Source organism: Vigna umbellata, chromosome 5 (genome assembly GCF_029865625.1).
Source record: "Vigna umbellata cultivar VRB3 chromosome 5, Vumbellata_1.0, whole genome shotgun sequence".
Lineage (NCBI taxonomy): Eukaryota > Viridiplantae > Streptophyta > Magnoliopsida > Fabales > Fabaceae > Vigna > Vigna umbellata.
In genome coordinates, this window is record NC_142169.1 from 7,947,692 (window position 1) to 8,019,780 (window position 72,089).

General features: G+C 35.5%; 4 protein-coding genes across 5 annotated transcripts; 3 read left to right on the top strand and 1 right to left on the bottom strand.

The window, feature by feature from the left end:
• The first annotated feature begins 21,891 nt into the window (after positions 1–21,891).
• On the top strand, positions 21,892–24,236 carry LOC148197619 (uncharacterized). Its single transcript, XM_088115588.1, has 6 exons — positions 21,892–22,005; positions 22,090–22,248; positions 22,325–22,546; positions 22,626–22,718; positions 23,828–23,947; positions 24,021–24,236. Exons 1-6 carry the CDS (start codon positions 21,892–21,894, stop codon positions 24,234–24,236), a joined length of 924 nt encoding a protein of 307 aa, XP_087971714.1.
• Positions 24,237–25,274: 1,038 nt separating this feature from the next.
• LOC148197620 (uncharacterized) lies at positions 25,275–26,394 on the top strand. Its single transcript, XM_088116222.1, has 5 exons — positions 25,275–25,360; positions 25,453–25,563; positions 25,663–25,744; positions 26,121–26,219; positions 26,299–26,394. The coding sequence occupies exons 1-5, from the start codon at positions 25,275–25,277 to the stop codon at positions 26,392–26,394; spliced, it is 474 nt and encodes a 157-aa protein (XP_087972348.1).
• Positions 26,395–31,016: 4,622 nt separating this feature from the next.
• LOC148197621 (uncharacterized) lies at positions 31,017–33,905 on the bottom strand. The gene is made up of 5 exons (XM_088115957.1): positions 33,851–33,905; positions 33,648–33,673; positions 33,332–33,370; positions 31,313–31,678; positions 31,017–31,082 (listed from the first exon to the last, which is right to left on the bottom strand). Exons 1-5 carry the CDS (start codon positions 33,903–33,905, stop codon positions 31,017–31,019), a joined length of 552 nt encoding a protein of 183 aa, XP_087972083.1.
• A 4,615-nt stretch (positions 33,906–38,520) lies between these two features.
• LOC148197622 (uncharacterized) lies at positions 38,521–45,176 on the top strand. 2 transcript variants are annotated; one of them, XM_088115421.1, is made up of 5 exons: positions 38,521–38,641; positions 38,714–38,818; positions 39,049–39,243; positions 40,522–40,583; positions 44,999–45,176. In XM_088115421.1, exons 1-4 carry the CDS (start codon positions 38,530–38,532, stop codon positions 40,548–40,550), a joined length of 441 nt encoding a protein of 146 aa, XP_087971547.1. In that variant the 5' UTR covers positions 38,521–38,529; the 3' UTR covers positions 40,551–40,583; positions 44,999–45,176. The 2 variants fall into 2 exon arrangements, with proteins under 2 accessions (XP_087971547.1, XP_087971546.1); XM_088115420.1 differs by lacking the exons at positions 40,522–40,583; positions 44,999–45,176 and adding an exon at positions 39,313–39,515.
• Positions 45,177–72,089: the final 26,913 nt, after the last annotated feature.

Genomic DNA, 72,089 nt, shown 5'->3' on the forward strand with positions numbered 1-72,089 from the left:
TGCCACCGCCAACCTTGCCGTCAACATTCAACACACACCGCCATACCTCCATCATGCACATCCAGAATCGCGACATCACCATTACTGTAGCACCAAGCCAGACTTGCAAATCATAAAAGCCCATAAAACCCAATCTGATCCGAAAACTCTCTCGAACCCTAAACGCCCAAATCTAACTCCAAGCCAGAATCCCAATTGATTTCACCACAGTCTTCACGTGAGCCCTTGCCTGACCGCGACTCCCTCTTCCGCATAGCCACCGAGAAAAGCCACCTGCAATTTGAAACAGAAAAAGGCAAAAACGAAACCCAATCGCGCCACTGTTCATCTCCTCCATCTCCATTATCGCGCGGGAATCACTTGAAAGAAGAAACCAAATTTAACAATCACACAAAAATCCAATTCAGAAGCCGTGAGCCATCTCCATTCGAAAATCCTGGTGCGAGAAGCAAAGAAGCGTTCTTCATTCACGGTGCAAGCGCAGGTCGCGTGACGGCACAAAAAGCTCCTTTCCCCCAATCTGCAGAACCCTAATTTTTGATGGAAAGAGAACAAACACGTGGCGAGCAATCATTGGCGCGTCTTTCTCTGGTCAAAACTTGGTCAATGCTGTTTGAATCTGGTCAAGGATGGTCAACTGAGGGACTTTCTTGCAATTTCAGAAATTCAGTTGGGGCTAAAACGCAGATAGAGGAAATTTTAGGACATTTGTGCAATTTTGGAAAGTCAGAAAAACTAAAAGATAAAATTTAGTTGTTAAATTAATTTAATTTGGGAATATCAACAGAAAATATCTTTCAAATGATGTTATAATTATCTAGTTATTTGGAAGATATAAGATAAAAGATAAAAGATTTTGTCAACTGAATATTCAGAGTCCAAGCCCAACCAAGCCCTATATAAAGAGACTTAGGGGACTTCAATTCAGGCATTCACTACTTCTCTCTTTTATTTCATCTTGTATTCAACTCCTTTCATGGAGAGCTAAGCATTTAGGGCTATTATGTTGTAATTCCATGATGGATTCTGAGTTACCTTCAGTTAATGCAATTGTTTATTTTGATTATTTATATAAGTTGTTCTCTCTATGTCTTTCATCTCTCTATCTTGTTAAAAGTAAAGATTTTTGCATCATAATATGTTTGAATCTACATGCATATTAATTATATGAGTTCTAGGGTTTCTAGGTTTAATTGAGAATCTACTTTGATTTAATTTAGGAACTTTCATATGATTAAATGGTTTTTACTATCAATTGAGAATGTACTTTGATTGGTAATAATAATTTCAACTATAATCAATTGAGAATTTACTTTGATTGATTAACTATTAACTTGGTTAGGAGATTTAAGAATAGACATGATTAAACACAATAGAATTTGATTGAGAATGTACTTTGGTTGAATTTACTGTGAATAATCTAGAAAGGTTTTGCATTTGATTGAGAATTTACTTTGGTTAAATGCATGATCGCCCTCAAATTAATTGAGAATGTACTTTAATTAATTTGAAACTCAAACAATAATCAATTGAGCAATTATCCGTGAATAACTGATGATGAATATATCTTGGAAAAGTAGTGGAATTAGCCTATTTAATCATAACTGTCTTTAAGTTTCTTATTTGTTCTTTAAACATTCTCCAAACATTACTTTTATTCTTATTGCATTACATTTATAAGATTGAAATATTCAAAAGCAATTCCGTGTTCGTTGGGAGACGACTCAGGGTTACTTTAGCCCTATGTATTTTCTTAGATACTACTTGGCAATACTGAAGTTTCCTTTAAAAGTAGTATTAATTTGATAGCTTCAACGACAACTTATCACTGGAACAACAAGAAAGAAGTGCACTTGGAGTCCAAACTTGTGGCCCTTTTAATTAACACCTCATCCACTTCCTAAGATGCTACCCCCTTGGGGCAAGGAATCTGAGGTAAAACAGCTGCACCAATTCGTCACAGCGCCCAAAACAAACACCAAACAGTCAACAAAATCCATCTGCTGCACCAGAAATGAATTTTCGCAGAACAAATTTTGGGCATAAATTAGAAGCCAAACAAGTTGAATTCAATTGAATTTAAGCTTGGAATAAGAGAAGAGACACAAAAGGAACCTAGGAGAGGCACTAGAACAGATTAAACAAGCAAGAAAAGACTCAAAATAGTGATGAAATTGTGTGCTTCGAAACTGTTTGATAAAACTCATAATTGTTTGACAAAATGCCACAAAGAATAGCAGATTTTGTGTTTTCTGGTTTTAGACTTTTCAAAATTGGATTCCAGGGTTTCAATTTCTTTTTCTGATTGGTATACACTTGTTTATGCTTTTAAATGTATATGGAAACAAAATCCCCAGCTTTTGCCCATCCAAATTGAAAATCTAAATTTAATAGTGTTAATAGTAAACAAATGCTAACTGCACCAGAAAAATTGTGGCTGGAAAATGGAACAGCAGTGGCCAAAATGAATGGTACTGTGTTTAAAGTTCAACTGAGACTTCCAGCAAGTTTATATGATGAAATGGAATGTGTGCAATCACTTAGGCAACAAAGAAAGTAGCCACATCAGAAATACACTGGTTTACTTCCCAAAATTAACAAAAGGTGAGTGTTTCAAATGTGAAATTGCATAAAAACTGGATATTGACCAAATGAATAGTAGAAACATATTTCAATTCACCAAGTATACTTGCTCAAACATGCAAACTACACCAAAACACTCAAAACTCCAAAATCTCTTTTGTAGTTGCCACTTATGCAACATTTTTACCAAACTACACCAGATTTTGAAATGTGGCAAGAAAATTTGGAAACTACAGTGGTGAAAATGAGTAGCAAGGATTCAAATGTGCAGATGACACTTTAAATAGGTCTATATCATCCAATGGAATGTATTGAAACACTTAAACAACCACAGCAAAGTCCATATCAGTTTTTACTGGTGTACTTTCAAATTTAACCAAATTTGATGACTGAAACTGTGATGTGATACAAAGGCTGGAAAATTACCATTTGAACAGTAACAACAGGTTTCAAATGGATAATTATACTTGCACAAATAGTCAAACAACACAGAAACCCATTGCAGTAACAATTGATAGTGATGGTTCCCAACAATGCAGAAAATTATACTAAAAATTGTTGCAGCATGAAGAAAACAGTAGATTTAAAGCTGGATGGATCAACAAACATGCAAGAAAGATCCTAAGCAACTAGATCTAGCTTCAGAAATTGAGCTAGGGCAATAGCACATGGTCTAAGACACACAATGACATCAATCACGGTGAAAAAGATTGAATGAAAACTGTGACAACACTTGAAACTAGATTTTTGAGGAACTCAACTATGCTTAGTGCATTGTAGTGATTAATACTGGTTGGCATTGCTTGGAACATGTTTAACAACATCAAACAAACTTGCACAATGCTTAAGACACAAAAAATCAGGACAGAAACAGCTTGCACAGATTAAACCGGATTTGAATATTTTGTGCAGAATTTGTGAAAACTAAAGCAAATGTTGGATGCTTTAGCTCATATTATCTAGGCTAGACATTGTCTCTTTGCCTTTGTGGATTGATTCATTGCTAAACATGCATCTAATACACAGTTGAAAAATGAAAATTGAAAGCTAGAACATAATCAAACATTTGAAATAGAAACAACATTGCACATAAGGCACATGAATGAAACAAAACTAGAAAAGATGAATAAAGCTGGAATTGAACTCAAACAAAGGATTTTCACTGTTTAAAATGATCAACATGAACTAAGGAACAATGAATGAACGCAAACAGAAAGCTCAAGTACGAATTAAACCAAACAGAATTAAAAAATTGATAAAACAGTGACAGAGTTGACAACACATGACAGAAACGAAAAATGAAGAAAAAAACAACTTAGCTCGTTGAAGCACATCATGGATGTGTTAGCTCTTCTTACCAAATGATAGAAGCAACTTCACTCTTCAAGAATGAGCAACTTCACGGACCAGAGGTGGCAGCGGAATTGGAAAACGCAGATGCAGTTGGAGGTGCACAAAAGGTGTTTGATGAATTATCTGGTGCGGTTTTGGAGTGTGTAGGCAGAGGTTCTAACTCAGAAAGCCTTCCAAGAGGGAAGGAAGCTAGAGAATGAGTGTGTTAAAGTGGCACAAGACAAAACTTGGAGAAGTAGTAGCTGGAAATAATCCAACAACATTTCACTATATCAATTCAAGTTGAGTTTACAAATGATGAAGTTCTCTTTTATAGGAGAATATGAGTTAGGAAGTGTGCAAGGAAAGCTACATATTTACAATGTGCTCAAGCTAAATCACATGTGCAAAGCTACTGGCCGTGTGTTCCACGTATTCATTATTGAAAATGTGCTCAAAATAGAAGAAGCTTTATATTGACTTATGTTCCACGTGAAACTTATGTTGAATGTGCTTCAAAGTAATGAAGAAACACGACTGAATGTGTTGCACATGGAAAATGTGGGAAACATCCTTCATGGTTGGCTGCAACACACATTCCTACTAGCTTCCTTTGTTTCCTCTTTGCTTGGCAACTCTCCTAGAAACTTTCCAACCTTTATTGCCTACAAAACAATGTAAATGGAATTAGTTAAAGAGAACATGCTAAGACTTAGAAAGAAAAGATTAAGTCCTTTATTCAACTTCCCTTTCTTGGTCTTAGAGTGAAGTTGATACTTCTTTGGATGGGAAGTCCCTAAAGGGGTTGCCATCATCCTTCTTCCGTCCAGGTCATCTTCTTCATTTTCACCAGTTAGCTTCTTTGCACGGCAGGGTCGTGACTTCAAGGGTCGTGACTTCATCTTCTCTGTTTCTCGCATTCTCTCCAAGCCCTAGCTCGTGGGTGTTTGTTTTCCTCTCAAGTCAATTTCTCCCTTTCTGCCAAATCAATGCATAAGGTGAAGACCGCCTAAGGTAGTTGGTGCCATTGGAACGCACAGTTTCACTAATTCAGCTTAAGGTCCAGCCAAAACAAGATGCCGCCGTCTCTCTTAAGTTCATCCAGGCCTCTCCAACTCCAAAACGCTGCGTTTCATTTAATTGAAACCCAACTTGCTAGCGGCCTAGTTTAATTCAAACAACCCAGCTGAGTTAATGGCTCAATTATCTAATCAGCACACTTCAGCCCAATTTACCTATTCTGCACCAAGGAAAAAATCAAAATTAAAGAAAGAAAAGAAAATCAAATGAAAGAAAATAATTTTTACCAAAAGATTTTCTAAAAAAATAGGGTTAAATATGTTTTTAGTCCGTAAACTATCAAGCGAATTTGTTTTTAGTCCCTTTTTCAAAGTAAGGTACATTTTAATACTTCTATTTTAAAAAAGCGTTTGATGAGAGGGTCGCACCTCCCAACAAAAGCTGTGCATAAAAGAATGCAGTATAGTGCTAGGAAGTGACTCCTAGGTCGTCTCTCAAGGACCAATTTGGGTTCAGTCTCAGATCAAACACGAAGTGGGGGGTTTTGAAAGTGTTTTTGTGCTTGGAAATAAACTAAATTAAAATTAGAAATTAAATACAACTAAACATAAATAAATGAATAAAACATGAAGACCGCACGGTCCTACCCATGACCGAACGGTTCTACATTGAGACCGAACAATCTCTAAAGTAAGTGAAAATAAAGGAAAATAAAAAAGCTGAACAAAATAGACTGCAACATATTGAATAAAAACATTAAACCGAAAATAATAAACATAATAATAAACGAAAACAATGAACTCTGCTTGCGTCGGCACAAGCAATTGGAAGCAACGAAATTAAAATTTAACAAAAATGCATATATTACTTTTGAATGTAACACACCAATTTAAAGCACAATGCCGCAGAATAAAATTTAATGCAAGTTGCGTGAATTTGCTAATTTAGATAAAGAAGTATCATATTGCAGCAGGAATAAAAAATTGTAAAATTTAAGCTAATAATTGAAAAAAAAAGTATATTGTAACTTAGAAACCCGTGCAATTGGAATGTAACTTTAAGAAAGTGTGTGACCAATTTAAGATGCAAACTAAGCATTTAAATGTGAACAGAGAAATGGGACTTGAAAAGCTGAATGCACCGCTCTCTTTTCCAGAATAAAATCGAGAGCACCTCTTCCTCCAATTCACGTGCCACTCATCTCAACTCCGTGCAGCGTATCTTCCCCTCTCAAGTAAATCACTGTGTGCGTTCCATTCTCTCGGTGGTTCTCCCTCTCTTTCTACAGTGGCGGCTAGAGCCCTAGACCATCCAGCCCTAGGCCCCCCTCTCGGTAGTGACTACAACTCTTCCTCCCTCTCCTATTAAGGGTGAATGACCCACTAAAAACCAGCTCCGTATTTTTCTTTCTTCCAGCACCCCCTTTTTCCCAAGCTGCTGCCCATTCTCCGCGTGGCTACTGGATTCCCCGTGTGCCTCCAATGCTTGCTGGATAATGAAGATACTGGGAACGTGAAGCCCGCGTGGACGTGTGAAGGCTGTCCCCAAATCAGCGCATGTGTCTCCTCTTTTTTTTCTTCCTACACCCCTGCAAGCTTGCGGATGAAAGCTGGACTGCTCCGTGTTGCTGCTGCTTGGACCATGCGTGACTTCTTTCTTGTGGGCCGTGTCTCTCCTGCCACCACGTGCTTCAGCTGGAAAAATGAAGAACACCCCCTTCTGGACACACGCCTGCTGGATTGTTGGTGCCTCATCAAACCTGTTGGACCCTTGCTGAAGCTGCTGGTGCAGGCTGCTGGACAACGCACCAAAGTTGCTTCTGGACCGTGTGTTACCAAGTGCCAGTGCTGGACTCCCTTCCAGCTTCACGTGCTCTCATTTTTTTCTAGATGCCACCTCCAAGGTGCTTCCCATAGTGCTGGATGCTGGGCCGCGTGGAATTCCTTTCCCCTTTGAAGGCTGGATGTGCACCCCTTGACCGTGAAGAATGAGCGTGGACGTGTGCTGCTTGGACCGTGATGGACGTGTGGATCTTCATTCTCTCGGTGGCTGTTGCACGTGTTGCTGGATGCACCCCCTGCTTCCCATGTGAAAGCTGCTGGAACGTGATGCTCTTCATATGAAAGCAAGCTGGGCCGAGGTGATGTTTACTGGACGTGTGCTTCAATGTGGTCCCCTTAATTATTTTGAGTTTTGCCAAACCATTCTTTCAGCAAAAACCGTGGAAGCATCTTGTAATATGGTGGCCCCCTCTTTCAAAATTAATTTTCCAATGGACCTTAGCTATTACAAATTCAAGAAAAATATTTATCAACACACAAAATAAATAAATGCAGTGCAAGTTCTTCTAAGCAAACTGTGTGAATGTTTTTCCAAATGTTCCAAATTATTATCCAATAATTTCCCTACAATTAATAATGCAAATAATTAGCTCAAATAATTCAAATTAATTAAAATTTGAATTTCCGATCAAATTAAGCACAATTGGTGAAAACGGGAAAATATCGGACATTTAAGCACAATTTCCTGATTAATTCTAGCACAATAAACTAAGTGAAGTCAATAAAATATCGACTCATCAAAATAGACCACACTTAGTCTTTTGCACTCCTGGGCAAAATCAAGACGCAGATCAAGGAATAGTTCAGAGGACATCAGGGAAATGACACAAACTTGGCACACGGAAAATAAAGACGAACAAGGAAAGAAACAGAATTACATAGTTCTCAAGGAATCTGGACCAAGAAAGGAAGTAGACAATATCCAACACATAATCAATCAGAGAAAGCAGATACTCATGAAATCATCCAAGCAATTCAAGACATGGCAAAATGATCAATCAGCTCAAGAGGTGAATCAAAAGTAACAAAACCTCACAGATGCACTATCAGTGTTTCTCTCAAGTGTCTAAGATAAGCAATGTCAACTCAATGCACTCGAGAAAGCAAACACAAACAGACTTGGCAAGCCTCTAATATCAACACTCAAAACATATGCATGTTCAAATCAAAAGGTCTTTTCATGGTTGTAATGGGGCCAAGGACAAGGGAGGATATAATATGGATGAGAAGCTATAAACCAAAAGAAATAGAGGAGCAATGGGGAACAAGTGTAAACACAATCAACTCACACCCAGACCTCTAATTCAATCCTCTTCTTGACTCCATTATTCACAAATTTTTTTTTTTCATTTTTCTCTATATTTTTTTTTTCATCTTGTCTCTTTCCTTATCTTTCTGTTTAGCACACAACTATAAGAGACAAGATATAAATCATATTTCCAACAACAAACAAGAAGAGGAACCAACTAGCCAATTCATCAGAATCCCCAAGGAGACCACACTTGTTCCCAAAACACTTCCAAAGCTCCAAAATTCCCTAAGGTTAAGGTAATCATAGTTTTTCACTCAGGGCTAGTGTATGAGCTTCAAAACAAAGAAATAGGGGAAAGTATAGGCTCAAAAGGGGTTATCAAAGGATCAAAACAAGGTAAGCTTATTTGGCTAGAGAGGCTCAAGAACAAAATTGCCTTTATCACTTCCAAACATGCATATCAATCAAGAATCATCAAAAAGAGTCAAGCCAAGGCATATGCGCAAGCAATCAAGAGACATATCACACACAAGAAAGAACATAAAGTGGCTCAAATCTCACACAGGGTAATTCTGTCACAATCAATTCAACTCTCAAAAATCATAACCATCTTCCCAAGCAAAGAAAAGCAAGGATTTCAAACAAATCAGAGTATCAATGAAGTGAAAGACACATCTACAACCTAAACAAAGTCCAGAAATCAAGAGAAACATGTAAAACTGTACACAAGACACGACAAAAATAACCTAGAAAAGAAAAAAAAAAAAAAAATTTAACCAAGAAAACAAAAACTAACAAAGACAAATAAAAATCTCCCCCAATAGACCACACTTAAACTACACAGTGTCCTCAATGTGTCACAATCAGCAGATCAAACAATCAGAACAGTCATCAGATATCGACAAAGTGCAATAAAAGTCAGGAAAAGGGGAGAAAAGAGAAAGAAAACTCCCCTGGTCATGGTGGCAGTTGCCAATTTTGGACTTTCAGGGAGATGTCTTCCACCACAGTATCCAGCAAGAAGGTTTTGAGGACGAACTGCTTCATCCTCCAGATTTGATCGAGCAGGGAGATATCATCCACAGCTGGATCTAAGAAGCAAAGATTGTTGATGAGCAGGTTCAGCTGGTGCCTATTGATCTTGAAGCTTTTGTCAGTGTTAGCACCTTTATTTTCCACTGTGGGTGTTTGTCTATCAAATTCATGTGTACCTCCTGCAACATGGTTAGTGCGATGTGTTTCCAAAGAAATGATATGCAGGGGTATAACACCCAATCCCAGTGTAACAGGCTGAACAACAGATATACTCTCAGAACATGAATCAATTTCAAATTCAAAAGCAATATCAACAACAGACTCAGATTCATGTTCAGTGCATGGAGAATAAACATTTGGATGTGATAGCAAAAAGTGGTTCTCATCATGCAGAGAAGGACAATTAAGAACAGACTCATCAACAATATAATCATCAACACACCTATCAACATCATAATCATGCATCGCACAATCATCAACAGAATAATCAATTTGAGGTATGTTTACCTCCACTTCGCTAAAGATTGGAATAGTGGTGGAGGATGAAAATGGTCTACCTGGCTCAAAATTGCTGCTTATACCTGCCTGCTCCTCAAAATACTCATCACTCTCCTCAGGTGCAAGAGTAGGGACATAGGATGATGGGAAAGTAGATGGCACAATAGTAAGTTCATGACTCTTCTCCCCATCTTCTATGTTGATGCCACTATCATCATCATCTGGAATCTGAACAGTCTGAAATGGTAACTCTGAATCTTGAGACTGTTCCTTAGTGAGTTGAGTGGCCATCTGCCCTATCTGATCAGTCATACTCTGAATGGCAGCTCCTATTTCTTGCTGGAACTGCATGTTCTCTTGCCGAAACTGAAGGTTTTGCATGGTCATCTGCTCCAACAACTCCTTCAATGTAGGCTCAGAAGTAGAAGGCTGAGGAGCTATTTCGGCAGGAGCACTATACTGCTGACTCTCGTATTGCTGGACTGGTGGAGGCATAAAAGTACTCTGGAATGGTGGTTCTTGATATTGATGCTGTGGAGCATCATACCATCCCAATGTAGGGTTATTCCATCCAAGACCGTTGCTGTAAGCATATTGCACAGGGGAAAATTTGCTCAGAAACTGATGCTCAAGATATCCCCAATCGGTAACGGATCTCAGAGGAAGAGAGTCTTTCCAATCCTTAGCTGCTCCTTGTAATGAATGCGGAAATGCGCTCAAGAAAATGTAATCAAGAGGGACATCTGGAGGCTTCATTGAAGAGCACATGATGTGGAGCTCCTCCAAATGTCTGTGTGGGCATTCTCCTGCAAAACCATGAAACTTAGGCAGCAAATGTATCAGTCCAGGGGTGAGATCGCAATGAAGATCATCCTCCTTAAGTGAAACCGGCTCACCAAGAGCACTCTCAGAAATTAGAGGATGAGTCATATTGTTCTCAACATAGAAGTCAGCAGAATATGAATTACAATCAGAGTAACATGCAGAAGGAGAATCATAATCAGAGGCACTAGCAAAATAAGCAGTATTCACAAAATCAAAATAGGTAGACATGGAAAAAGAAAAATACTACAAATTACGAAACAAATAAAACACAACACATTTATACATGCAACACGCACACACAAAACAAAACATCACATCACATCACATCACATCACATCACAAGACAAAACACAACACACACAAACACAACAAAAAGACCTAAGACCGAACCATTGGTCCCCGGCAACGGCGCCATTTTGATGAGAGGGTCGCACCTCCCAACAAAAGCTGTGCATAAAAGAATGCAGTATAGTGCTAGGAAGTGACTCCTAGGTCGTCTCTCAAGGACCAATTTGGGTTCAGTCTCAGATCAAACACGAAGTGGGGGGTTTTGAAAGTGTTTTTGTGCTTGGAAATAAACTAAATTAAAATTAGAAATTAAATACAACTAAACATAAATAAATGAATAAAACATGAAGACCGCACGGTCCTACCCATGACCGAACGGTTCTACATTGAGACCGAACAATCTCTAAAGTAAGTGAAAATAAAGGAAAATAAAAAAGCTGAACAAAATAGACTGCAACATATTGAATAAAAACATTAAACCGAAAATAATAAACATAATAATAAACGAAAACAATGAACTCTGCTTGCGTCGGCACAAGCAATTGGAAGCAACGAAATTAAAATTTAACAAAAATGCATATATTACTTTTGAATGTAACACACCAATTTAAAGCACAATGCCGCAGAATAAAATTTAATGCAAGTTGCGTGAATTTGCTAATTTAGATAAAGAAGTATCATATTGCAGCAGGAATAAAAAATTGTAAAATTTAAGCTAATAATTGAAAAAAAAAGTATATTGTAACTTAGAAACCCGTGCAATTGGAATGTAACTTTAAGAAAGTGTGTGACCAATTTAAGATGCAAACTAAGCATTTAAATGTGAACAGAGAAATGGGACTTGAAAAGCTGAATGCACCGCTCTCTTTTCCAGAATAAAATCGAGAGCACCTCTTCCTCCAATTCACGTGCCACTCATCTCAACTCCGTGCAGCGTATCTTCCCCTCTCAAGTAAATCACTGTGTGCGTTCCATTCTCTCGGTGGTTCTCCCTCTCTTTCTACAGTGGCGGCTAGAGCCCTAGACCATCCAGCCCTAGGCCCCCCTCTCGGTAGTGACTACAACTCTTCCTCCCTCTCCTATTAAGGGTGAATGACCCACTAAAAACCAGCTCCGTATTTTTCTTTCTTCCAGCACCCCCTTTTTCCCAAGCTGCTGCCCATTCTCCGCGTGGCTACTGGATTCCCCGTGTGCCTCCAATGCTTGCTGGATAATGAAGATACTGGGAACGTGAAGCCCGCGTGGACGTGTGAAGGCTGTCCCCAAATCAGCGCATGTGTCTCCTCTTTTTTTTCTTCCTACACCCCTGCAAGCTTGCGGATGAAAGCTGGACTGCTCCGTGTTGCTGCTGCTTGGACCATGCGTGACTTCTTTCTTGTGGGCCGTGTCTCTCCTGCCACCACGTGCTTCAGCTGGAAAAATGAAGAACACCCCCTTCTGGACACACGCCTGCTGGATTGTTGGTGCCTCATCAAACCTGTTGGACCCTTGCTGAAGCTGCTGGTGCAGGCTGCTGGACAACGCACCAAAGTTGCTTCTGGACCGTGTGTTACCAAGTGCCAGTGCTGGACTCCCTTCCAGCTTCACGTGCTCTCATTTTTTTCTGGATGCCACCTCCAAGGTGCTTCCCATAGTGCTGGATGCTGGGCCGCGTGGAATTCCTTTCCCCTTTGAAGGCTGGATGTGCACCCCTTGACCGTGAAGAATGAGCGTGGACGTGTGCTGCTTGGACCGTGATGGACGTGTGGATCTTCATTCTCTCGGTGGCTGTTGCACGTGTTGCTGGATGCACCCCCTGCTTCCCATGTGAAAGCTGCTGGAACGTGATGCTCTTCATATGAAAGCAAGCTGGGCCGAGGTGATGTTTACTGGACGTGTGCTTCAATGTGGTCCCCTTAATTATTTTGAGTTTTGCCAAACCATTCTTTCAGCAAAAACCGTGGAAGCATCTTGTAATATGGTGGCCCCCTCTTTCAAAATTAATTTTCCAATGGACCTTAGCTATTACAAATTCAAGAAAAATATTTATCAACACACAAAATAAATAAATGCAGTGCAAGTTCTTCTAAGCAAACTGTGTGAATGTTTTTCCAAATGTTCCAAATTATTATCCAATAATTTCCCTACAATTAATAATGCAAATAATTAGCTCAAATAATTCAAATTAATTAAAATTTGAATTTCCGATCAAATTAAGCACAATTGGTGAAAACGGGAAAATATCGGACATTTAAGCACAATTTCCTGATTAATTCTAGCACAATAAACTAAGTGAAGTCAATAAAATATCGACTCATCAGCGTTAATTTTTTGTTCAAGTTATATGCCATCTTGTGAACCCGTGGGTCTTCCCAATAGCAGACATGAAGGAAAATGTGAAGGTAAGGGTGTTCGAGGGGTGAGAATTCAAAGTGTTAGCAGAAAAGAAGTTGACCAAGCTCATTTGTACATCTGAAACAACACTGTTGATGTTATTCCTTACATTTCTGACCATGCTAATGAAATAAAGGCAGCAAACCCAATAATGAGTGAAAAATGGCATCTTAATGAACATGTGAAAACCTTCTTACAATGGTTTAAGAAAAAGATTTATGTGAATCCACGTGTTTCTGAAAGTTTATTGAGGTTATCTCGTGGGTCGAACACAAATGTCATTACATATGGTGGGTACTATATAAACAATATTTCTTTTCAGACAAAGGTAGAAGATGACAAAAGTAGAGTTCAAAATAGTGGCGTCACACTACAAGCTGAGGCTATGCACTTTGCTAGTTCTAAAGACAAAAATCCAATCACAACATCCATGAGTTATTTTGGAATAATACAAGAAATATGGGAAGTTGATTATGTCACTTTTAGAGTCCCAATTTTCAAGTGTAAATGGGTTGATATAAATTATGGTGTTATGACAGATGACTTTGGTTTCACATTGGTAGACTTGAACAAGATGAATTACACTGATGAACCATTTATCATGGCTACTCAAGCAAGACAAATATTGTACGTAAATGATCCAGCGAATAAAAAATGGTCAGTGGTTTTAGAAGGGAAAAACATGCATGGACATGATGATGACGATTCCCTTGATATACTTGAGACAACATCTGTTGCATCTAGACCCATTGAAGACCCAGTTGATGATGTTGTCGATGTCATCCAGGCAATTCGTAGTGATCACAATGAAGGGATTTGGGAGAAAACAATATCTTAATAGGTTGTGATATATTTCTTGTATTGACTTTATATGTATGTTTATCATAATTGAATTATTACTAACCTTTTATAATATTTCAAGTATGTCGGCCTCAGACTCAGGATCGGGACAAACCAGACGTGGTTGAGGCATCACACAATTGATAGATGTGACATCCGGACGCGTTGATGGGAAGAGGAGACATGTTGACATTGACCCCAAATCAGGTCAGGCATCAGGGCCAAATGCTGATAGGTTTAGGAGCTATCTGGTTAAGTTAGCAAAAAGCCATGTCTCTATCCTTCATGCAACTTGGGATGACGTACCAGAGGTCGACAAGAACCTCTTATGGCAAGATATTCAGGTATGTTTACTTAAAAGAATATTGATATACTTATTTCTTTCATCTTTTCTTATCAATAACATGTTTTTTGTTTTAAACAACAACATTATGATATTCCAAACACAATACAAATTAGAAAGAAAGTGTTATCGCATGTAGCGATAAGATGGAGGGATTTCAAGACAAGGCTGACACGATTATATATCTTTGGAGATAGACAACATGAAAAATCCATGTCAGCATTATACCTTTACAGAGGAGGAGTGGATACAATTTCGTTCATCTAGACAGTCTGACGAATGGAAGGTATGTTTCTTAACATCTAAAAAGTCTTTAATTGAGTTCTTATGATTTTACACTTATTTATATACATGGTTTCTCAGGGTAAAAGTGATGAGAGGGTCGCACCTCACACAAAAATTGATTACATAAAAGAATGCAGTATAGTACTAGGAAGTGACTCCTAGGTCGTCTCTCAAGGAACAATTGTGGTTCAGTCTTAGATCAACACATAGGGGGGTTTGGAAGTGTTCGTCTGGATGCGGATAAACTTAAATTTAAAATTGGAAATTAAACGTAGTTGGAATTAATTAAAATGCAACAATTAGTAAAACACTTAAATACATTAATGTTGTGGAAATGCAACGCGCCAATAGAAATACCATACAGCCGAGATCAAACATTCAGCGCAAAAAGGCTAGAGTAAAGTAAGAAATGCAAAAAGTAAACCAAGCATGCAATTCACAACGGAAATGGCACTAATAAGAAACGTTAACAGTGAAAGGAACAAGTCAGCTGCTTTGCGTTCTAATGTGTAAAATGATGAAACCAATGAAAGTGATAAAGGTTGGAAGCGTGACCACTTTTCTCCATAACAACAAAATGAAACATGCTGAGAAAGAAAAGAAATAAAGCTTCCGTGCTGCCCCTGGACGTGACAACACATCACTCCCTCCATGCCAAACCATGACAACTACTCCTATTTAATCACCTAACATGCTGCAAATACTCTCTAAATAAAATCAACACTTCTACTTTCTAAAAGCAAAAACCACATTCTCCACAAACTGAATCAGCTCCTTCTCTCCAAAGATGTGACCATGCTACTGCCACATTGAATGCCCCGTGCCCCACCATTTCTTCATCAATTAAACAACACTTTTAAAACAACCGTGTGCAATATTTCAATCTAAAACAAAACAGCCAAGTGATTTCGGTGCAGGCTTGAGCTAATAAAAAAAAAAGACAATAAAACCTATGGATGCTATTCATCACGGGATTAATAATTAAAAAGATAGAAATGCTTATCAATAAGTAATATTTCTCGGTTCATGCTTGAGAAAGAAAGAAAAAAAAAAGAAACTTTGTGGAACAAGTCATTTGCTTTTCTCTCCAACCAGGCCGTGATTGAGAGCTCCAACCGTTGTGGCGGCTGCTCCCTGCTCTCCCCTCACCTTCTGAACCTACATATTTTTTTCAAACCCCCAAAACCATCCCCCGGGTGGCAGCTACGCTTTTCTTTTTTTAAGCACACCTGTGCCCTTGCTGCTGCCTTATTTCTCGTGCTGGGACGTGGCCTGCTTTTGGAAGCATGAAGTGGCTGCTGGGCCGTGTATTCTTTTTGCCACTTCTCATCCCTCTCTCCGCGTGACACCAAACTGTAGCTGCTCTTCTGATAGTGTTGTCAGTCCTCATGCGGATCCAGTAAGGAATGAGCATGTTCTGCCTCATCTTCTATGTTGATGGGCCGACGTGAGCTGATGTGTGCTACCAAACCAATTGCTAATTCAGCAATTTCTTCCATGTGAAGGGCTTTGGACGTGTCACTTCATCATAGGCCGTGGAGTGTGTGCAGCATGGAGCTCGCAGTTGGACCGTGGCACCTCCTGGATGTGCAACCCATCACACCATTTCTCTTCACTGGACACCACCCTCTTCAAAGCTTGCTGGAAAATGTTGGACACACCCCTGTTGGACCATTACTGGACTTCAATTTTCTGGATGGGCCCGCTGCTGCCAGCCTTGCTTTGCTGCACGTTGCCAATTCTTCCCAACGCTGGATGAATCAGCCCATCACGCCACTTCCAAGCTGCTGGATGCACCGCAATGTGTGCGTGCTTCTCCAATTGAAAGCTGGATGTGCACCCTTTTTCCAATAATAAAGCACCCCTTTCAAAGATTAAAATGACCATAATGTCCTAGGCACTTCTTTAATGGAGAGCTTAATTATGTGGCAGCCCTCCAAAAAGTAAATCCACACCTCTCACTTTTTAGTTTAAACAAAATTGATGTCACATTTTCTTTTGACCTCCAAAATGTCCCAAATATTATCCAACAATTTTCCTACAATTAATAATGAAAATAATTAGCTCAAATAATTCAAATTAATTAAAATAAGAATTTTTGGTCAAATTAAGCACAATTAGCAAAAACGGAAAAATACCGGACATTTAAGCACAATTCCCTGATTAAATTCGGTACAATAAGCTAAGTGAAATTGAGAAAATATTGACTCATCAAAAAGGTTAGTCGCCGAAGAAAGACAAAGGCTAAACGATGCACCACACTTGTTATCACGAGGTGGTTATGCAAAATTGGAAAAGAAAATTAGAAAGTTTATAGTGGATGCCTTGGGACTTGAGTCGCCAGATCTAGCACCTGCACCTGCTAGGTACGAGCTTTGGAAGGCTGCTCGGACTAAATCTGATGGAAACATGACATCTTCCTTAGCTGCCTTGATCTCACAAAGAATTATAAGTTCAAATTCAAAACATTGTTTGATTGTGTATCTATCATAGCATGTCTTCTAAGTAACTTGGTTTTTTTTATGTGCAAGATGAGTTGGTTGAGCAGCAGACTCAGGGAACATTTGCTGGCCAAGGTAGGGATGACATTCTAACAACGACCCCAGGACGTGTGCGTGAAGTTCCTGGGCCGATTGGTCTTCGTGACTACTTTGGCCCTACAAATAAAACTACTCAATCAATGAGTCAGGAGGCACTGAGACAGATGGATCTTTAGTGGGAGGAAAGACTCAACCAAAACATGAAATCAATGGAGCAACAATTCATGGAGCAGCTACAAGAACAAAAAGAAATACAAAGAGCGCTTGAAGAGAAGCTGCATTCCATGACGCAAGGCAACATCGGGTCCGCTGAAACTTCCACACCACCTCGTGTCAAGACTAGAGGATCATGCTCTGCTGTAGAACCTACTCAATATAGCGATCAATATGAGCTGTTGGTTGATGGGATCCCCCACACATTGTGGCTGTCGGACGAGTGCTTGAGGGATGAGAGACTATTCATGGTGTTCCCATATTACCCCACCACGTGCGTGTGACGATTGACAAGATTCAGAATCCCCAGGCTCAAGTGCCTGTACCCACTCCAGAAATTAATCTTGTGAGGGAAGCCATAGGATCATTTATAGCCTGGCCTAGAGCATTGATCATGTCACACATCGTTACTCCATAGGTATATTGTCTTTTTTATTAGTATTTCTATTTGAAGTTTAAAAATATTTGTTGATAATTCTTTGATGAAATTCTTATGTTCAGTTCACACATCCTCAGAAGCAGCCCATTCATGATACAGTCATACATGAAGATGATGACATGGTTGAAGCGGAGGATGATCCTCCATCAAAGCTAATGACAATATTACCCAGGTTGAACAAAGCACCATTAGAAATATACTGGGAATTGAGAGTATTTGGTCTTCCCTCCCATGTTCCAGTATATATCACATTGCCTGATGCATTGGAGGTGATTGGGAGAGACAGGATGTTGAATATTTCCATCATTCAACTATGGTGCATGTAAGATAGTTAATTTTGTCTTCCATATTACTTTTATTTAGATTCCTATAGTTTCCAACTTAATTTTGTTGTTTTAGGTACATGGACACACTACTACAAAATTGACTATAGATAGCACTAAATAGATAGCGCTTTTTCTAATAAGCCCTATCTATTAATGTGCAGAACAATAGATAGCATTTATTTACACAAGCGCTATCTATAACTATGACAATAGATAACGCGTATTTTAAAAAACGCTATCTATAATTATTTAATATTATTTTTTTAATTAATAAATTGAAATATATCCATAGATAGCGCTTGTTTGAAAATGCGCTATCTATGATAATTGAATAGATAGCACATTTTTAACTAAACGCGATGTATTGTGACCCAATAGATAGCACGTTTTAGAGTACGCGTTGTCTATAACGATTAAAAGTTTTTCCTCTTCGCGCTACTAGGAGTCTCTTGCAATTTGACGTTCACTTTGAACATCACTGCTTACCGCTGCTCCAAGGTTTCATTCGCGCTGCTCCTTCGTTTCATTCGCGTTCCTCCTCCGTTTCATTCGTGCTGCTCCTCCGTTTCATCACTGGTTAGGGCTCTTCTCCTCTGTTTCATCAGCGTAGGGCTCCTTCTCCTCTGTTCATCAGTGCGTTAGGGCTCCTTCGGTAGTTCTCCTTCAATTTGCTCCCGTTTTCAACAGTGTGTGGCCTTTGCTCCTTCGTTTTAGGACTTCCATTTTCAGGTATCACATTCCCTTTCCCTCCTCTTCTCGGCTTCGTTTCTCCTTTGCCTTATTTTCATGAAAACACGTTTTTATCAGGTGGTGATCGCGCCATTGGTGTAGAATCTGTGTTCGTGCACTGGGTTTAGGAACCCATTGTCACTCGCTTCTGTGTTAGGGCAAACACTGAGGGAGAACGACACTCCTCTGGTGAGTTTTTAAATTTTGCAATTGTGTTATAGTTATAGTTATTTTATTTTAGCACATAGGTGGCGTGAATATTTGGGTTTGGTGACTCTGTTTTGCTTGAGTGAGACTAATTCTTTGTGTAAGTATGGAACAAATTGGATTAGTGTGTGTGAGTGTTAGGAAGAGGGAATGTCAATGTAACAAAGGGGAGAAGGGTAGTTGCAGAGAAAGGTTGAGAGAAAACGGAACAAATCATGTAAGTAAAACAAATAAGGTACCAAAAATTCAAAATAAACAATGAAATGGAATTGAAAGAAAATTTTCAAGCTTACATATAGCTGGAAAAAGCGAATTCCAGGTTCTGTTGAAGCCACCTCTTCAACACTTGAAGTGGCCCACGAGGACAAAGTCTGAAACAACAATATGTTACTCATCAAGAAAGAATATATAGAGCTCAATGGACATGCATTGATAAACAACGAATAATTTTATAAGCATACAATCTTTTGAAATTGATTAGGGTGTTTTTGAGTGAAATGTTTGGCATGAAGTACCAAAGGTATGATGTACAATGGAAAAAATAACAGATTCTCAGAAAATCCACCAATTGAATTGAATCATTCATATCATAAAGGGATTTTTCTCACTAGTGATTGTAAATTTCTTTATGCAAAGCAATTTGTCCTGAAGAGATGGTGATTAATCAAGTGAACAACTCCTGTGAATAAACATATAAGAAAAGTACCATGATTGTTCCAGCTGCAGAGGCAGCTCTTACTGTGGCATATTCTCCTACATAAGAAAAAAATCTATATCATCCAACATAAATCCAGCTCTAGTTAGTTCATTTACCTATGCTTGCAATGGGTTTTAGAATTATTTTGAAGTGGATGAGCTTTCGGAGGTGAGTATTATTTTGAACCAAATCTCATCAACAAAGTGAGGTGGTTCTCAGCCACAAACGCCATGTGTGTTTCACAGCTCTCTTTCTTTCTCCATTATCATTTCCATCTCTAAATTCGAAAAAGAAAAATAACCCAAAACTACTCAGAAAAATTGTTTATTTGATCCTATCTCATATACCTTTCAACTCATGGAAACAGAAGAATAATATTTTGTCACTTACTATTCTATCTCTCTGTTCTCCACAAACTTAAAAGGCTTAACATGAGCTCAAAGCCATGGTAGAGAGTCTTATTTCCTCCTTATTATATACTATTATTCTCTGAGGATGTGAATTATATTTGGAAAAGTAAAGGTGAGACTTTTCCAATATATGTATAATAAAACATAAAACGGTTGCTGAAAGGTATTTTGGAGTGAGTAAAGTCTATGTTAGTTGGAGCAGTATCTGCTACAGAGACAAAAAACCGTCTACCAGAGAATATGTACTAATGTGGATTAGTTATAACGTACACCATTTTCCCTCTATCACCTATACTAGTGAACATGCGAAACTCTTGAAGAATGCATTATGTTGAGATTATTACTATATTTAACCTTCAATTATAGTACAATTGTTTTCCTTCATTTTTGTGCATCCAATCCAGGAGAAGGATTATCGTCTCAAGAAAATGACAAGGAGAATTTAGTGAGTGTTGTAGATCATGTTCAGTCAAAGGAATTTGAGCATAGATATAGGCAGAGATAGATATAGGCAGAATTTGAGCATAATAATTATTGTAACTTTGTGTGAGCTTGAAATGTATTTTCCACCTTCTTTCTTTGACATAATGGTTCATGTCACCATTCACTTAGTTAAGGAGACACAATATTGTGGACCGACTTATATGAGATGGATGTATCCAATGGAGCGGTATATGAAGATATTAAAGGGTTATGTGAAAAATAGAAGTCGACCAGAAGGATGTATAGTGGAACGATATATACTTGAAGAAGCTATTGAATTTTGTATTGATTACCTCTCTAATGTTGAATCAATAGGACTTCCAAATTTTCGACACTTAGCGAGAACCACAGGAGAAGGGATTTCTGGAAATACCATAGTGACCATAAGCAGGAAAGATTGGGAGCAAGCTCAATTGTATATCCTACACAATGACGATGAAGTTGAGCCATATGTTGAGAGACACAAAGACGTGATTACAAAATTAAATCCAACTAGGATTGACCAGTGGATATGTAGAGAACACAATGCAACTTTTATACAATGGCTAAAAAGTCACATTTTTTCAGAGTTAAATGTGAAATCCTCTTTAATTTCTGACAGATTGAGATGGTTAGCCAATGGTCCAAATTTTCAAGTCTTCTCTTACACTGGTTATATGGTTAATGGGTGCACATTTTACACTAAAGACCGAGATGATCAAAGTACTATGCAAAATAGTGGTGTAACTTTGGTGGCTGAATCTATGCACATCTCATGTGCTAAAGATAGAAGTCCTGTATATGCAAATATGTCGTATTTTGGGGTAATTAAACATATATGGGAGTTGGATTACACCACATTCCGGGTACCTATATTTGGTTGCAAGTGGGTTGATAATAATAATGGAGTTCGACAAGATGAAACAGGATTTATGCAAGTGAATTTTAATAAAGTGGGGTACAAAGATGAGCCATTTATTTTAGCATCACAAGCTCAACAAATATTTTATGTTACTGATCTGGTTGATGTCAATTGGTCAATTGTGTTGTTGACCAATAAAATAAACGATCCTTCCAATGATGATATAGAAGATGAATATACAAATATTGAAGATGATCCTTTGTATCAAATATCATATGATGACGATCCAATAACAGATGATATCTTGTATAGGAGAGAGGATCATAACGAAGGAATTTGGATAAATCCATCATTTTATGTCCACAAGAAACCTAAGTCTTTAAACTTCATATCAAAGAAGAAAAGGTTGGATTTATAAATTTTTATTCTTATGTTTATCCCCTTTTACTAGTGTTATCCCTTTTTATCTGAATCACTTCTATTACAGGTAAATGACAACTCCTACTGAAGATGATATTCCTTCTCCCAACCAAGCTAAAGGGAAGAAAGGTATAGTGATTATGAAGAAGATCGTTCAAGCTAGAAGTGAGGGAAAAAAATTAGAGGTAATGGACATCGTATATTTTTTGGTATATGAGATATGTTACTTTCCTAATTATTGTTCAATATGTACTTATTCATAATATTAGGTTTCATGGAATGCAAAAGGTCAACCCATTGAACCTGGTGGCACAAAGTTCATCAGTTATCTTGGATCCATTGTTCGAGCCAATGTGCCTATAACTTATGATGATTGGAAAGATTCAAGTTTGGATGCCTATAAAGAGATCATTTGGAATAATATACAAGTAATGTTTACTACTTATTTTAAATATTTGTGTTATGATTTCCAAACTGTTTTTTTCTAAGTATTTTTTTGGACAGCTAACTTTCAATGTAGATACATGTCGCAAGACATTTGTATTAAGGAAGGCAGGGTTGTTGCTTAGGAGTTTTAGGACTTCCTTGGCCCATAAATATCTAAAGGATGACAATGGAGATTATTTAGAGAATCCTCCTAATCAACCTCCTGAGAAGTATGCATCCATTATTAGTGAGGACATTTGGAGACAATTTATTGCAAAACGTATGGAAAAAACTTTCAAGGTAATGTATACTATCTATATATAATATATTTATTCCTTAATTCTTGAGCATATGATTTGTTTACTATCTTTCTTTTTAGGAAAAAAGCATACAAAATAAGAAAAGAGCATCAAGCTCCAAGTACCCTTATAGGGGCTCTCGTAAGGGGTATGCCCGCATAGAACAAGATATGGTAAGTTAGTTTATCATTTCAGATATGGGGAGTATTTTGTTTGATTGATTAAATTGATTCAATGATGGTACAAGGCGTAAACTTTTCTGTTTTCGAGTCAACTATATTCTCTGATTGAGAATATAATGATGAATTGGTTCTGTTAGTAACCTAAGTGGAAATGGGTGTAATAAGATTATGGAAAATTGTATGGATGATGGATATATGATTATATGGGTATGTAATTGACTAATATGCGTTATATGTTTAAGCCCCTTGCACATGTTTTAGAAGTTGACGCAGAAAATGGAAATATCGTTATGATGTTGTTTTTTTATAAATTGGTTATAATATTTTAGTGCATACAAGTTCTGGAAAAATGATGCATGGTGTGGAGAGTGGTATTTGGAAAATGGTGCATGCAGTGGCAATTTTTATGCTTAAAGTAATTATTGGTGTTTTATAAGTGTTTGAATGGTAGAAATATAATTGGGTGTATTAATTGGTTAAGTCTGCAGGGCATGAAGTTTATTATTGTATGTTGGCCATGATTGGTACACTAGGTTATAATATATTATATTTTATATATTATATATTATGCAGCATGCTAAAATCATTTTTTTATTCGTTTGGGATTTGAATATAAAATATTATAAAGTAATATATGTTAGAAAGTTGCTATACACTTTTATATTTAGAATACTGAGTATACTATATATGTGTTATGTTTGTTATGACTAGAACTTATTATTGGCTTTATTTTATATTGTAGAGGTCGTGTAACTATAGTGCAGAGTGGTTAATTATATTTATTGGGTTGGTGGTTGTGTTAGAATGTCAAAGCGTGATTAGGAGTAGGTCGGGGTTATGGTCTATTACACTTGGCAATAATTTGATTAATTGGAATTCAATTATGATGATATCCATGAGAAAGGTTGGAGATAATTGAATATGTATAAATTATAAGATTATGGTAGTCTTTTTACTGTGGAAACTTTATGTTCATTCTCTTTCCAATCTATACATGGAATGCTTTTAATGCTCTTGAAAAATGAATTAAATGAATATGGGATCAAATGTTGATTCTCTTGCAATTTTCTAACTAATTTGATCTTTTCTACAATAATTAGATAAAGGAATTGGGATCAAATGTTGATAACATTCCCCGTCAAGAATTGTGGAAGCATGGTCGTGTGAACAAAAGCGGGGCAATTGAAAATGAAGAAACTCAACAAGTTTGGAACAAATGTGTAAGTAATATGTTTTCATATTATATTTGTGTGTGGAATGACAATAAATGTGATATGTTTGGTTCTTGTTTAGGTTCAATTGTCACAAACTAATTCAGAAGAGATGAATAATGATCACTCTGACATTTTGAGTCAAGCTTTATGTCTCCCAGAGTATCCAGGTCGTGTTAGGGGAATGGGATTTGGAGTCGGTCATAGAGATTATTTCCCGTCTAAAAAGCGTCATACGCAGCATGAGCATGATAAATTAACTACTCAATTGAAAGACATGTCGGAAAGAATTGCATAAAATGGAAAATGAGATGCTTCGAAAAAATGACACACCAAATACTACTGAAGAAACTAATATTAATAGTGGCCAAGGGAGTTGCACATTGTCATCAAATAGTTTTCCCGAGGTAACTAACTTATCTACATTACTTTCATATATATTTTAATTTTCTTACTTTAAACTTTCATAGGAATCACATTGAAGATTGTCTTATATTTATGTATTATAATGTAGGGGGTCTCAAGTTGTAAATTGTTTACATTATCACCATCACTTTGCTTGGTTGCCCATGGAAAATTGCATAATTTTAAAAGTGATACACTACATGGTAGACCTCTACCTAAGGGACATGTTAAAGTTAGTATAGATATTGCTTTGGAGCCAAATGTATCCTTTCCTATACCAATTGATGATGATGACATGATGACAATAGGACAAGCAATAGGTACATTTGTGGCATGGCCAATGAATTTCATACAGATTAGTGATGAGGTATGTTTATACAATTGTATTCATTCATATTTATGAACATATTTCACCTATTGCCTAACTTGTTTAATTGGTGATGTTTTAGGATTCTACTCAACCTAAAAAGAAAAACATGAATAATACAAATGAATGTATCGCACCTAAAAAGAAATGTCAAGGGAAAATGCCCTTTCAACATACTCCTCGTAAACTGTTTCATCCCAATATTTCTGAATGGTGCAATTGTCTCTCTTCATACATGAAACTAAAGCCATCAGAGTCACTTCCTCCAATACAAATGGACAAAAGCATATTTGGACTAGATAATCATAAAGAAATTGTTAATGCAGAAATTATTGGAGAAGTTACTAACTATGCATGGCTAGGTGCAACTACAATTTCTATATATATCGGGTAAAACATATACTACAGTTTATCATTAACTTCATTATTAGATTGACACCTTATCATATTGCTAATACATTCTTATATTTTTCTTTTATAAGGTACCTATATCAAAACTTTGTTAAGCCAAATGATAAGGCGTTCTTTTTTTTATCACCCCAAATCACAACACATGAGCTACCAATGAAAGATAAAATGCAAAAAATAGTTACTCTTTTTCTTGATAATGGGGTGATTGATAAGTTTGTTCTTGCACATATTAATACCGGGTAATACTTTACTTTACAACTTTATCAACAATGTATTATTTTCAAAGTTAGATGTACGAATTCTAATTTTGTTGATTCATTTCAAATTGTAGCCAACATTGGGTTTTGCTAGGAATCAATCTTAAACTGGAGATAATTCATTATCTTGACCCAGTAGCGGTAGACATTAATATGAGGCAAGATTTGAAGAAATTGTTTGACATGTAAGAATATATGTGTTGTATACTTTTACTTGACATATTCGTATACTTTTAGTTGTATTGTTGTTACTTATACATGCTTTAATTTTATTTATTCACTAGGGTTATACAAACCTATCGAGCTCAAACAGGAAACATGGTTTCAAAATCTAAGTCAAACAATATCAAGTGGACAACAATTAAGGTACATTACTCTAGTATGTTTTGTGTAGTATAGTCTTGATTGTGATAATTAAATTGTTGAATGACCTCATGTGACCTTTTAATTCACATTATGGCTGCTTGTATTGTACTGGTTAGGTGAATAACTTGTATTATTGAATTATTGAAGACTTATTTCCTTGTTGCATAGTAATGGTTAGTTAAATAACATGTATTATTGTGAAACTGGTTGGAGGAGTATATGGTTGTTATGAAAGCATAACCTTTTATTAATAGTTTAAACTTGTATATGGTATATAGTTATTTGTTATTTGCACTGAACATGTTTGGAGTATACTACAGTTTTGAATCCTTTTATGTTCAAATTATAAAAATGCTTTTTAATTTTGAAATTCTAGTGCCCAAGACAACCCAACGACAATGATTGTGGGTATTACGTGTGCCAATATATGAAGGAAATTATTACATATTGTGAAGGAGGAACAATTCCAACTGATGTAAGTTATCTTTATCGTCATAATTAATTTGTAGTAATATTTAATTAACTAATTCTATATTATTTTCTCTTTCTTGCAGTATTTTTCTAGTTGCAGATGTCAACAATATCATGAAAGTCAAATCATTGAAGTTAGAGAAAATTGGTGTATACATGTAATTAGTACATGCTTATAGGTTATGTTAAGGTGATGTGTGATAGGATATATATGTTATGACACGTAATAGACGACTTAACGATTAACTTTTGAAATATTAGTGTACCAATAATTTGTATTTATATTAATGAACATTCTTTTTGAGACATTTGTCATATTTTTCTCAATATTTTATATTTTTTTTTGTATATAATACCATAATAGAACTAATATTTTATATTTTATTCTAAAATTTATTATTTTTTTGAAAAAAAATTTGAACCAATAGATAGCGCTTCTTTAAAGAAGTGCTATCTATTCTCAGCAACAATAGATAGCGCTTCTTTAAAGAAGCACTATCTATTATTAGCCACCAATAGATAGCGCTTCTTTAAAGAAGCACTATCTATTGGCAGCCACCAATAGATAGCGCTTCTTTAACCAAGCGCTATCTATTGGTGACGATAATAGATAGCGCTTCTTTAAACAAGCGCTATCTATTGTTGCTGAGAATAGATAGCGCTTTTTCTAGAAGCGCTATCTATTAATAGATAGCGCACGCATAGATAGCGCTTAAAAAGCGCTATCTATGATAAAAATAAGCGCTATCTATGTACTTTTTTGTAGTAGTGACACAATCGTTGTAGACCAAGGTCGGTCTTCCATTTACGGATTTGTTGAACCTCAGACCATTCAACCTTCCGGTAACACAGTTCAAAACAAACAACATTATTTGAAAACATGGATGGATGAGTCAAAAAGAGACGTATACCTTGTGTCATACATTGATGGGTAGGTGTTGTTATATGTAAAAGTTCATTATTAAAGTTTCCTTAATTAGTTAAATAACTTATACCGTTCGTGATAGGTCGCACTGACAGCTGATGGTCATCATTCCCAAACAATGTCAAATTATATGGTTTTGTTCGTTGTACAGGAAGATGAAAAATGACTTGAGAACAATGCTTCAAGGGTAAGTGTTTCCCCTCAAATGACTTTGAATTCGATGTTCACCTTAAACTTTTATAATAGATATAGTTATATTAATTTTACTTTGTGTTTTGAATCTGTACAGAGTTATTGGTAAATCTCGAGGTCAGCTAGTTCAAATTTTGTATCCAAAGGTTGTAAGTCATTTACAGTTCTAATTCATTTCCTATGTTAGAATGATCTAAATTCTTGACTATTTAGTTTGTCATTTTAGTGTAACCAGCAGCTAGATTCATGGGAATGTGACTTCTATGTCATGTGTTGGATTAAGACCATCATTCGAGCTGTCATTACAGATGACTGGATTGAGGTAATGATGTATATCTTCAATACATTACAAATCAAATTCATCTTTAAACATATATGAAACCATAATGAATCTTTCTTCAATTTTGCAGCGTTTCAAGAGTACGTCTCCTATACCAGAGGAAACAATTAAACAGATAAGGTAGGAGTGGACAACTTATCTTCTGCAAAGATGGCATTAGGAATAGTTTTATTTGTTATTGAACATTGCTTAATTTTAGTTTAAGTTTATGTCAAATATAGTTTTGGTATTGGATTATTTTTACATAAAGTAGAACTTTCTTTATATGAAACGCATATATATATTATACTATATTGTTCTGGGACAATTTTCTGCTTTTCAGGTGTGGTTTTATTGCAAAAATAAATTAATTTAAAAAGAAAACACCCAGTAGATGTCGGTTAGTGCCCAAACCGACGTCTATAGACGTCCGATAGTGCACAAACCGACGTCTATAGACGTCCGACAGTGCACAAATCGACGTCTATAGACGTCCGGTAGTGCACAAATCGACATCTATAGACGTTCGGCAGTGCACAACTCGACGTCTAACCCCTACCCACATACTCCCCGTTTCAGGGATCTGGACATCGGTTGGAAGGCCTCGGACGTCTATATAGACGTCGGTGGTCGAACGCATCGGACGTCTATCTAGACGTCGGGGTTGACACATCGGACGTCTATATAGACGTCGGGGCTGACACATCGGACGTATATATAGACGTCGAGGCTGACACGTCGGACGTCTATACAGACGTCGGGGCTGACACGTCTGACGTCTACATAGACGTCACCCACAAAGACGTCGGGTAGAGGTCGGACGTCAAAAGGCCAAAATAACAGACGTCTAAAGCCCTTTCTACACTAGTGAATGGTCTGAATGAAGTATAAGCAATCATTGATTGAAATTTTGAAGAGAATTAAAACACTTACAACTGAAATCAGTTTGAGTTGAGGAATCTAGGCGTGACAATCTAATACCAATAGTGGTTTGAATACTCAAAGGAAATATAGGTTCGGTAGTCTAGTACCAAGAGTGGTGTGAATACTCAAGAGAAATCTAGGTGCAATAGTCTAGTACCAGGATAAATGCGAATACTCAGAGGAAATCTTGGCAAGGTTTGCTAAGTATCAAGAGTGGTGCTAATACTCAGAACAGGAGTGGTGAGAATACTCAATTGTAATCTTGTGAAGATTATAGTGGAAACCTCTAAGGTAGAGATTGGACATAGCTCAGTTGGACTGAACCAGTATAAAAATACTTGTGAAATTATTTCTTCTCTCTTCTAAACGATCATCTTATAAAAACCTGCAATTGTGTTTTATTTCCAAATATAAGAATCTTCCAAGCTAAACGATTATTTTTCTTAAAGGAAGTTCTTACAAAACATTGTAGTATACATTCTGAATAGCATGATAAAAACAACTATCCTTTACCAATATTTATCAAATCGAGCGTCTAAGTTTTTAAAAGAAAAATTTTAAAGCTCGATAACATGCTATCTCAGAAGAGTTATCAAAATTTTTTCATTAATACTAATCAACCCCATCCCCTTCTAGTATTTTTCAAGTACTTCACGGGGACATCAAGCTGCTCTTGTCGATGAGATGTTGTTGTATTGAGTACTAGAAGGTAGAGTTTTGATATTCGTTTTGAGGGTGTATTCTTGCAATCTTTGATTCCGACCTTCTTCTTGTATGGTTATAGGAACAACTTCATCACTAAGACAACCATAAAGTCAAAGAAAAATCTTGATCTCTAAAACACCATTATCAATAGAGTAAAGTATAAGAGGAGTATGTAGGTGTAGAGTTACTGAAACGTATCACTACAAAAAATTAGATTTTTACCGGGGGTTATTTTTTCCGTTTCCGGCGGTTTTAACCCCCGGAAAATATGTTACCCGCGGTTAGAAAAACCGTTGGGAAAACCTGCGTCGCTAAGTAATTACCGGCGGTTTTTTTAAAAACCGCCGCAATTAGCGGGGGTTTTGAAAAACCGCCGGTAGTAGTGGGGGTTTCACTGAAACCGCCGGAAATAACCGGGGTTAAGCAAAACCGCCGGTAATTTGTGAGGGTTTATGAAAACCGCCGGTACTTTTGAGGGTTTTCCAAAACCGCCGGAAATGTAAATAATTTAATTTTTTTTAATATTCAAATGACTTGATTATCATTAATAAACCAAAATTAAATAATATGGAACCAAAATTAAATGTAAACATTAAATATAAACCAAAATATTATTATATAAATTGTAAACATTAGAAATACAATTAATGTTTCTTAAAAATTAAAATTAACATGTTATGAATAATAATTATAGTTTTGTACTTCTTCAATTGTCTTCTTCATTTGATACTTTTTCATTAACTTCGTCATTTGGTACTTCTTCATTTTTTCCATCATTTGATATGCTTCCTTTTTCAAATACCTAAAATATAAAACAATAATTAGTTAATGTTTTAAAACGGTTCAATTCACTAATATCTCTTCTACCCTCACAAAGTAAGCTAGTGTTTGTGAGATGCACAACCTGCATGTGGGTCATCACCATTTATGCTACACCAACAAAAATTAATGCAAGGATTTTCCTAAGCTGCTTGCTTTGCCAACCACTAGTGGAAAAATGACTTTTTATAACGTACAAAAATGATATTTTATATCGTAGTTACTGGGGATATAGTTCTGGGCGATATAGTAAGTCTGCGCATTTTATAACGTAGCAAAAATTTACGTTATAATATGTTCAACATATTATAACGTAGTTTCTGAAGTACGTTATAATATGCGCAGTTTATTATAACAAATTCTTCATTTGTCCGTTATAATAGGTGGAAGATATTATAACGTAGAAAATTTTGTACGTTATAATATGTTATATACTATTACGTATATATTATTGTACGTTATAATATGTGATCAACGTACCATATCATACATTGCTTAGTATGTTATAATAAATGTTTTTTAAAAAAAATTGATTATTAAATTTGACATCCATTGAAATTATAATAATATTCCTGTATTATCATCTCATCCAATCCATTTATAATAAATATAGCTTTAAATAAACAAATTTATTGAAACTAACAAAATAAAATTCATATCAAATATTAAATAGTCTAATATTTAATACATCATTTATACATGAAACTATATATTAAATCCAAATATTACATTAATGTACATACACTATTTAAGTGTAGCCAAGTTTCTACTTAACACTTAAAATAAAAGAAACAACAGGTGTTGTTTTCTTCACAAATTCACAAGCCAAACTTTCAGTGTTAAATATCGAATCAGTAGGATGTTGGCTGCCTTTAAATCACGATATATAACATTTCTATCCAGGGTATGTAAAAATGTTATTCCTCTTGCAACAACAACTGCAATGTTGATCCGGATAGTCCAGGGAATAGGTTGAACACCTTCTGCAGAAATATAAATGAAATGCAAGTTACTTCGAGTAGATTTTGAGTTCTCTTTTGTCTTACTTCGAGACTTTGAGAGTCCTGAGAGTAAATGAAATGCAAGTTACAATCAGCCACTACAGTAACTTCTCTATTTCTGTACAGAAGATTGTACTATTATGCGTAAAGTTAAGCTACCAAATAGGGAAAAGGCCTACATCAGAACAAAATACAAAGTAACTAACACTTACAATTTGCAATCCTTTCAGAGACTTTGAATACAAGTAGCAATCCAGAAGTGTTAGTGCACCCTCACGCGTTGTGGTCAAACCACAACAAGGATGGACACTTGGATCTTGGATTTCATCCTGGACCACATTACAGATGGATGATCCACCGTTATTTTGATTTTTCAAACCTCCAGCTCTGGAAGGAAAATGAACGACTGCTCCCTCTTGTTGCAAAGATTTCCCATATGTAACAATCTGCAGAAATCCTTCAAGAAGTAACCCATTGCACCTGGAGCAGTACATGTTTTTTCGTGCATGCTCAAAAAGGGTTTGTTTGTCTATCCTCAAGAGCTCCAACCGAGCTTGTGGTGACAGCTCACACCAAAACTACATCACAAGAAAGCAAAAACACATCCAGATCATTACAAATTGCAATTTAATCCAAAAATAAATTAAAGAAAACAAAACTGATGACATGCACAAAACATCCTCGTATCAAATTCTCTCTTTAATTAAGGTCGTATTTGAATAAATTTCTCCATGAGAATTTCTGTTAGGAAAAAAACAATCATCCTTGGATTTCAACGTCTCTGTTGAAGTTGAGTCAATAGTACTTCTGATGTGGATATTGACAGAATATTAAAAAGAACATACATTTAAAAGAAAGTATGCTAATTTTCAAATTTTTACCTTTTAAACGATGTCTGAAATGCTGTAATTTAAGTAATCAAATTATTCTCAAAAATTCTAAAATTTATTTTCTTAAAATTATATATCCAAACAACATATTCTATTATGAAATTTTTAAAATTTATAGAAATGCAAAATATTTCATCCAAAGACGAGGCTACTGTAACTTCAATGAATTTACCTACCTTCTTTTCAAGGAATTAAAACATGGTAATAACATGGAAAATATTCTTCACCTATGGATTAATTTTGCTTGGAAGTAAAGCTTCAAATGTGGAAAAAAATACACTATGGATTAAGATACATTATATGCTCTACAAATGTGGAAAAATACATTATCTTCTCAATCACAGAAATGTTAAACATACTTCAAACATATACGCTCTCTAAATTAAGATATTACTGTTACAGCTTTGTCACAGGTCAATGCAATAATAAGGCCATAAACAGCATAATTATTATGGATTCAATGAACAAGACACAAATTGAGTCGCGTTTAGAAAAAAAAAACAGTAATACCTTAAAAGTTGCAACAGTTAAAAATATCATGATAATCATTCTGAGTTCCCTTCATAGAGTTTTTATTAGTTATACTAACTACACAAATTCTATGATATCATAATGTTTAATTAGAGACCAAAACTAGTTATTCTCTTTTCAGCTTCCTCTGATATTTTCATGATCCCACTTACTTTTACAGGGATAAAAATCATACAATCTACTCTTCTCAAAAAATACTTTTAGCAGCTTTCTTTGCATATATCTAAACTACTTTTACTTATTTTCTAATCTTTGTTAACATCATCTCAACATCAATATCTCATTGAATACAAATTATGTTGTATCGTATAATTTCTTGTATCATCACACATTCATCTTAGCATGTGCATTTTATTTTTCCAGTTTCAACTTTTTCTCTTTTCCGTTAAAAGTCCAACATTCATTACTTCAAAAAAGAATACAATAAAACTTCTCTTTGAACATGGTAGATGCTTCACAAATTACACATAACTCTCGATTGTTTTATATCCTGTGTCCATTTTCATTAACTTCATCTCATTTAAATGTAATCATAGCAAATCCCAAACCTCAAACAAAGAAATCAATTGTGTTAAGCTCTGTACGGACAAGATAAAACTAGTCCATATGCCTAACATGAATCTTTCTAACCACCTCAAACAAAGAAATCCATTCACATCACCATTAACAACACCACAGTCACAACTCACAACCAATACCAAAACAGTGATCCAGCACCAATTAACAAAACAAACAAAAGCCTCGGAAGCAATTAAAACGAACATTAACATCAAAACAAAATAAAAATGAAACAAAAATTGGATCCAGTACCTTGAGGAGTTGATTGTAGCCAACATCGTCTCGATTCTTCTAAGAAGAAATAAAAGGCGAAAATCATTCAACATTATTTAGAACCTGAATCAAAGCGAAGAAACTCACAATTTCCATCATTTTCATACCAATACCCACACAATCTGGAGGCTTACATTTAAGTTAACAAAAAGACAAAAAAATCCATCCAATTCTACGAAACCAAGGCCTTGAGAACACTAAAAAACAAGAAAACAGAACAAGAAGGTTCATAGAAAAATAGCTAGTCCAGTAATCTTCCAGGTTACAGCCTGTGAACTATTGTTTTAACTCTTACCCTTTGGAAACCATCGCCTTCTTCTTCTTCTCTCCGTGTAAACCAAAGACACAAAAATGGAACCATCCACCATGACAAACAAATATCAAAATTCAAAGCATCAAAGCAGAAGAAAAACAAATCAAGGCTTATTTATATTTTGCACTAAAGAAAAATGAGGGCAAACACACACACACGATTAAAACAACCAAATTAAAACTGACCAAAGAAACTTGTGGAAGACACATGAGCCACTGGTTTTCTGCAGCTGTTTCCCATGATCAAAGTTTTAATCTTTTGTATCAGAGGAGAGAACAACAACCCCAATGGCGAACAGGGTGCGAATGAAAAGATCTCTACCAAACGAAACACAATCCCCACCAATCTAAGAAATTAGTGAAATTAATAGAAGAAAAACATAACAAATTAGGGAAAAACATAAAACCTACTTGGTTAGACTTCAGAGATTTCGAGGAAGAGGCAGCGGAGCCACTGCGTGAGAGGAAAGAGGCAGCGGAGCGTGAGAGGAAAGAGGCAGCGCGGAGCCACTGCGTGAGAGGAATGAGAGTGAGAGGGAACGTGAAGAGAGGAATGAGACGAAGAGCCACTGCGTGAGAGGAATGAGAGTGAGAACGTGAAGAGAGCAATGAGACGAAGAGGAAGAGAGGAATGAGAGTGAGAGAGAACGTGAAGAGGGGAACGAGAGGAAGAGGGATACTGAGATATTATAACTGATTTCTAAAAATACGTTATAATACATCAATAATAGGTTTTCAACTTATTTACAAGTTTGCCACCGCTTTTTATATTATAACTGATTTTCAAAACTACGTTATAATATATCTTAAACTTATTTACAAGTTTGCCACCGCGTCTCATATTATAACTGATTTGGAAAACTACGTTATAATATCTCCCTATTATGATGGATAATTTTTATACGTTACAATAGGTTTGTTATAAAATGTCATTTTTCTACTAGTGAACTTTTGGAACATAAAGTTCTAAGCTTTCTCTTTACCTGTTTACCTCTTCTTTTTTGAAATTATACACTTGTTCTCTAACTCCTTCAGGGTCCGCTGTTGCAATTTGTCATAAAAGTAGAGTGCATATTCAAAGACACATTATACCTTGTCATTTCTAAAAAAATTGAAATTAAATCTTACCATTTCTGTGTTTACTTAATCAGCAGTAGTGGATTGTGTATCTTTCAATTCTCAATGCATATTTATATACACACTAGATTACTGAGTTTGGAAATGAAATATAACTCTTATTTTAACTGCTATTTCCACTGTTTTTACTTAGAAGTTGAAATCATACTCACAGAATAATTGGGAACAGGATGTGACCATATCAGAAAGATGGCATGTAATTTTCACCAAACAATACAGCTCACCCATTGCCGAAGGAAATGGGGGAAACAACAAAGAAATACAGTTAAACGAAAGAACAATATAATAGAAAGTTGGCCATAATTATAGTCTTGTAATGCATTATGTATAATTACTTTTTGGAGGAAGATGCATGTTGCAATAAAGTCACATACGTCACGTGAACCTTTATCATAAAAAAACCATCCCATCAAAACGGGAAAACATAGGCAAAATAACTAAAAATGGCTTATCCATATATTTAAGACATATTTTAGATATTAAACAACTATTAATAACATATACAATGTTGTATTTGAGTTTTGATCTGATGTTATATTCTCGTGTTCAAGTTTATGACAGATTAAACAATCATTAACATTTTTATCATAAATTTATTTAAATTTTTCATGCAATTCTGATCTCTCTTGCTTGTTATTATGTACTGTAAATTTTTGTAACATGTTATTGCTCTCAGTTAAGAATTGTTCTAACTGATTCCCTTCCCTTTTCATTTCCAGAAGATCAGCCTCAACCTTTGGGATGCTTTCCACATCACTGGACAATCTATTTGATCTCATCCCTGTATTCAGAAACAGCAAATTCTTGCTTCTGCAAATCAACCTTCAACTGCTCAATCTCTGTATAAGACAACATTCTCAATAATCTCTGTTAAAACTTGAAAAAGATAAGTTGATATAAACTCATTAACTACATAAGAAACCGGCCAATAAAAAAACTATTCACTTAAGGGTTCCTAATAAAAAAGATAAATGCTACATATTTCAATACATTCTTTGTTACTTTCTTTATCAAAATATTGAATCTGCACTCTATCAGAGACATGCAAACAGAGACTATTGCATCCTAGAAACATACTTAGGTATATATAAAATCTACACCCATACCACTATTTATAAAATAATTTATAACCTGGAATTTGCCCCTTTAATTCAACATAAGGCATAAGCACATTTAACATTTCAATAATTAGTTCCTTAGGTTCATATTACTGATATAATTAATGTACATTTTAAAATAAAATACTGACTGATGTTAAAAAAAAATATTCTTTAACATAAACTTTTGAGAAGACAGAAACCAAGTGATGCAAAGAAAAGAAGGCTATGGAATTATTAATGGGGTAGATGTAGATGAAGTTCAAACCTTAAGATTAAGCTCGTTATACAGGACCTTTACTTTAACATCATTTCTGGCTTTTATCAAGCGAAGCAGAACTTGTTCTGCAGAAGCTCTCTGGTGTTGCTTCTCATAAAGTTATGCCAACTCCTTCTTTGATATCTTTATCTTCACTTTCCCACTGGCATTAGGAGAAACTCCCAGTCTTTTTTTAAACTACCATTGTAAAATGAGATTAACCACATAGTTTGAACACAACCAGTTTGTCAATATGTCTTGCATAATAATAATTAGTATACCTTAGCTCTTTTTATCTGATAAGCATTATTATTCAATACCTTAGCTCTTTTTATCTAATAAGAATTATTATTCAATACCGTGATTGATGTTGAGCTGCAAAAAACAAAACCAAGTTTATGAATTCATTCATACTTTAAAATATATGGAAGAATGTTAAAAAAAAATTAGAATGTTGAACAAGAAAACCAAGGAAGCCATGACAGAGGATATCACAAAAGGAACACGGTTTTCTTTTCTCTCTGTCTCCATTACCAAATCTATATCCTTTTCACCATCACATTATACTCAAATCAAATTTAAATTTACTAGCAGAAGAAAGGGAGGATGAAAACCCTATATTGCATCGCACGACGATTACTCTGACTGATACCGAATGCGGTGACACGCCTCGCTAGATCCTCCATAGGGAACCAGATTTGGGAAGAATGAAGAAGGAAGAGCAAAACCCCTCCCACCAGATGAAAAAATCGAATGAAGAAAGGGAGGGAGCTCACAACGGTGCCGGTGAGGCCAGAAGCAACTACTGTCGTCGATGACGGAGATCTGAATGACGACAGCTTCAACCGTTTGACGAAGGTGCAGAAGAAGAAGAAGGAGTGGAGAGTGGAGCTGGCCGCACCAGTACCGTCGCCACCATGCTCGCAGTGATTCTGGTCAAGAAGAAGATGAAGCATGGGCACGGTGTGAGAATGAAAGTTATTTTCGAGAAAGACGAAATCTAATTTATGAGCGCCATAAAACGAAAAAATACTTTTACCTTACTGGCAGTCTCTTATTAAACCGTGGAATTTATTTTATTAAACAAAATTTAAATTTATTTGCGGTTTTCGACAAAACCGTAGGAATTTAGAGAGGTTTTCAAAACCCCCGTTAATAAACCCCTTCTAAAATACGTTAATTTTGTAGTGTATGGCTAGGGATAAACTTGTGATTTTATTTTCTGCCAACAAATATTCAATTTTAAATATACTTTTGTTGTTGAAAATGTTTCTTGTAAAAATAATTAGGATTAAATATCCATTTTTTCTTGAAAAATGTGCTCCTAAAAGGCTTTGATTAAAAATTGAATGTAAAAAATATTTTAAAAAAAATTATTTGCATATAAGTTCTTTTCAAGATATTTGATATTGAATATGTAGGCACAGATTATTAATATTTGATATAGAGGACTTACTAAAATATATATGAAATTCTAAATGACCTAGTTATATGAAAATTTTAATTAGAAGCCTAGTTAATATACTTATCTTTCCGCGATTAATTTGAATAGTTGCTTAAAAAATTAGATAAGAGGTAGACATGAATAAATTTTTGTAGAAGTTAGAGAAAATTATTTTTTTAAAACTAAAACTATATTTGAACTTGGTTAGAATTACCCATACCACAATTGAAAACATTTGACAAAATATAATCGTAGTGGCAAAGGCTCACCAGCACAGGTCAAAAACGTTTTACCCCTCAACATAAATTTGTTGCAAAAGTCATTTAAAACATCAATATAATTCCTAGGAAAATCAAGCTCCTCATTTTAACAATCCAAAAGAGGAAAAAAGAAATTTTATTGACCACTTTTTATAGTTTTCAACTTTTGATCTAGACTTTTTCTTCAAACTGGTTAGTTCTCTCATTCTTCTCTCTTATCTTTTTTACAGTGATGTGATTTTACTCAGCGATGTAATTTTAATAGCTTTGCTAATTCCAATATTCCTACCAAAAACAAGCTCCTCATTTCAACAATCCTAGCAAAAAAATATTTATAGACCATGTCATTCTATTAGCTATGCTAATTCCAGATTTACATGAATAATTTTAGTATTTGTTTGGAAAAAATTTCTCTAAAAAATTTCTAAATAAAAGTAGATGAAATCAATTCTTTTATAAGTTAAATATTAGATTTTAGAAAAATTAACAAAAAAACAACTTCTACGAACTAACTTGTGGATAAACTAATTTTAACTAATGAAAGAACGGATTTCATTTGTTCTGTTTTTATCCTTATAAAATTTTATGAAAAAATATGTTCTAAATCTATATATATATCCTAAAATATAATAAATTTCTCCTACACACGGCTTGTTTTTTGGTGCATAATGGAGAGGAATTTTACCACCCCCACCACCGAAACTGGCAAAGGTCAGGACGCGCGACAACCCTTGGACTCGGAGAACGATTCTGGGACAGAAAAGTGTAACCCTCGTCGCAGTGAGTTTCTTTACTCTCAGGTCATTCTTTTATCTTTTCTTCATCATTGAGTTTTCTCTCCCTTTTTCCAAGATATCTCCAATTCGCGACTACCACCGTGGGTGATGGTTTCTGACTCGATGACGATCACTTTAAAAGAAGGTGGGGCAGCAGCAGAAAATTCGAACCCTATTGACCGTGAGTTTTCTTGGCTTTCGTTTATCTTTTCTTGATTGAGTTTTCTCTTTTTGTCAGATGGTTTCTCTTTTTATCTTTTACGTATTTTCTATTTTTCCATGAGATTCCAACATTCCGAGTATCAGAACTCGGATGTATTTTTGTTGATCCTTGTGTCTGCATTTTCAAAAGGAAATTTTATTTAAATTAAGATTGTAAAATCATTAACTTACTGATCCTGATTTGAACAGGTAAGATGGATGGGTTTAAAACCTTATTAGAGAAGCATAATTCCCGCATAGTTGGAGTAGAAATGAAATTGGAACAAGAAATCTCGATTTTGACTATCTTAAATAAGACTTTAACGGAAAGGATTGAGGCCCTCCGATCTGAGCATTTAAACCTTATGACATGTTTGTGGGATGATGGTGAAAAGATGAAGTCTGGTAAGATTTTTTATTTATTTAAAAAAAGAATTATTTTTTTTTATTTATATGCATTTCCTTTATTTGCAGACTTTGTAAAGATCAATAACCTAGTCCAGATTCAACGAGAGATATTAGCCGGCAGAAATGGATCTACTAAAAAAGATAACCAAGAAATATAAGAACCAAGAAATATTAGAAAGTATGTAAGACTATGATTTATTTGGGTCTCTAAATCTGTACTTGATGTGAAAATCAGTTGCTAACGTGTTTCACGTCAGGATATTTTTATTTTGTCACTCACAATTTCTTGTACTTGATTTTTCAATAAAAAATCATTTTCAAGTTTTTATTATTTTTCAAATGTTTTTTTTAGAAATTGAAACTCATGGCTAGAAAATTAAAATGGTATGAACTGATATGCGGAATTTTTACATAAATAGGCAAAAACTAAAGGGATTTTTACGTATGTGAGCAAACAATTTTAAAATTACCGATGTAGGCAAGTCGTGGGCCAGACGACTTTAAACAAAGAAGTTGTGCCTCCTGCACAACTTCATCCTGACAAAATGTTCAAAAGTGAAATCGTGCATCTAAAAATGATTTTAGAGAGTGGTAATCGATTACCAGGCCTTGTAATCGATTACAACTTGCTAAAGTCATCTAGAGGACACGACTTCACCTTGTATAGGCAAAAACTCTCTAGTAATCGATTACAACATGATTGTAATCAATTGCCAGCAACTTATATGGGAAAAAAAATCTGGTAATCGATTACGAACAACGTAAATGGGCAAAAACTCTCTGGTAATCACTAGTGCAGAAACATCGTATAACGTCGAGTGTTCAACGTCCAACTACTGAATAACCAACGTTAAAAATGATCGGTGACATTTTTGTAAATAAATGCAATTATTAAATGTCGTTTAGATTTGTAATTCGACGTCAATTTGTTATATTGGATAAATTTTGCGAAAATGTTTGGCCCGAAGCTGAAAATATATTTACATATGACGCCAAATTAGCTAGAATTAGACGTCAAAAGGATATAAAACATCGCATGCCCAACGTTAGACGTTAAAATGTTAGTGAATTCAATAAAAATTTGAGTGGGAGATTGAAAATTCATTCACTTTATCTTAGCGCGCAATACTCTCTTTTCTGCTCAAACTTTTCTGGAACAAAGTTTGACGACCATCACATGTAATATTTCTTTCATTTGTTACAAATGCATGTTAATTTTTAGGTATGATTTTCATTTGTTTTTACCGATTATTTTCGTGTTCTTGTCCTTCTTAGGTGCATTCTACTTTCTCTCTCGCCAATGACAATACTTTATTTCGACAAACCCACTTTTGAAGGTTAGTTTTCGTTTTTCATTTTGAAGAACTTATTTGTTGAGCTTGTTTGTTTTTTTTAACTTGTTTGTTGTTTTTGTTTGGTTGAATTTGTTTGTTGTAGTTATTTGATTGAACTTGTTTGTTGTTTGTTATTGTTGGTTATTGATTTCTCATGTATATAAGAATTCTTCTTTATGCATTAATCTTAACGTCACTCAATAAATCACCTAAACCCGATTCCTCGGTGAATAAGTTTGTCCTTAATCATTAGTTCATACAATTCCTAGCATTCATAGCAATTAAATGTGAAGATCAAGAGCTTAAAACGACCAAGACTCATACCCTCATCCCTGAGAAATATTACTCTTAGGAGAATTCAATTAGAACCTAAATTGTAAGGAACCTCCCGTCACTCATGCAATTCATAAATCATGCTATGAATGAGTTAAACAAAGCAAGTAATAAGCACAAATGAATTACTCTAACAATTAATCAAAAAGCATATATGATTAAGAATAAATTAAAATAGATGAGAGTTTACAAGGTTACATCATTCCCCAACAACAAATAGAGTTTAGTTCCCCATAGACATGAAGAAACTAGATAAATAATGGAAAAGCATGAGATAGCAAAACCCTAAAAGTAGAGGATGGAAGCTCTCGCCTCCAGATCTGCCTTCAGAGAGTAGAAGAATGTTCTGTTGTGTTGCTCCAGCCAGAGATACCAAACCCTAGGACGTGCAAGTCCTTAAATAGAGCAGAAAACAGGTCCAAGCCTACAAAACTAGCACTCAAGCGCCCTAAGTGGGGCGCCCAGGCACGGCTTCTGACGCTCAAGGGGCGTAGTGCGGGACGAAAATTCTGCACTTTGGTTGACTTTTTAACATTCTGGTTGACTTTTCTGCATTCTGGTTGACTTTTTTGCATTCCAACTATTTAGTACTTTAACTCTTCTTTCAAATCATTCCAATAGCCTACAAAATCAAAGAAATTTAGTAATAAAATCATAAAGTATAACCTCAACTCTCTTATTTACAAAACTAAAGCAAAAACTTGATTCCAAGCAAGTTTTTAAGCAGAAATGGATGCACTTAGTGTCAAAATTACATCATAGATAACAGTATTTTCAACCGTTATCAACCAGCACATTGGCAAAATTCACTCAAGGTAAAGAAAATCTTGATGCCGTGCTGAGATCTTCTAGAAGAGCTATCTACAAACAAGGTATTGGTTACAAGGCCAAAAGTAATAGGATAAAGTCAAAGAAGTTTATTGATCTGAGTAAGCCTACTACTAATGCATGCTTTTATTGCAATACACTTGGCCGTACAGTTAGAAACTGCTATATTAGAAATGTTGGTGTTCCAAAGGGAAAATACAAATGGATTCCCAATGAATAGCTTCTAACTACTAACAAGACATGACCCAAATTCAAATGGGTACTAGCGTAAAAAGCTTTTAACTATTGTACAGGAAAGGAGCAGTAGCTAGTGTGGCAGTACAGAACTTAAGGATGAGCTGATTTGATAATATAAAATTTCTTGAGTATATACAAGCAGTAACAATCATTTTTACATTGCATCATGCATGTTATCTACTTGAATGATTGTTTCATGATTGATTGTTTGTTGGTTGATTGTTTGAGATTATTTGTTGTGAAAATCAATTTTACGACTTTTAATCGATTGAATTATATGTATAGTCGATTATGTTACTGTATGATAGTTTATGTTTTGTGAAAACATTTGTTATACAATAATCTACTTCGAAAATAATAAAATTTATTAAGTTGTGTTTGTAATAATTATATTTCAAAATTTATTTGAATCGATTAAGAAAAATTTTGGTGCGAAATTAAACACAAATTAGTCCCTCCAAAATTTTGTTCGGCTTATTAAAACCTAGAACGAGACAACATGTAATGTACTCCTTTTGCTGCATTCGAATTCTCTATTCCAAAATTCCCGGCAAGAAATTGCTATCATTGTCTACAAATGGCTTCAAGCTCGTCTCAGAGAAAAAGGGTGAAAGTCGTGGGTATCAAAAACATGAGAAGATCTTCACAGCTTGATGGGTGGATAAGAGATGTCGACACTCAATCAAAATTCTTTGACTGCTGGTAAATGAGGAATCTTACTACACACAAATTTCTGAAAATAAGTTTCTTTAGAAAAGAAGGTTTTTAGTTCTAAAACTGGCTAAAATGTCAGGGTGTAAAGAAGTTTGTGGAATTGGTTGATCCATGGTATCCTGAACTGGTCAGAGTGTTTTACTGCAATCTTAGAATAAGTGAAGGAACATTGTGCTCCAGAGTCAAGGGAGTTGACATGAAACTTATTGAAGAAGTTTGGACAAAAATAGCCGGACTTAATATGGAAGGTGAAAGATGCCATCTTGGTATGGATGGCTTTCACAAATTTTTTGTATATCAGGATAGCCTGAGAAATCCTGAAGATATTGGAGATTATTATCACTACAAAACTGGTGGTATGATGAAGGACGATAGACTGGCAGTCTTCTTCATTTCCTGGATTTTAATGCCAAGAGGAAGCAATCATGCTTAGACTACTACAAAAGACTTATATCTGCTAAAGGCTTTCAAAGAAAACATTCAATTAAACTGGCCTGCTGCAATTTCTGATAACATGTTGAAAGTTACCCGTCTTGAATCAGCAAAGTTGCCATATTGTGTGTTCATTTCCAAGATTCTTATTCATTTCAAAGTTGACTGCATTGATGAATCAAGTGAGTTCTATAACCAAACAAGCTTGATCAACAAAGCTGCTCTACACAAGATGGGAATGCAACATACACCAAAAGGATGGAGGTTCAAGGATGAAGTTACCGAAGATGGTGATGAAGCAGGACAATTGTCTTCTATTCCATACAGGGCATGCTCTGAATTTTAAAGGACTCTGTTGAGAGAAATAAAGTCTCTCAAGATAATGTGTCAAGAGACCAGGAATGATGTTTTGGAAATAAAAGAGCATCTTAGGTTGAACAATATTGATGAAGAAAATGATGAAGATCAATCGGGTGCAGAAGGGACTACACCTGATGATAGTGATGAAATGGAAGAGAATGAGAATGTTGCTAAAGAGAGCAACAATGACATGCTTCTTGGAACCTTCTTGAAAAAGAACAAGAAGAAAATTTAATGTTTGCTTGTTTGTTGTTTGTTTGTTTTTTGTACTTGTTTTGTAAATGGATTTGTATGCCATTTTGTTTTGATATCATCTGATTGTAATCATATTTCATATCAATGAAATCAGAGTTTGTTTAAGCTGAGTAACTGTTTATATCTGATTGAAATCAATTGTGTGGTGTATGGAGTTGATTAATTTACTGTTTATCATTGCACTCATACATTTACACACACAAATTATATCTATAATATTTCTTGCATTATAATAATTCTAAAATGCTTCTGGATTATTGGAGATAAAACTCAAATGGAATGCAATGAAGTCGATTAACATAGTGGATCAATTGATTACATTTTAATAGGGGTTATAAATTCCATGATTTGAAATTTGGTTATTTTGTTTATTGATCATATACTGTTGTTTGTTTCATTTTCAATATATCTCTGATCTTTTATTTGATTGAAATTACTTGAGATAATATTGAGATTGTTGATTGATATTGTATCCATGCTACATTGATATGGTTTCACAATTTCTGATCTGATACAATATTGTCACATGTTTATACTTGCTATGAAATGTTTTGTGAAAACTGCATTGTGCATTTAGATTTTGATTATAAAACTTGCATAATGATAAGGGAAGCATTGCATAGGATCTTGGATAATTTCACATGCCTACACTTTAGGGGGAGATTATATCTTTATCATGTGATTATCTGTGACAAGGGGAGCATCTTGGTTTGATTAATATGATTTACTAATGCATCTCTCAATAACTGTCTCTGTCAGCATATCATTATTATATGGCATACCTTTTTTGTTAATGCACAAAGGGGGAGAATGTTGGGGAAAATAATTTTCTGATAATGTTGGGAGAATACTTGGATAATGCTATGATATTCTTACTATGCTCTGATATGAATTGTTTATTCTTATGCTCTGATACATTTTGACATGATATGATTAATCATTTGCACTAATACATTTTGACATCATATGATTGGATTTGTTCAACATGGTTGTTTATTAATCATGGTTGTGCATCATCACAAAAGTGAGAGATTATTGAGATTGTTGATAGGAAGAGCAATGGTTTAGTTGAACCTACAATCTCAGAGCTTCTGGTTTTTTATGATGACAACATAATTAAATAATCTGCACTTACAAAGGCTGATCATAATCTGCACTTATAAAGGCTGATCATAATCTACACATTTGGGTGTTACTGAAAGATCAAAGGATACAATCTTGTAAAGATTGGTTTGAGGTTTCCCTGTTTTTGATTATAGGAAGAAGAGCGTGTTGCGTTCTTGACTTTGAGGATGACTCAAAGGGTTGGACTACAGGAGAGGGGATTCTTGCTGCTAGTTTGTTTTATATATGCCTACATTTTGATTAGAGGGTTAGAGAGGTGTTTTATATTTTTGACGTGAGGTCGCTATAAAAACCTTGTTGTAAAAACCTTCATCATTATAGTGCATTGGCTTCTTGTGGTTGGAAGGACACTAGATGTAGGCTTGGTCGAACCAATATAAAAATCTAGTGTTTGATCTTTCTATCCTTGCACTTTTATTTAGTCAATTGCATACTGCATTAAATCGATTACATTTTCATTGCATAAATAAGTCTTTTTCCTTGTGTTTCAAGAAAGCTTTTAAAGGCATCCACTTTGTGAAAAAGATTTAAGGGAAACTTTGTTTTTACATTTCACCAATTCACCCTCCCCCCTCTTGGTGTGAGAAATCAAACCATTCTATTTTCAACAAGATGTAAAATAATAAAAATAAATAATACAACCGCCTTCATATAAAATATTTAATAGGGGAACTTTATTTGAAACATAAAAATTTAAACATATCATAAAAAAGTCACATTACAACAATTATTGAAGTCTTAAACAGTCTTAATGAATTACAAATGACATAAAAATTAATATATCCATCTATTTCTTTTTTGTCCATGTTCATCTATATAAGTCCAATCTTTTAGATCCTTGTAGTGTTCAGCTTGAGTTGGAGGACTAATATCTCTGGTTTGGACGAATAGTTTTATATATTCCCAAGTGTTTGGACGTAACACAGAGCGGTCAATAGTTTGTGTTTTTTTTCCATTGTGTGATCATCTGTGCAATATCATTATCACATTTTATTGAAGTTGTATCATGAATGAGGTGGCTATTACGTACCTTTACTATACGACAATAATCAATATACGTGACAACTTTTCGGCCACTACATTGGACAACCTCACTGATTTCAATTATGAGTTCATTGAATGTACAATTGTGATTGATTGAGATGTTAACTCGACACTCTGATCGAGATTTGAGTGCGAAGCCACGCTGACTTTTTATTATGTTTGCGCCTTTTCGAGGACCTCCGAAATACATTATTGTCGGTGATTTCAGAAAATGTCAGTTATACGTGTGGTAGTTGAAGATGATGCATTTGTTGGATTCATAAGAGCCATGTTTTGTTATGTAGAACTTACCCAAGTAACATATAATTATATAACTGTGATAATGGGAAAGTGAGACTTACATGTAATCATTTGTAAGACATCTTCCTCTGATCGTAGTTTAACCGCTTGATATGTGATTGTTTCATCAGTATGAAATGTGGGTCGACGGAAATATAACTTGTTGATGGTTGTGTTAGTTGGTTTTTCAGAAGTTATGCAAAATTTTTCCTTATGGAGTTTGAACGTGCAATTGTATGGAAGGCGAAACAATTTTGGATGCTGACAAACAAATTTGACACCATGGTCACCACTTCTGATTTCCGCGTCTTGAAATAAGGCAACAAGGTAGGAATTATATAGGTTGTATGTGGCGGTGATGGCAAAGACTTCATTATCATAGTTGTTCATGTTGTGTTGAGGATGAGTATGAGAAATAACTTGAGAAGGAATGGGAATGCGGAATTGAGTTGAGACAAATAACAACAAAGAAGTGGTGTTTTGAGCTTGTGAGGCTACATGACATCTTTGATGCTATTTATAGTGGAAATGTTTGTTGTCCATTGTTTCAAACCAACTTGAATGACATGAGGATCATAATATTCATATAATTAGAATATGATATATTTTATTCACTATAGAAAATAAATTATTAAATACAAGTGGTTAATATTTTCACTACCTATCTATGCCCGCCAGTACCACAAATTGGTCATCTTCTAAGTCGTTGTCCTTGTCTTTGTTGTTGTGGTGGGGGAGTCTGTGTGTCTTCATCTTCATCACTGTGTTCGATTTCAATCGATTGTTGTTGCGGTTGAAAGTCCATGGTCGATCGATACAAGTTTTCTTATGAAGAACGTTGTTGGTATGGAGACCATGGAGTCATCGTGGACGTTCCAAATAAATGTGAAGGACCCATATCAAAAGTTAACGAACCCCCACTGACGAAGGAAGGACCTGTAGTAAATGTTGAAGGACCTCTAGTGAACGTTGTTGGTGGAAAATAAATGTAAGAGCTTCCAACTTGAGGATAGGATGATGTTTGTGGAATGTTTTGTTGGAAGCTTGGATATGGTGATGGATAGTGGAGGTGATCATCAGAAGACTTGTGCGGATCATGTTACGATTGCGGTGGGTCGTATGCAAGTGGCGGTGGAAATTGTTGTTCCTGATCCATGTCACACTATTCAATACAATGTTTAAGTTTAATTGTCAGAAAAAAAACAAATATTGTTAAATCGAAATTGAAAATATTGTGCTACCTCTTCATCAAATGAATGTTCAATCGGGGCAACATAGCGGATGATATGAGTTATATACCGTTACATGTAGTCTATATCATCACACAGATGACGATTTTTGTTGAATGGAATCTCGTTAAATACACAGTTGTGTCGGTCATTCCATAATGCAATGCATTGTTGATGATGTTGTTATGAATGTCATTAAAATTCATTGGGGTTGACGTAATAGTCTATTGAAACCCAAATTGGTGCATCACACATTCTGATTGTTGATATTCTACTGTAGAAAAGCATATGAGAGGCACTACTACCCATTTTATAGAACTTATATCCATTACTCGTGAACATATATGGAACCAAAACCAGATTATGAACTTACCTAATGTTTACAAATTATTTATTTGGATACTTATATTGATGTAAAAAATATTTATTTAGTCATGTACAATGCGTCTTTCTGGATTAAGTGTATGTGAAATGCTTGTTGGTTTTATATGTCAGTGTGCAATATATAATGTCCATGTCTGGTTGTGTGAATTGTGCATGTTCAGGGGTATTGCTACATGCAGGGCATTAATTTACCTCCTCTGATACCATTATATACAAATATATTTGTATCTAAATATATGGATATATGTATATACGTTATTCAATCAAGCTCTTTAAGTAGATTGGCCATTCAGCAAAGCTCTTAAGTTGATTGGTCATTTAACCAAGTTTAGGTAAATTGGCCATTCGATCGACCTCTTATGTAGATAGGCAATTTACCTGAGCTTTTAGGTAGATTTGTCATTCGACCGAGCTATTTAAGTAGATTGGCCATTCGGTTGAGTTCTTGGATAGATTAATCATTCGGTCGAGCTCTTAGATAGATTGGTCATTTGACTGAGCTCTTAGGTAGATTGGTCATTTAGTCGAGCTCTTAGGTAGATTGACCATTGAACTGAGCTCTTTAAGTCGATATGCCCTTCGTCCAAACTCTTATGTAGATTGGCCATTAGGCCAAATTCTTAGATAGATTCGTCATTCGATTGAGTTCTTAGATAGATTTACCATTCGTCCAAGCTCTTAAATACATTGGCCATTTTGGCTGAGCTCTTAGATAAATGACCCATTAGGCCTAACTTTTAAATAAATTGGTCATTCAGTTGAGCTCTTAGATAGATTTAGCCATTTGGCCGAGCTCTTCGAAAGTCGCTACCTGAGAATAACCCTTACGACTTGTGTTGCTAACTTTAGGCAGGCTTTATGTTAGGCTACCGACTAGGGTAGGCTCTATTATGTGCTGTCAACTTTAGGCAGTCTCTACTTAGTGTTGCCAACTTTAGGTTGGCTTCACTTTAATGTTGCTGACTTTAAGCAGGCTTCGCTTTGGTGCAGCCGACTTTGAGCAGATTGCACTTTGATGATGCCATCTTCGAGCAAGTTTCACTTTGATGCTTTCATATTCGGGCAAGCTTCACTTTGGCACTCTCGACTTCCGATAGGTTTCACTTCGATGTTGTCGTCTTCGGGTAAGATTCGTTTTGAAGTTGTCGACTTTCAGAGGCTAAACATTGATGTTGTTGACTTTGATCTTCATCGAGCATTTGGCTTCGTTGCTTGTTTTAGCCGAACTGAAGAAGACTTAACACTTCTTTTTATACTGGACTTCATTCTTCATGCTCTTTTCCATCTCTTGAGTCTTCTTCATGCTATTCTTCAAGCACTTTTTGTACTATTCCTTACACTATTTTTTGAGTTTTATCCTCGTGAAGGTGGCCAAGGTGAAGATGGAAACCTGGCTGGTTTTTGTACTGAAGTCGGCCAAGTGTTGTCAAATTGAGACTTGGAGTTAGTGAAAAGATCTAGTCGTGTTGTTTAGCCTATCTCTGAACTTCATTAACCAAAAGATGAAAGGACGACCTCGACAATAAAGGTTGAAATGGCCAAGACAAGAGTCAGGACTTGATAACGGTTGAAAAACAGTTATTTTTATACTTAATTTCGATAATCAATCAACCCTTTTTAACTTAGAAACTTGCTTTAACTCATGTATTTGCTTTAGTTTTGTGAACAAGAGAATTGAAGATGAATTTAACGGTTTTGTGCTAGATTCCTTTGATTTTGTAGGTTATTGGAATGATTTGAAAAAAGAGTTAAAGTACCGAATGGTTGGAATGCAAAAAAGTCAACCAAAAATTAGAAAAGTCAATGAGTCAACCACAAAAGTCAAGTAGTCAACCATAAAAGTCAACCAGCCAACCAGAATATAGAAAAGTCAACCAGAGTACAAAAAAAGTTACGCTGAGCAGTAATTACTGTTGAGCGCCACTTTTCAGGTGCCAAAATCACCGATGAGGGGAAAAATAGCAGTTGAGGAGAAAAATTGAAGACTCGCACTTACCATTGAGCAGTAATTACCGCTGAGCGGCATTTTAATGGGCCTCGGACCACTTTTCTGTAATTTTTAGAAAGCTATATAAGGTTTAAGTCGACCTAGGTTAGTCATCTTTGGTTGGAACGAAGCAAAAACACACTCTTTCACCCCTTGGAGGAGGATTTTAGATGTTATAGCTCCTTTCTCACGTCTAGGGTTTTATCTTTCACTCTTTCATTGTATTTCATCTAGTTTCACCATGAATATGGTGAACTAAACCTTTATTGTTGTTGGGGAATCAATGTAATCCTTTGAAACTCTCATGTATTGAATTTGTTCTTTAAGATCTTTAAGATATATGTTTTCTTTCATTAATTGTTAGGGTTTTTCCTCTTTGCTCTAAGCATGCATTGTTTAACTCATTCGATGTCATGATTATTAATTTTGTCGATATGGACACAAACGGGGAAATCTAGATCTGGGGAATCTCTCCCAATAGTAGTATAAACCTAGACATAGGAGTATGATGGTTGGTTGCCTTTAAGCGTCTATGCTTTACAATGCATGAGTAATATCTAGGGAGACAAGACATTGTAAACTAGTGATTATGATTAGGCTTTCTTCCCCGAGACATCGGGTTTAAGGTAATTTAGAAAGTGACATTAACATTAATGAAGAAAGATGAATTCTTGAATACATGAGAGTAGATAGGATGAAATTGATAAACCCCAACAACATAATCATTCATATATTTCAAACCACGTGTTTTGTTTTTAATTTTCTTCGTTTTTGCTCATTTAAGCAAACCTAAAATACAGAAACCAGTTTCCAATTCATATATTCACAAAATTAATTAATTTAAATCATGTTATCATCAATTCATCAATTCCAATTAAATAGTAAAATTAAAAGATGCAAATGTTGTCATCAAAACAAAAAGAACCCAGTTTTCCATTTCATATATTCATAGTATTCATCTATTTACAGTTTCAACGATGCTATCATCAATTCATCCATTCAAAAAGCTACACAGTAAAACTAAAAGCTAAGAAAATGCTATTATCAAATGATAATGAGATGCACAGTGAAAGAATTCAACTTCAACAAAAGGGAGTTCTACAATTACAATATGAAGATGCTGTGTTGGCACAAAATAAGATTATGACACAACAACTGGAGGCTGTAATGAAGAAAATCTCTCAATTGCCAAAGGAGTTGCACAATGTTTCTCAAGTTCAACAACAACTTTGTGAGTTATGTGGTGGAGATCATATTAATCGTCTATGTGTTATGCCAGAAGCTACCCAAGAGGAAGTCAATTTTATGGGTTAAGGTAATCAATTCCGCCAAGCTAATTACAACAAAGGGTGGAAACCTCACCCAAGTATGGGTCAAGGGCAAGTCGGGCAATTCAATAGACCACAACAACAACAATGGCAACAACAACCTTCACTATAGGAAAGAACTGCAAAGCTAGAAGAGACACTCCAACAGTTCATGCAAGTGTCTATCGCCAATCATAAAAGCACTAAAGTGGACATAAGGAATTTGGAGATATAGGTTGGGTAACTGGCTAAAAAGTTAGAGGAGAAATCTGAAAAGCAGTTTGGGGCTAATACTAAAGTTAACCCTAAAGAGGAATGTAATGCTATTGTGTGTATGAGTAGTGAGAGGTTGGAAGAGAGAAAATAAAAAAGTGAGTTGAGTGAAGAAAAAGAAGAAATTGAAGAGAGAAAAAGTGAGGTTGAGAGGAAGGAAAAGAATAAAGAAAAGGGAGAAAGAAAAGAAGAAGAAGAGGGTGAGAAAAAAGAGAGAAAAATTGAGAAAGCCCTTCCTTATCCAAAAAGTTTTTCAAAGACTAAAAAAGAGAAACAATTTGGGCGTTTCATGGAGATCTTCAAGCAATTGGAGATTACTATGCCCTTGACTAAAGCACCGCAGCAAATTCCTGCTTATGCTAAGCACATGAAGCAATTCCTCAACAAGAACAAGAAATATTTAGATGAGGAAACAATTGAAGTGCAAGGCAATTGTAGTGCCATTATACAGAAGAATCTACCTCCGAAATTCAAAGATCCGAGAAGTTTCAATATCCCTTGTACCATTGGGAATCATGATATAGGGAAGGCTCTAGTTGACTTAGGGGCTAGCATCAACCTGATGCCCCTATCTTTGCTCAAAAAGATTGGTGGTCTGGAGGTCAAACCCATAAAAATGGTGTTGCAAATGGCGGATAGGTCCATCAAGGATCCTTATGGTGTAGTGGAAGATGCTGTGGTTCAGATAGATAAACTCCAATTTCCAGTTGATTTTGTAGTGATGGAGATGGGGGAAAATGCAGAGATACCGCTCATCTTTGGAAGACCATTCATGAAGACAACTAAGGTCGTAATTCATGTAGATGATGGAGTTTTAACATTGAAATATCAAGATGAAGAGGTGACTTTCACTACAAAAAAGAAGGGCATTACCGAAGGCCAAAAGCCCTCGGAAAATGCCATAAGCCGTTGGAAAAGGGTATTTACAGAAGGCTTATCGACGGCCAATGAGCCCTCGGTAAATCCCTTGTCGCTAACAATTACCGAGGGTCAAAAGCCTTCGGTAATTACCGAGGGCCATAAGCCTTCGGTAATTACCGAAGGGCAAAAGCCTTCGGTAATTTCTGAAGGGCAAAAGCCTTCGGTAATTACCTAACGTGGGTATTTACCGAAGGGCAAAAGCCTTCGGTAAGTTGGAGGGAAATGTAAGGAAAAATTGTATTTATGGCAAAACCAACAACATAAACAGACCTGCATAACAGTTTTCAATCACAAACAGACCTGCATAATGTGCATCTCAAAGATGTAATCATTGATTAATATCCATAGAACATACATTAAGCTATAGAATATCTATTAATCCATAGAACATGTATTTATAGTTAAAATATAAAACAATCAATCTTAATGATGTTCTAACATCCAAAGTCACCAAGTTCATCTAACATCGAAATGATCTAAACTCCAAATATTGTAATATCCAAATGTTTCTATAACAAGTAATAAGAAAATGAAACTAATAATGTACATAGTTATCATCATAATGATCTTCATCATCCTGCTCCTCTATTGATGGCTGGACTGGTGTGGGTTGGACTGATGAGGGTTGGACTAATGAGGGTTGGACTGATGTGGGCTGCTGAGGGGCAGCGGGTGACGAGGAGGGTCGTGGCTGGGTCGGAGGGATATTTTGTACGTTGTGAAGTTTCAGGCAACACTCTCATGACCAGGGCCTTAAAGTTTGTAAACTCTGCTCTCAGATCAGTGATTTCCTGGTCACGTTGCTCCAGTGCCTACGTGAGGCGGAGAATGACCTCGTCAGGAGCAGTGGTGGAAGAAGAAGGTTGGTGCTTCAGAGTACCTCCTCTCGATGTGCTATAGTTTGCAACAAGTTGCCCTGCACTGTACAGTCGACCCTTTTTCTTGCCACCAACGATATCGACCCAACATTGTGTCCTACGTATGTCGTCTTCTGCATTACTGCCATCATCCGGTGTTGGAGCTGACTCATGTTCAGATCTAACCTGTGAAAGTCTCCTAGAAAATTCTTCCTCTTGAAACATTAAAAGCAATGTTAGGAAATGATATAACATAAATGAAAAATTAGTAAGTCTTATAGTGTTATTTGCTTACATGAGTCTTCCGAGATCTTTCATCAACGAATTGATTAGTGCCCTTCCGAACATGAGTCTGTGCAAAGACCTCATCAACATGGACCGCCCGTCCCAGAGCGCCTGTACCATAATTTACATTTAGAAGTCTACATATGTAATAGAAAATACGTTACTTATATATGAAAGAAAAAGTTAGGCAATGAAATTTTACCAAACGAATGGCATGCTCATGAATGGTTATCGACCCATCAGTATGCAGGGTGCCATTCAGATGCTTTGTTTCTCTGCGCCTTGGCACACTTATTGTGAAACTCTACTGTATTCCAATGAGCCAGTAAAGAGTTCCAAATTTGTTCGCCCAGCCAGTAAGGGCGCTCTCCTGCATTGCGGGCATCCCTGAACATCTCTGACAGCCGATGAGATGCTTTCATGTGGAAATTTGTGTGTATCTGTGTTTCATGTTTAGGTTTCCACTGCACCTTCATCTGTAACATTAAACAGAACAAACATTGATTAATGAACATACTAAAATAAGAGGGACAATTAGTTTAATGGATTGTTAACCTGAAAGCGCTCCCAGAATGGCTTTCTGTCGTCATCAGGTATTGCTCCCCAAGTAGGCCATGGACTTAAAAACTATTGCTTAATTGAACGTGTGATGGCCTGGGAAGCAACCCTAGATGGAATAAACCTGCATAATAAAATTCATTTCAATTACAGTAAGGTATAAAGATCAAATTATATGAAGAGATTAAAATCTTACCCTTTACCATACTGCTCAATCCATGGTTGATCATGGAGGGGCGGGTCAAGACCTTCACCATAACCACTTGAATATGGATCAGCAGATGGTGTGACAGTCTCAGAAGGCGGTATAGAAGATGAGGAAGGTATAGAAGTAGGGTCAGGGAGAGGAGTGGGAGTAATAACCACAGGGGGAGGAGTGGGGGTTATAATCACAGGAGGAGGAAGAGGGTCTGCTGCAGGGGTAGTAGAAGGGTGTGCTGCAGGAGTAGGAGAAGGGTACTGCATGGGTAAGAGGTTGTATTGTAGGGGTAGGAGGAGGCCCCACAGATGATGTACCGAGGGCAGCAATGGTAGGTAGTCTAGCAGGCACCCTAAGTACATACTCTGGTGCGTGTCGTTGCCTCTTTTTAGGCCTTGCTACCCCCTTTCCTTTATCAGGACGTTCTGAACCTTGTCCTATCATTACTGCATTGAAATGGTTACCAATAAAGGAAAAAAAAAGAAATGAATAAGAAAGGATCAATGGTTTTTAAAGTCAATGAATAAATAAATGCATACAACTTTTAAGTTAGTATTTTAGATAACTCTATTCAAATGATAGTTCAATTTTCTACAATAGATGTCCAACATTCAATCGTCGTCATCATGATCTTCATCTTCATCTTCTTCTTCTTCATCATCGTCATTATCATCATCATCTTCTTCTTCTTCTTCGTCGTCATCATCATCATCATCATCATCATCTTCTTCTTCTTCTTCTTCTTCTTCTTCTTCTTCTTCTTCTTCTTCTTCTTCTTCTTCCTCTTCTTCTTGTTCTTCATCGCCTTGTATTGTTGCTTCTAAATCATCTCCATCACCATCAGGGTCGACCAATGCGGTTATACGTTCAACTTCAATAATTTCTTGTGGTTGTGACATTTGTTGAAGTTGGTAGGCAACATCTTCCTCAACCTCATTTGAGTCAATGCGACCTCTAGGCTTGGTTTGTATTGCTACGGCCCAACCACGCTTGTCAATATTGCGGAATGGTGGATATGGCACATAATAAACATGTCTGACATTAGTTGGTAGAATGAAAGGATTAAACGGTTTATATCTTAATCTTTGGTTGAGTTCGACAATATTAAAGCGTGGATCAACTCTAGTACCAGCTCTAGAAGGATCAAACCATTCACAATAAAAAAGTATTACTCTATTTGGAGAAGTGGAGCTGTTGTACTCTAGGTCATATATTTTATGAATGATGCCGAAGAAATCATCATAACAACCCTCTGTTAGGCCCTTGACATACACACCATAATTTGATGTTTTCTTTCCTTTAGACCATTCATGTGTATGGAATTTGTAACCATTGGTGAAGTAAGTGTGCCATTCTTTGACACATCTCATTGGCCAATTCGAGAGATGTCTTAACTCTTGAACTGTGGGAGTTAATGCTTGATTAAAAACCTACAAAGACACTAAAAAAATTATAAAAGCAAGAGTCAAATTAACCGATTTCTAAACGTAGGATAAACTACAAACCTGATTTCTAAACCATTGGAGAAAATCAGAGTGTATTCTAGCAGAAGTAATTCCTTCTACGACTTGCTCAGCCACAAGGAAAATAATATTTGGTAGTGTAATGAAATGTGCGGATTAAATATACAGAGGATTTGAAAGAAAAATAATATATAGTTGATACTTTAATACATTAATGTATTAAAGTAATACCCTTTTAACACACTAAACACATTAACATTTGAATTTATAAGATATAAAAAGATGCTAATAAAAACATAAATATGAACTTAGATGAAAAATTAAAAAAATAAATAAATAAAGTACAGTACATAAGTGTGGGAGTGGATGACAGAGTAATTTGACAAAGATGGAGGCCAGAATTACATAACATAGATTGATGCAAGCAAAGTCCAAACAAAAAATTGAATGGGGAAGTGATAGGGGGCCACACCCATCAACTGTTTCACAAAATTCACTTAGAAGAAATATAGACACATCCAAAATAGATCCCTCTGTCAACCATGATGCTTGTCTACATCACTTAAGGCTATATATGCATAAAACAGTCACTTCAAAGTTGTTATATACGTAGAAAGCTACACCAAGGTCACATATGACTCTTAGTTACATTGTTGACTGGGACTTCATTACTAAATAGAGTAGATCTTAAATTCAACATTTGTAGTTTGAAATAAACAAACACATATAAGAGGGCTATAATAATTCATATAATGTTAGTATTTAATGTTATGAATTCACCTGCAGGATGATTCATACAGAAAAGAAAAACTTTCTATATATGCAAAGATTCTTCATCCGAGAATAATAATATACACCTTAGAATGTGTGAACTCGTGATACTAAACCACACTGCACATTATTTCATGGAATAACACTAGCTTCTTGCAGATAGAATTATATTTTCTTTTTTCTTGACTTTTGGAACACCACATTAAGGTTTTTCCTCACTTTGTTCGATGAAAAAAAGTAGGGTCGACCCTACTGTGAAATCTAAATAAAATACTTATTGATCAGTTGATATTACAGGAGGAATCAAATCATCTTTTTGTGGTACTGCACAAGAATATCTTTATCTCTCTCTCCATCCCATGAATATTGTAAATGTCAGTTTTCAGTACATATGATACATCAGAAATGACTAACCTACATGTACAAGCTCATTCTTTGCCCGTTACTGAGGGAACAAGGTTCCTCTATTCATTCCACCAACCTTTGGTTGAGGAGGTTTGAAGTATTGCTTCATTATGTTAAGCTCTAAACATGTTCATTGTAGATGTCAAACATTGCCAACTACAGTCAATTTTGTCTCTTAATGTCCAGTAATTATATCTGGACAATCACCAATTAGTATATACAATCACGAACACACCATTTCTCTTTTTTTCTTCTTTCAATCATATTACAACTATAGTCCCTCTCTTCTCTCTAGGGTGTAGGTTCCTGCATTATTTCAAGTTTTTTATAAAAATCTCTTTGCTTAGCTCCCATAATCCACCCCAAAAGACTAATACAAAGAGTACAGATAACAAATAAAACCAGACCTATATGCAGTATCCACCACTGTCTATTAGTGTTTACGACAGCTACATAACAGTATATACAAGCATATGTATCTTATAGGTATGCATGAAATTTACTAGCTCACAGATTAAAGTCACTGATCTTGGTTTCAAGAAGGGTGTGGAGTCAGAAGTGGGGAAAAAGAACTTTTATTCAAGAATGTGAAGTAAAGTTTGTCAGCTTATTCCTATATCACAAGATCAAGCACAATCCCCAAAGTGCTTAATTATGTCCTGTTTTTGTCTAAGTTAACAAAGTTGTTGGAAGTTAGATGAATATAGAAAACTGTCTGAAGTAGTGTAATATGACAGTTTAGGTTTGTGGTGTTTGCTTCAAGTCTTGGACCAATGGAGTCGGACAGAGTTTTGATTCATAATACACCTAATGTTTCTATTCAAATGGAAGAACTTGATTTTTATTATAGTTAATATGAAAGTTAACAAGAGTGTACAGTTTTCTTTTTTCCCTTTTCAATTTAGCAAATAGAGTACTAATCATTCCGTTGGACTTGAGGCAGCCTCATATAACGTTGGATGTATAGACAACATTAATTATTCATATTGCATGTGTCTACATCAGTTATTAAAGGCTAGAACATGATTAAAACGAAGTTGAAAACAGTGAAGAGGAAATTAAAAGTTGTACGTTTGGTTGCATGGGAGCACAGTTGGTTCCACTGTTATGTCTGTGATGAGTGATATGGAAGGTATAAGGGAGATGAAAAAATGAATTAAAAGAGCTGGAAAGTGAAAAAGAGGAATGGAAATTTACGGTGTGAAGGTGGATACTAGTAGAAGATGCACTAGTTAGAGGTAGGTGTCAATGTGCTCATCCCCATATAGGCATAGGTAGGAGCTAAAAATGAGATGGAATTAGACCTAAACCTATAATTTGTTAACTAACTACATGTCAAGAAAGTTGCTTTCCATTAAACATTAGTAGCAGTTGTGGGGCATGTGTCCTATTGGAAAAGTCACTAGTCTCAAAGTCCAGTAGATGGTCAATAAATGTTGTCTCTTAAATAGGTGTTCAAGTTAACATGAGGGTTTGGCAATGTGGTGAATGGCCTAATAAAACTGTGGAAGGGAAAGGCATAGTTCAAAGAGTAGGGCATGTAGTTTTGCTACACTTACTGGCATGAGTTGACTATTGGATGATGCATGAGTTGACTTGCTGCTACGGGTTCTACTTTGAATCGTTACCTACTGCTACAGTTGCAACCATTTACAATATATAACATTATGACGTTGATTGGAAGCAAATCAAGGGGAGGTTAGAGGTTGAAAGGTTCATAGTTCAAGTTTTGCGTACTTAGAGCATACACTTGCAAGCATTACAAGCAAACGCAACAGATACAACAATTCCCACTGTTGCTCAATCTTCAGCACCTCGTTTTCTTTGATTTTCCCTAAACTACGGTTAAGGTTATTTAAACCTTCTCACTGGCATGCCAATGCCTTGCCCCTCATTCCAATTACAAACCAATCTTTCTCAATCAAACAACAACATACAGTCATGCCACAACAACATCAAACAGATACAAGAACATTCTAACTCATAATCAATTTTTAAACGCACAACTTACCTCAACCGAGATAGCCCTTGACGATGGCAACCTTTGTACACCACGACAGCAAAGCCCCACAACGGCCACTCCAAGGAAGTCCCTCAACCAAGTTCCTTCAATCATATACTAACAAGTGAATGAAAAGTAGATGAAGGCAGCAACACTGTCTAGGCTTCGGCAAAATGAACATGATAGTGTGAATGAAGTTGTGTGGAACTTACCTCTACCAAGAGACCGCTTCACGACCACGACAACAACAGAAGCCCACAACGGCCCCTCCAACAAAGTCCCTCAACCTCCACACCACCAGCCCTCAACGAACCAACCAACCCAGGACGAACCCTAGCCCCCGACTCCCCAAAACCACCACGCACTGTGAACCAAGACCAATCAATGCACAACTCACCACCGTGACCGACCACCACCGGTGACTGACCGACAAAGTGACAGAGCGTACCGCAACGGAGGGCAGTGTGTGAAGAAAGGGAGGAGACGAACAAAAACGACGAAGCTGAAGAAAAGACAAATAACAACCACCTAACACATCACGACCAAAAGTTACACTTTTTAAATTTCAAACTTTCCCTTGCAATAAAAACAATTAGTTAGGATTTCCATCCACATCCAGACTAGTTATTTTGGAAACAAATTTCTGTTTCAAAGATGAAATAATTTCAACAACAAACGTCAGCATTGCATCACACCATCAAAGTTTCACGATTGTTAAAAGTTCATTCTCTCCCCCAATATCATGTTATCTTACTATTTTATTATTCATGTCCAACATAGATATGTATCTTTCAAAGGCTACCCCATTAACCCCTATATCCAGACATTGCATCACCCTCATTTCTTTACGTACTTACCTAGGCCTTTTATTAATTACATTAAACCTATATCATCATAAGTACACAAAGGGTCCCACCCATTATTAATTCCAATGTACCAAAATTCCTCCCCTGTCAATGTCCTATCAATCCCACCATATGGCCCACATCATCTACGCTAATTCAATTTTTTTTAACACCCACGAGTTACTAATTTTCAAACATACCTCTAAACCTAGTATCTACCATTCAACAACTGGAATAATTTTCAATAGGTTATTAATCTTGCCCAAATTCATTGCCACTTCCAAATGAAATAACCTTCAAATTCCATGGTCAACATTATCCTATTCAGCAACAGAGTTCATGCAGTCACAATAACTGATGTGTAGCATCTAATATGAAATCCAAAGATTAGCCATTCATGTCATATTATAGTACTCAATATTTATGATTGGACCGATCACACACAACCAAAGCATCCATAGCCAGCTTATATTAACTATACATATAAAGAGACACAGTAGATCGATCATGCAACTTTATTCAAACTTACCTATAACTCAGTTTTATTTACCTATACTACAACATTTATCATTTGATTATCATCCATCAATTGATTTAATGCATTTAAAAGTGACAGGACAACATTCCAATCACGCAATATTGCTCACGACACCATGCTCTCTTCACAGCCAATATATTATTACAATACACATGGATTAAATCTTGGCATTTATCACTTCCACATTTATTTAAAACAGAGTATCTTACCACATCTATTTCATGACTCGAGCAACAATTTTACACGATTTAACCCAATCATTCCACATTCTATCATCATTGTACATGTAGAACATAGTACACATATTCACTTTTATATTTCTTATCTCTAAGAAACAGGAAATAAAAAACATCAGTCACCAATCAAAATTGTACTAGTCTCTAAATAAACTGCCCAAGATAGCATCTAGTTAATTTCAGTCAACTTTAATCCATAAATACATAAACTATTAACCCATAAATAACCACTACAATAGACAGGAAGGATTCACAACAGAGACACCATTAATAGGTTAACGAGGCACCACGACAGGTACAAAGGCACTTTGTAATATCACATACTAGAATCATCTCATCAAATAACATTTACTCACTACTAAAGCATTCACACCCAAGATGAAGTACGTATCAGCCAACATCCTCACATACAACCCAAATCTAATATACAATCTACCACAAGCAATTATGCACTCAACACAGGATACAACAACATTACATTAGTACAACTAGTCAGTAAGTTGAAGACTAATCTCACATCAGACCAAAACATGGCCTTTTGTTGTGGCAATTGAGCACTACGAACTGCTTGGAATAGAGAGTAGGGAATGAAAGAGCGCCACCTAGCAATGGACCTCCATCAACGTCCACACCACCAAAAGTGCACCGTGAAACCTCAGTGTTGAATCGACTGACCGCCACCACCCTTAACGTAAACGCCAACTTCCACGAGTCACCACCCTACCGCAAGCGCCATTAACCCTAGCCACGCAAACCGCAAAGTTATAGCCACCAACGAACCCACCTCTGCGTTAGCAACACAACAATGGCTTAGTGTGACCAACTTCAACTTAGGGCAATGACGAACAGACCAGGGAAGGGGAGAGAGGGATTTCTAAAATTGGGGAGACGAGAGAAGGGGAGAGAGGGAATTATGAAATTTGGGAATTTGGGGCAAAAAAACCCAAATTTCTAATTTAACCCATCGCTGACATTACCGAAGGCCTACATGCCTTCGGTATATTATGTCAACAACATTTTTCCGAAGGCCTAAAGGCCGTCAGTAAATACCCGTCGATAATAACGATCTTTCCTGTAGTGTTTTAATGTCTTCAATGAGGTGCAGCCAACTCAAGCAAAACAGACTAGACCTAAAGCACCAAATGAAGTTAGCTTAGTAACTAGTCTACCTAATCAAGCTGCAAAGTTGGTCAAGAGGAATCATAATTGTTTCTCTCCAAAACTGAAGGAAGAGGATACAGAGAAAGAAGGACTAGTTCACCAAGACACTGTGTTGGAAAGTAATGAACCCACCAGTAAAATTTCAAGAACGGGTTATGGGTTATCCAGGATATTAAAGCAAAGGGAGTTTTTGAGATTGAGGCTCTTTACTCTAAGAGAGTCAAGTTGGTGATAAGAAAATTCTTGAGATTTTGTTGGTGTCATGAAGGAAGGAGGAACGCCAACATTAAAGATCTAGATTGAGCTTAATGGTGTCAGGCTCGTAACTTTAAACAAGCGCTTATTGGGTGGCAACCCAATTTCTGATTTTTTCTTTTTAATTGATTATTTGTTTGGTTTAGATTTGATTTTGCTTTGCAGTGATGAGAGCATCTACTGATGGATGCTACTGACGACATCTAATGATGGATGCCGATGAAGATGAGAAAGATCAGAATCTACTAATGGATGCTGATGAGAAGGATTCATATCTACTTATGGATGCTGGAAGACTCAGATGAAAGTATCTATTGATGGATGCTGCTGGATCAAGATGTTTATGCTTATTTTAATTTTGTTTATTTTGTTGTTATGTACTTGGTTTAATGAATTGTGTTGCAATGGTTTGGTATGATATGATAAACTGTTTCTGATGAGTAATATTCTTGTGTTTGCTCTATTGTTCTATTATGAATGTTGAGTTAATGATTGTTGAGGCTTTTAAGCATAGATGGTGGTTGCTCATAGTTTTGTTAAAAATATATGCATGATTTCAACTAAGATTAATATGTTGGGCAGGATGTTTATCAAATTGTGGAACTTGATTTAACATGTGAGAATTTTGACTCCAAAGTTTTTAATTGATTGAATCTTATTGCTTTGGAAGCATGATTGATTTTCCCTAAGTTTCTATGATTGAACCACTTGTTTGCTTGTTACAAATGATCAAGGCCATGTTTTCTTCTCCCTTAGAGACAATTATAATAGGTGAACCCAACAAAGAGCAATGTTTTTCTCTAACCTTTGAACCTTGAGCCTAAATTTGAAAGTTGAAAAAAAAAACTTTTTGAAATCTTTACCTGAGTTAAGTATCGTATGTTTATGTGGTAATGGAGAATGGTTCAAGTTTGGTGTTGTGAGAAACCGAAAAGAACTTTGTGAAATTCATGAAAGAGCATTGAGCAAAAGCAAAATTAAGAGAAGAAAGAAAAAGTTGAGCTCAATGAAAGAGAAGTTGGGAATAAATTGAAGATTTGGTTTCTCACATAAAAGTAAAAGAGAGATTAATTATTAATGTGAATGAATGACTTGTGCACTCTCTTAACTCAAGGAATTTGTTGTCTAGAAAAACCAATTTTCTTCTTACCTCGGTCTCAATACAAGTCTCAAAATTTCCTTGTGATGATAACTTGCTTGTAAGTGTGTTTGATATGTGGTTAAATGAAAAGGAAAAGTTGATTCATGTGACATTGTGATGGTAGAGTGTAAGAGTGTCACCTCACTATACACCTTTGAGTGAAACACTTTTTGAGTGCTTGAGTGAAACACTTTTGAGTGCTTGAGTGAAACACTATCCTTGGTGAGGAATTGTTCCATGCATTATAGGATAACATTCATGCTTGGTTGTTTATTTTTTATTAGTTTGCATCTGTTATATATTGTGAATATGTGAGCACCATAGTTGAGCTTGATTGGCTAAAGCATCAATGCATCTTGACTGAGATTTTTCTATGATGAGCAGACATGAGTGATTTACTTGTCCTGGAGGAAAATATGTTTTGGTGTGCTAGACCATTGTAATATGATTATTTTGTTTAAGCCAAGTTACATTTTGCTTGAGGACAAGCAAAGTTTCAAGTTTGGGGTTGTGATAACGGTCGAATATACTATTATCTGTGATTCAATTTTGATACTGACTCAACCCTTTTTTACTTAGAAGCTTGCTTGAACTCTTGCTTTTAGCTGTTTTTGATGAATAAGAGAGTTGAGCTTATAATTGAGGATTTTATCACTAAATTCCCTTGATTTTGTAGGAAATTGGGATGATTTGGAAGAAGAGCAAAAGTATGAAAAAGTTGGACTTCAAGAGGCACAATAAAAGCATCGGAAAAGGAGCATAGGAGGTCACGCAGAGAGCCTGGGTGCCCCATTGAGGGCGTTGAGCGCCAGTTTTTGTGTTGCAGGGCACTTGGGTGCCCCAGTAAGGGCGCTAAGCGCCAATTTTTGTCCCGCACACCTCTTGGGCGCCCCTTGAGGGGTGCTGAGTGCCAGTTTTCTTGCAGTTTCTCTTGCTTGCCCCCACTTAGGGTGTTGAGTGCTAGCGACGTTGGCCATGATCCAATTCAGGTGTATATAAGGACTTGGACGTCCTAGAGGAGGTATCTTTTGACATAATTGACACAAATTCAGATTTTCTCCAACTCCCTAGAGGAAAAAGTGGATGTGGAATCTCTCCTCTTTAGTTTTTAGGGTTTATCTTTCATTCTCATTTCATTGCTCATCTAGTTTCTCCATGACAAGGGGGAACTAAATTCAATTTGTTGTTGGGGGATGATGTAACCTTGTGAACTCTCATGTATTTGAATTTGTTTTAATTATATATGCTTCTTTTTCATCAATTGTTAGGCATTTTCTCCTTTTCTCTATGCCTGTTATGTTTTGATCACTCATGGCATGATTTTAGGGTCTTCTTTGTTATTGGAAAATACTTAGAAACCACGATCTGGAGAATTTCTCCCAAAAGCATTATTGCTCAGGGATGGGGGTATGAGTTTTGGTCATCTTAAGCTTCTAATCATAATGCAGAATTAATTATTGGGGATGCAAGGGATTGTGGTTTAGTAATTAAGGATAGACTTTCTTCGCCGAGGGATTGGGTTTTAAGTAATTTACAAAGTGATGTTAACAATTGAATGAAAAGGATGAATTCTTATATGCATGTGAGTAAACTAGGTGAAGTCTAAACCCCAACAACATACTCATCTCGTAATTTCAATATCATTCATTCACCTTTATGTTTTTCTTCAATTGATCAAAAGTGCATTCAATATTACTTTCTTGTTTTGTATTCAAAACCCTTAATTGTTCTTCCAAAGTCTTAATTAGTTGAGTAGTCACATGACTGTTTAGTGTCGTGAGTCTTCTGGGATATGATACTTGGTCTCACAATTTTATATTACTTGATACGATTCGGTATACTTGCCAACATCTTAACAAGTTTTTAGTGTCATTGCCAGGGATCAAAATTTTTTTTTTATCAATCGTCCCAACAGTAAACGACAATAGAGACATGTGTTTTTGCCAATGTGCCCAAGTAACTCCTAAATTTTTCTACATATGCCCCTTTAGGAGCACCCGATCAGGGATCAATCTTCACCGTCAATTTCTGCTCCGCAACCCGATGGGATGTGACATCCGACATCTTAGTCTTAGATCTACCACGTCCTCTTGTCCGACCTGATCTAGACCTCGTCATACTTATTTACAAAGTGTTAGTAAATTAAAGTTAGAACAGACAAAATAAAAAATTGTATAAGTAACTAAAACAACAAAAAGACACCTATTTCTCCCATATGCCTTCGTTGTGATCATATCGAGTTGCATGTATTTCATCGGGTACATCATAAACCTTGTTTTCAATCGTTCTTGATGAGAAGGAGCTTATCTCAAGTATATCGAGAGAGTCTTCATCATCAGTTGTGTGCATGGCTCTGCCTTCCAACACCACTAACCATTTATGGTTCACTGGTTCAATGACATAGAATATTTGTCTTGCTTGACTAGTCATAATAAATGGTTCATCCGTGTAACTCATTTTGTTAAGATCAACCAAAGTGAATCGGAGGTCCTCTATCACCACACCAGAATTATTATCAATCCATTTACACTTGAAAACTGAAACTTTAAAAGTGACATAATCAACTTCCCAAATTTCATGTATTATTCCAAAATAACTCATTGATGTTGTAATTTGATTCTTATCCTTGGAACTGGAAAAATGTACCACCTCAGCTTGTAAGGTTATGACTATGATAGTCTATGTTATGATGTTTTAACTTTGAAATTATATGTTATGTTATGTTCTTAGTTACTCACCCTTTCCTTTTGTGGTTGTGGTTCCACCTACGATGATCGTACTTGTACGGGAGTAGAAGGCGTTGCAGATAAGGTAGGGATGGAGTAGCACCACGAGATATATGGAAATAGCTATGGAGAATTTATCATGTTTTAAAGTTATTTTACGTTTTTCAATAATGGATTTGATATTTGTAAGGTTTGAAACATATAGTTATAATTTATAGACAAATAATTCTTTTAAAAAATTATAAATTAAATTATATTATAAATAATATTTTTTTATTGGATCTAATTAAATATATAATTTTTGATATTAATGATACTTATTAATTATATATTAAAATTTAAACTTGATGTTATTGTTTAATACTTAAAATTTAAATAAATGATGTTAACTGATTAATTAATGTTGAATATTATATTTAATATTTATAATATATTTATTTTATATGTATTTGATTTGATAATATATATATATATATATATATATTAAGGAAGACCATATTATTTCAAAATATATTATTCGTGTTAAAACAATTCAGGAATTAGATAGTTTATTTATTAGATAGCTTTGTGATAAGGGGTCAGTAGTATATTATATTACGAATTAGATATCGGTGGTGAATTAAAAGTATTATCTAGATGGCTGCAAGGTATTATATTGTAATCTTAATTTAATTATATTTAGATGTATGAACATGTGAATATGTTTTGGGTTTCGGTTTTGAGTGAATAATATGTTATTGGATTATGGAAGGTTATTTTGTAGTTATAGTGGATTTAAAGTTGAATAAAAATGTATTAGAAATAGTACTGGTTAGGTATGGTTGGATGGATGACTAGTGTTGTAGAGACAATCATAAGTTACCATTATTTTAATTCAAACGTGTAGATGGTGTATTATGAGTACCTAGACTCTACAGGTCATATTATGCTATGTTATATACTGTTTGAGTGGTTCTGTTATGGGCTGATATATAGATTGTTGTTGATGAATTTCCTGATGTATTCCATATTGTAATATTCGGTTATGAATGTTATATTCATTAGTGATAGTTGATATTGTCATGAGAATATGTTAGATATGTTCATTTTGTGTGAAATGATTATATAATATTTTCTCTTATCTGTTTGGATGAATATAAAGGTATTGCTATGAGCATCAAGAACCTGTACATAGCAATTTGACATGCATAATCGACTTATATTTGGCTGTTTGGTATGGTTAATGCTGGTTGTGATTATAGCCTTTAGAGACTTTGTTTTAGGTTGCTAAGATATTAGTATTTTCTCTTGTTGCTAAAAATTTTACTTATTACCATATTTAGTATGGTGTTGATGCACAATTCCACCCATGTTTAGCTTACCTTTGAACTTCACTAACCAAAAGATGAAATCACAACCTTGACAGTAAAGGTTGAGATGGCCAAAACGAGAGTCGGGGCTCTTCAAGGAAGGTGATTCATTTGAAAAAGGTTTGTTAGCCTTGAGGCTGATATTGGTTGCCTAGGTTGTGGAGTTTCACCTTGAAGGTTGGAGGGTTGGCGGCCTATGCCGACGGTATAAGAATGGGACTTGAAAATCTTTCTCCGAGTTTGTTAGACTTTTTCTTGTGCTGCTTGGGCTTGTCGAGTTTCTCTTTTATTACCCTAGTATGTCAAGCAACTCCTCTACTACTTGAGCTTCCCTATTTTCTATACATTCTTCTATTGTCTTTTCCTCTCGATGTATCCTGTCAAATTGATGCTCGGGCACTGGAATGTCATGATTATTTTGTGGTCGGTTGATAGGTAATCAGAAATAAGGAAATACAATATAGCTGAATATTCACTTTATTAGTAAAGAAAACAAATTGTATATCCAGGGAGAAGACTACAGATATGTAAAGCAAGAAAAAAGGTATATGTAGACAGTTAGAGAGTGTCTAGTCTCTCCCAATTCCCAAGCAATTCCAGCCTTCCCCCTCTCCTCCATTATCATTCCACGCCATATACCCATACAACAAAATTGCTCCTTTCCTACTGTGTCAGTTCAACAGTTTGTTACCCGGAAGGATTCTTCTCATTCTCTCTCTTGCCATTTTGATCCCCTACTTTGCCATTCCTTCTTTGTCTAACATGCACCTTAGATATTTTGGGTTTGGCCTAACTATTTTCAGGTTCCTATCATCGGTCTAATGCTTTGAGCTATCTCTTTTAGCTAGGTATCTCTTTCATTTTGTTGTTGTCTTACCTCGTATGATGGTCTTGTAGAATGGAAGTTGTTGTCTAAATAGTTTAAGTGCCACATTCATGGAATTTTGTTCATGTTACAATCTAGTAACTCAGGTGCCTCATTACGTTACAATCTGGTAACTTATGTATCTTGTTTGAGGGCTTTAGTATCACGTTTGTAGTCTTACCTTATAATTTAGTACCTTGGATGTCTCATTCGAGGGCTTTAGTACCACGTTCGTGGTTTTATGTTACAATCTAGTAGTTTGGGTGCCTCAGTCAAGGGCTTAGTACCACCTTTGTGGTTTTTTGTTCATGTTACAATCTAGTAACTTGGTCGCCTGATTCGAGGACTTTAGTACCATGTTCGTGGTCTTTTGTTCATGTTACATTTTATAGTAGTGAATGTTTGTCTTGTGGGTCTACAAGAGGAGCCTAGGAAAGGAAACTCCCATTGCGCTTGTTGTCTTCCATACTCTTGCAAGTCCTTTTGTTTTTTAAATATCTTTATTCCGCCTTTCTTCTTTATGGTTATTTTTGTATAGTTATGCAGTGTGTGATGATAATTGTGGTACTGCTAGTCAGCAGTCACTGTTAGCATAAAGGAACAGAAACAAATAAATATATCCCATGTAAAGGTTTTGGGAATAGAATGTTTGCTTTTCTCTTGGACGTCTTTCTTTGTGTCGTCTCAAACATTATATCAATGGACATTTGTCTTCATTCTTGTCTACTATTGAGGTTTGCCTTGAGGTGACCTTGATGATTAACTTTAAGCTCTTTTATTTGATTAAATTAGTAGAAATAATGAATTATAATTTTATTTTTTAAAATAAGTAATACTCATAAATTTATTATTTTAAATTTTTAATATAAGTCTATTGAAAATATTAATGATTTTGAACTTCACTAAAACAATAGAAGAAACATAAATGAAATAAATACTTTTAATATATTGCCTAATTCACTCTCTCCTGGTTTGCGTGACATTCTCATATTTGCCAAAAGGTTTGTGTATCTTTTTCTGCAGTGAAGGCTAAGCTTTTTTCCTTTTTCTAATAAAGATCCATACCATATATCTTTGGGTTTAAATTTCACCTTAAGAGCTCTTTGGTATCTTGAATTAATTTTCATGATTATTCGAGCCAAAAGAAACTGTTTGTTTTGTTCATCTTATTATTTTATTCAAATGTTTAACCTATTTTTTGCAGTGAAAATAAACTATTACTCTCTCTTATAAAAACTCTCGTAAACTGCACTGTGTATAAGAGATTAGATACTTTAAATAAAAGGGCCACTCAACCTAAAACCTGATACTGGGGTAGACTTTTATTACCAATCAGTATCATTAGTGAGTGACGGTTGCTTAGTAGTAGGTTTCTGGTTTTTTCAGTTTTTTAAATCATGGAAATATATTCCTTTCTCTTATTTTATTACTTTGAAATGTTTATAGATGTCATATAGCTTATAAATAATTAAATATTATGTCCATGTATCGTTCATGTGATTTATGCATTGTTATGTCTTAATGGATATATTTTCTTCCTAGACAACATAAATGTTAGAAAAATGACACCGACTTGATACTTCCGAATGTTTTTATGTACTTTTATTTCACATAAGTTTTACAATTTATGGGATTAACATGAGGTGAATTCATCTTTATTGTTAGATTGAATAACTTTTATTGGTTTTTCGGTCTCTTTCTCCACCATCATTCTGATTTGGCAAGGTAATACACGACACTTTGTTTTCTAATATCGTTATCGAGGCACATTTGCTCTGCTCCGTTGGTTTAGTACTTGACTTAAACAAGCTTTGTGGAAGATTCCATCAATAACGCACAATTTGTTGGCTCTGCTTTTTGTACTTTGTTTTCTTATAAAGATTCATGTTATTATTGGTCCTTTTTCACTACCCATCTAAGCACCTAACTAAGTGCTTTCCTGTACTTCCAATAATTTACCTACTTCCATGCACATGTTTACTCACATGAAAATGGTTGTGTTTAGGATCAACTTACATTGCATTGGTTATATTTGCATCAGTAGCATATTAGGTAGATTATCTTAGCAAATATAATCTCTCCCTTACGTCTCTTAAACTCAAACCAACCACTCTCCAACGCACAATTTGGTAGATACACACACTACTCTTCAATAGAAATATTATTATTCACATCAACTCCTTCACCGTTTCTGATAAAACCCACTTCTCCAACAGATTCACCAAGGCATTGATCTCCATGGCTTCTTCTCGTTCCCATTTCCCAAGTGACTCAGGCCAGGTAATGGACTCCTCCCTTTGGTGTAAATAACTTGTTTTGTTCCTATGAACCTTAGAAAGTCACTTATTTCTCATGATGTTTACTATGTTTGTTCTGATATGACAGCATCAACCTCCTACTCCTCAATCTGCATCTAAAGTGTGTCGAGTTTGTAGTGATGAGATTGGACATTGGGAAAATGGGAAGCTTTTTGTGGCTTGCCATGTGTGTAGTTTTCCCATTTGTCAACCCTGCTGAGTATGAGAGGAGTGAAGGGAACTAGTGCTGCCCTCAGTGCAACACCCGCTATAAGCGCTACAAAGGTTAACTTAGCTCATGATCATTGGTTTTTTATTTTATTGTTGTTGTTATTGTAAGAACTTCATTTGTTTTTTGGAAAAACTACTGTAGGCTAACTGATATGATGATAATATGGCATTGGCTTCCCTGCAGGTTGTCCTAGAGTAGCTGGTGATGATGAGGAGCATTCTGATGCAGATGATTTACATGATGATCCAGATGAGAAACACGATGCCAATCATTGGGTAAATTTTTAATAATATGATGGCAAATTTTTTAACAGTGATGCATTATAATACAATCATGTTCAATAACACATCACAAACTTTATCTGATTTCTGAGTGGTTATCTGTGATTTCTATGGGAAAATAAAGACCACAAGGAACAACAGTGGCATCCAAGGTCAAGCTTTATCTTCAGGAGGAAGTGGTAAGTCAAAATTGTTATTATCAACTACTAATTATGTTTAATGTAGGTGATTTTTTGGACATAATCTTTAATTTATGAAAGCTTGTCTGAGTTGATCTACTTTGCCTTGTTTAATTTTTGTATAAGGATTTCAATCGTATTGTATGCAAAGACTTGTTTCGAGACGTCAACCATTCGCTACGGATAACAGATCAATTGTCTCTGGATTACATCCTTGCTCTATGTGATATCTTAGCCGCTGACAAACACAAGGTGCAGAGTCACGTCACTCTCATTTTTTATACTCAAGAATATAACACTCTCGCCGTAATATTTAATTTACTTACATCCTTGCTCTATGTAATATTTAATTTACTTTCATTTAGTAATTTGTGTTGATACTGGAAAGTATATGAATTTTGTTTCAATGATTTATTTTTTATACATTGAATTAAAGAATTTGATCTCTTGCTTGTAAAATGTTAATTATGTAATTCAGATCAAATTTATTAAACTTTTGTCGTTTACTATGATTCAATTTTTAGGTTTTGAAACAAGTTTGTTTCATATATTCGTGTTAAAATATTATTAATTTGTGCTATAAACAAATATTCGGATTCGGTTTATTTTCGAATTTAATTCAAACCATTGGAGTTTCACGTATACTTTTCCTTCTCAATTTTCATTTACTTTTTATGAATTTATTTTATCTTGTTTAAATTGACTTTTTTAGTCAGTTCTAGTTGTTTGAAAACATACTTTTTCATTATTGCACGTCGAGCATTCCCTAAATATAGTGTAGTTTTGCATCAGTATTATCGTTGCTCGGTCGGTGTTATCTCTCGCAATTGGATAGCTATATTATATTTCTTTATGTTAAATTTTTGTCATGTAATTTTCTAATATTAACATCATCCAAAAAGCTAATGTAAAATAACTTCTTTTGTTTTGTCATTCAATATAATGAGATCTAGTTAATTGCTATAAAAAATTATTTGTTATAATGTAATATGGATTATTTTGAAAATCTAAACCTAAGTTTGCATGATTTAATTATTATTATTATTATTATTATTATTTCTATTTTTATAATTTATTTTATATAATAATACTTAATTTTGGTTTAAGATTATTTTTTATGATTATTAATTTATTTGAATAATAAAAAAATTAATTT

Excerpts from the sequence above, each read along its gene's own strand:
- LOC148197620 (XM_088116222.1), top strand. The coding sequence starts at position 25,275 with ATGAAAGATAAAATGCAAAAAATAGTTACTCTTTTTCTTGATAATGGG. Across the intron at positions 25,564-25,662 it reads TTGAAGAAATTGTTTGACAT|GGTTATACAAACCTATCGAG; the intron begins GTAAGAATATAT and ends TTTATTCACTAG. Across the intron at positions 25,745-26,120 it reads TCAAGTGGACAACAATTAAG|TGCCCAAGACAACCCAACGA; the intron begins GTACATTACTCT and ends TTGAAATTCTAG.
- LOC148197621 (XM_088115957.1), bottom strand. The coding sequence starts at position 33,905 with ATGGGAAACAGCTGCAGAAAACCAGTGGCTCATGTGTCTTCCACAAGT. Across the intron at positions 33,674-33,850 it reads GTCTTCCACAAGTTTCTTTG|AAGAAGAAGGCGATGGTTTC; the intron begins GTCAGTTTTAAT and ends CACGGAGAGAAG. Across the intron at positions 33,371-33,647 it reads AAGGCGATGGTTTCCAAAGG|AAGAATCGAGACGATGTTGG; the intron begins GTAAGAGTTAAA and ends ATTTCTTCTTAG.
- LOC148197619 (XM_088115588.1), top strand. The coding sequence starts at position 21,892 with ATGACAACTCCTACTGAAGATGATATTCCTTCTCCCAACCAAGCTAAA. Across the intron at positions 22,006-22,089 it reads GTGAGGGAAAAAAATTAGAG|GTTTCATGGAATGCAAAAGG; the intron begins GTAATGGACATC and ends TCATAATATTAG. Across the intron at positions 22,547-22,625 it reads GTATGGAAAAAACTTTCAAG|GAAAAAAGCATACAAAATAA; the intron begins GTAATGTATACT and ends CTTTCTTTTTAG.
- LOC148197622 (XM_088115420.1), top strand. The coding sequence starts at position 38,530 with ATGGAGAGGAATTTTACCACCCCCACCACCGAAACTGGCAAAGGTCAG. Across the intron at positions 38,819-39,048 it reads AAATTCGAACCCTATTGACC|GTAAGATGGATGGGTTTAAA; the intron begins GTGAGTTTTCTT and ends TGATTTGAACAG. Across the intron at positions 39,244-39,312 it reads TGGTGAAAAGATGAAGTCTG|ACTTTGTAAAGATCAATAAC; the intron begins GTAAGATTTTTT and ends CTTTATTTGCAG.